The following is a 71763-nucleotide window of genomic DNA, read 5'->3' as shown; positions in this document are numbered from 1 at the left end:
TAAAAAAAGTGGTAAAAGAGTGGTAAAATAGTGGTAAGACTATCATTATTCAAACAAAAATGAGCAGCAAATTATAGATTTTTGCAGCAATTGTTTTGCTGGAAAACGTCTAAAAATTTCGCCAATAAAAATGTTAGCCATGGTTAATCCTCACTGAGAGTAGTTCTTCGGCACTTTTTTATCCCAAAAATATTTATTTGCTGCCCCACTAAGCGCTAGAAATCAGTATGGCAAGTTCTACCCGTGGAAAATTGATAATTGATCGCCGGAAAAAATGCTATATCGCGAAAAAGTATTTAATACAAGAAAGTTTTGGTCGCTGCAAAAGGTCCCCCTTATAGAAAAAAATGCACCAAACATGATACATAAAACTAGGATAGATTCACTAAGAAACCAAAAAAATATGTTTCTTTTTTGACAATTAAACACAATGTTAAATCCTACAATTTAATATATTTTTTTTATAAGTAATCAAGAACTTTATTCTTAAGAAAATGGAAAATGAGCCCAACTGTCTAAGTAAAAATCCTTCACTTTCATATATAAGCATCTCACCTGAATGAATTCAAAAATCAGGTTATGTGTGACGCCCCCAAATTCCATTTGGGATCGGACGGACATTTGAAGTGTCGAGACATGCAACACAAGGTTACCTGCCCCCGTTCATGACATATAAGATGTAATGTTCCTAACATGCATCTAACATTATGCAATATTCGCAGCGGATAATTCTTTTCTTTAACAATACTATGCACCAAATTGAAAATATCTCAAATACTTAAAACATACTTCATACATAAAGACCCATTGAGTAGATCACAACACTAGTCCAAAATGGTTATGATCCAAAAAATACTAAAGATGCAACTCCATTGTACAAGTAGTAATTTACGTTAACTACTATATTAACATTGACATCGCACCATCGTTTAGTCAACTGTGTCTAGTTGATCAGCTCCTGATTCTCCTTCAGGTTCTGTAACAAGATCTACCATTCGGGGGGAATGGTAGTTGGGACTACCAAAGTGAGATTTGATTACAAATCTCAGTAAGTTAACAAAAAACTTCCACACAAGCTAATGATGCATGCATGACAGTAAAAGCATAAATGCATAATCAAATTCATAAGTAATTAAAGCATAACTTGATGTACAACATAGCATAATTGACATAACTTAAATTGAAACATGAACTGAACTTGACTTGACATGAACTTGATCTGAAACTTGACTTAACATGAAAATTACATACTCCACAGTTGTTGTGGCCCCATGTATTCTACGTGTAAATACATACTCTACAGTTGTTGTGGCCCCATGTATTCTACACAAACTTGACTTAACATGAAAAATACATACTCCACAGTTGTTGTGGCCCCATGTATTCTACGTGTAAATACATACTCCACAGTTGTTGTAGTCCCATGTATTCTACACAAACTTGACTTAACATGAAAAATACATACTCCACAGTTGTTGTGGCCCCATGTATTCTACGTGTAAATACATACTCCACAGTTGTTGTAGTCCCATGTATTCTACACAAACTTGACTTAACATGAAAAATACATACTCCACAGTTGTTGTGGCCCCATGTATTCTACACAAACTTGACTTAACATGAAAAATACATACTCCACAGTTGTTGTGACCCCATGTATTCTACGTGTAAATACATACTCCACAGTTGTTGTGGCCCCATGTATTCTACACAAACTTGACTTAACATGAAAAATACATACTCCACAGTTGTTGTGGCCCCATGTATTCTACGTGTAAATACATACTCCACAGTTGTTGTGGCCCCATGTATTCTACACATACTGAATGTACTCAAGATGAAACGTGACTGGAAAATGAAAGGGCTGGAGCCCTGACGTAACATAACGTGATTTGAACATAACTTGAAATACATGACCAACTTGAGATAGAAACATTTCGTAACATGGCATAACATATAATAGACAACATATTTAACATGACATACTTGTAATGTACAGTAATATATGACAGAATATATTATGTAACAGATAAAAATTGATGACAGAATAAATTCTGTATAATAGACAATTACGTGATAACTTGGCATGGCATGACATATATGATAACATACATACATATATTGTAGTTCCTTTACTTAGCACACATACACAGTAGACTGCTAGTAAGTTAAAAGCTAACTTACCTCGATCTCCGCGTTTCTTATAAAACTTCAAGTGCGATTACGAGGAACTGTAATTAGTGATTCTAAAAGTTAGAACTAAATCACTAATAATTTGAAATATGGAAAATACTAACTTAAAGAGTAAAATTTTCATTTTACTCTCTACATGTGGGAAAATGACCGTTTTACCCATAACTTAAAGATTTTGCATACTAACTCCAAAAGTTTCCAAAATTTACATTTCTCATGTAAATTTTATCCTAAACTTAAATATCAATTCAGAAAAATTTAAAACAAAACACAACTATGAAGAACACACTATGGCCGAAACATCCATAGGTCATTTCCCTTGATTTTTGTTGCAATTCCTTCCAATTTCAAAACTCATGCTTAAACCAAAATTTTGCAACAAACATCTTCCAATCCTAAGTTCAAAACCATACTTAAAAAATCCATTTAGAAAAAGCTAATAATTAACACCAAACTGTTTTGTAAAAAGATCCAAGCACTTGAATCACAAGTTTTGACCTTAAATCAAAACATCTCCAAGAATTTCAAAAATCAAATCTTACTTCTAACATATTCATAATATCATCCTAACATCAACCATGCTTTAAATCATCAAACTAAAGTCACCAAAATCACAAAATAACATTTGGAGTTTTTGGTTTTATACTTAGTCCAAAAACAGAAACTTTTTCCTCAACTAGTTTTGATAAATCTCTTGATCTATGACTTATAAATATATGATCTTCAAACCAAACCATTACATGGTTTAAAACGATGTCCTAAAACATATACAAGCTTCTAATTTAAGATCACATGGTTAGAAATTAACCAAAACATAAATTTAGCCAAGAATATCCACACTTTGGCTTATCTGAATATCTCTTTGCATAAAATTTCATATCTTTGAAACTAACATCAAATATCTTCAAAATAATAATATAACATGTATATAAGATGTTTAGGATCCTCCAATAAAATTATCAAAGTCATTAGAATAGGTTTAGACCACCAAAGAATTAAACTTTCTCAAAACAGAAACTGTTTTTCCTCTTCCAGTTTCTAAGTTTCTAAATCTAAGAAAATCTTTCATCAAAACCTTTAATCATGCAAAATCCTCAACCAATAGTCACATATACATGTTAACAATACTCCATAAAAATTTCGGACCAATATCTATCCATTAGCTTGGTCAAAAACTCCAAACTATAACATATTCTCCAATTTATCTCCCAGAATGACCTTTCTATAGTTTACACAATATTTGACTGGCCAAATGATCTTCAAATGGGGCAAATAAGATATCCATGTAAACTAGACTAAAAAAGGAACAACTTATATGAAGGAGACTTTATGATAAAACACTTACAAAAGCTTCGAAATGAGTGTGCAAAAGACCTCCTAAAAGCTATCCGAGAGAGAGTGTTTGATATTCTTTCAATGGAAAGTGTAAATGAAGATAATTTCGTGGGGAGAGGTGGCTGGAAATACTTATGGATGAGATATGGAAGAGATGTGGCTGGAGTTGAGAGTTGAGTGTAGTTTTCTCCTACCCAAAATATTTATAAAAGATTATCTCATAATATTCTATCCAATAGTATCTACAAAAAATCAACTTAAGATATTTTTATCTAATAATATCTATAAAATCAACTCAAAATATTTTTACCCAATAATATTCATGAAAATTACCTCAAGATATTTCTTTTTATCCAATAATATCTACAGTTTTGAACAGACGTTTTGTCCGAAAATATGAAAAAATGTTATTGCACCATAAGACTTTAAATAACCCTCAGAGTCTAATGGCACAAACCATAATACATTTTGACACTTCTAACTATCTCCAATAATAAAAAACACACTTCTGATACCATAGTAAATAATAACACTAACTATGTAGTTAGACAAAAACCTATACGATTAATGGATTCGTGAAAACTTATAGGGTTTTCACGAGGTTCCTAAGTTAATAGAAATTTCACAATTGAATTTCTAGCGGGCTGTTACATTATGTCTGATTTCAAAAATCATGTTACACCTCCTTGGGCATTTTAAGCCACATATAATCAATTACCATACACTAATTGGCTTTAAAATATTCTTGAAAGTTAGCTACCAGGAATAACCCTAAAAGGCTTTAGCAAAGCAATGGAGGAGTGGTGGTTGCACGGTGGAGGAGGAGGGCATCGTCTGTGTTTTTGGTCGTGGCATGGTGTGGTCTGAAGGGTGTTTTCTGAGTTTTGACCACCATTTTATACTACGTAGCTGGGCGTGGTGGAGAACAGAGAGTCTCCGGTGTGGATGGTGTCCGGGTGATTTGCTGCCAGATGTGTTTTGGCTTACTTGCAGGCTTTGTTGTAATCCTGTGGGGTTTAAGGTGCTCTGTTTCATCCATGGGAAACAAAGTGGTTTTTCGGGATTCAGGTTGAGGTGCATGGGTGGATAAGGTGAGCTTCTGGGGTAGAGTCCAAATGTAACCCAGCGTGGAGACTCTCGTGCGTGGCGGCCGGAGCGGGGGAGATGCAGCTTTTTGAGGTTTTTTTCGGTTATGGTTTTGTTTTTGGAAATAAGTCCTGTGCCATGTCTCCGGTTTTGTTTCTGATTCCATTTCATCTAGCCGAAATGGTGTATGGATAGTTTTGGTGGTGAGAAGCCGGTGACGGTGAGGAGCTATTGTGACCTTGGTTCAAAATGATGGGTTGGTGATGGCGACGGGATGCAGAAAGTGGTCTGTTTGGGTTGGTTTGTTGTGAGAAACCCTTGTGCATGAAAGTGTGGTGCAGGCTACCTGTGAGTGGTGCAGGCTACCAGTGAGTGTGGCTGCGAACAGGAACATTTGCAGGCGAGTGAGCGTACGGCGAGAGCATAGTGTCATAAGTTTGTTTTATTGGTCTGTTATGATTGTTTTAGTTAGGTTTTAATAAATAATTTTGAAATAGGCAAGTACCTCTCCTCTTTGAGGAGGAGGGTTGTGAGTCATCTCCTCTTATAGAGGGTGAAGGTTGGGTAGTTTCTCTCCTCTTTTGGAGGGTGAGGATGGTTTGTGTTGTTTTCTCGTAGACGAGTCGAGATGAACACTTCTGTTTTTGATAGAGTCTCGCATCTCAGTATGGCGTCGTCATTGGAGAGCTTAAAAGTTTTAGACACAGTCCGGCGCAATGAAAATTGTGTAAGGGGGAGCGTACAACCGATGGGTAGTTGGCTTGTAATCAGAACTTGTCACCCGTCATTATTGGTCACAGTTATAACTTTCTTCATTCAGTAATGAATTGAAGTCTATTTAAAAAAAAAAAAGAAATAATTTGTTGAGCTTTTATTGATATCTCGAAAAGATGTCTATAATTCAATTTTATTAACAATCATTTCTAGCTAAGAAAAACACCATAAATTGCTATCCATCTACGTACTTATAATTCTTAAGTTGCACCCAAACTAGAATAATAAGATCACATTTTAGGGGTTCATTTGGTTACACAGTTCAGATGAGATAAGATGTTTTATTAATAGTTGAATAAAATATTGTTATAATATAATTTTTTAATATTAATTTTATTTTAAGATTTAGAAAAGTTGAATTATTTATTATATATTATATAAAAATTTGTAAAAATTGTAATAATTATATAATATAAAATAGTTTTAATTTGGATATCCAAACCAGTCCTAACTTTCACAAATTTACAATACCTTCTTAAATAATCCAAACCAATAGTAATCCCATTAGCTTGATAGTTTGTCTAAGAGGGTAATATATTAGAAGGAGAACAATGTTAGATTGAATCTCTTGTAATGAAAAATATAGCTTGTAATGATTAATTCTTTTATTGTTAAGGAAAAGAGGAGTTCTGATTTTCAAAAATAAATAAATGAATGTACAGTAAAAAATTAATGGAAAAAACACACAACAAAAGCCAAAAAAGGAGAAAAAAAAGGCCGAAATAAATAACCTCAAGAAAAAACACCAAAAAAAGCGTCCTAAAAGAGCCACAAAATGCCCGAAAAAATGCAAACTAAAAAACACCCAAAACAAAACGCCAAAAAAGCAAAAAAGAGGAAACAAAACGCCAAAAAAGAAACGGGAAAAAAATGAAACCGCAAAAAAGCCAAAAACAAAAGAGACGGAGAAAACGCCAAAAAACAAAATAGAAATAAAAATCCCAAAAACGAAACGGCAATATCAAACGCCGAAAAAGAAACGGAATGTAACAGCTCCGGCCAGTTTAGAGGAACATCGGGTGTAAGGAAATGACAGCAGAAAATGAAGTGAAAAGGGAACCCTAACTAAGGGAAGCTGACGCCGACAGAGAAGAGAAGAAGAAGTGAAGGGGGTTCGGTGTTAAGTCAGAAGCAAGTACACGGGTGTCTTAGTGAACCGGGTTGTCTAGCACGTGGGCTCAAGCTAGATGGGCTTAAGTCTGGGCGTTGTGGGCTTCCTATGTTACTGCTTTAATTAATTGTTGAGTCTGTGTCAAAGGGCCGTTCGGCCGAGTCTAGCATTTCTTTTGTAGTCCTTATGTAAGGCCCCTGTGGCCCAATATAGAGTCTCTCTTATGTGGGTAACCTGGAAGAAAAAGGATTGAACATTTTTATCAAAAAAACCCTATTTCTTCATCCCTGGCTTCTGGAGGCGCTTTCCCTCGAAGAAAGCTTTGCTATTCCTTTCCTTGTTTCCACGGTTTTACTCATTTTACTCACAGTAGTGTTACAAGTGGTATCCAGAGACACCGATTCTCTATTTCTCAAACAATACACAGAAAAATAAACTATTACAACATGGCTGAAGGCACACGACTAAGTCTATTACAAGAGGGTCTTAATGCTGTACAACAAAAAACTGAAGGGCTGGGAACCGAAGTATCAACCATCAAAAGACAGCTTGAGGCGGTCATTCAGCAGCTAGCAATTATGCATGCTGAAATGCAGCAGCGGCGGAAGGCAGGTGGAGATTCTTCCTCCATGGTGGAGAGTCATGAACTAGTGGACCCACATCGGCCACATGGTGAGGTCCAAGCTCGCACCATTAGACTTGACTTCCCTGTGTTTCATGGAGAGGATCCTGCAAGTTGGATTTACAAGGTGCATCAGTTCTTTTCTTTTCATAATACACAACCACAACACAAACTTAAGCTGGTGTCATTTCACATGGAGGGTACAACCCTCACTTGGTTCCAAGGAATGGAAGAATCTGGTAAGATTCCAGATTGGGAAACATTTACTAAGGCATTACTAGTAAGATTTGGCCCTAGTGTGTATGATGACCCCATGGAGGCCTTGACAAAATTGAGACAAAATGGAACCGTAGAGGACTATCAGGCAAGGTTTGAATCCTTAGCTAACAGACTCAAAGCATTGACAGATCCCGACAAGTTAAGTTGCTTTGTTAGTGGACTAAGTGATGACATCCGTTTAACCGTGAAAATGTTCAACCCCTCCGACTTAACCTCAGCCTACGCCTTAGCCAGAATACAAGAAGAGAAAAACAACCTCACCAAGAAAAACCCAACCAGATTTAACCATAACTACTCCCCAGGCCAAGGCATTCTCAAAACCCCCAACCAACCACCCTTCTCCCACCCAAGAAACCCACCATATGCCAACAAACCCTTTTCAAAACCATCATTTCCCATACAGAAAATCAACCAACAGCAAATGCAAGAGAGAAGAGAGAAAGGCCTATGTTATTACTGTGATTCAAAATGGCAACCGGGGCACAAGTGCGAAAGGCCTAAGCTGTATGTCTTGGAGGAGGTGTTGCTGGAAGTTGATTTAGCGATGGCTGCATGTGAGGAAGGGTCCGGGGAACAGGTCCTAAATGAAGAAACAAACCCAGCCCACGGTGTTGAAGCCCAAACCAGCCCCGAAATCTCACTTCATGCGCTCACCGGGTCCCACGGCCCAAGAACCATGCGTGTGAAAGGAAAAATTGGCAACCAATGGGTTACCATCTTGGTGGACACAGGGTCTACTCACAGTTTTTTGGACCCAGCAGTGATAAGTAAAAATAAATTTTCTCTCGACACCAACGAGAGGGTGAAGGTGAGAGTGGCAAATGGTGAAGTGCTCCCTAGTGAAGGCAAATGCAATGGGGTCAAGGTATTAATCCAAGGAACTATTTTCAAAGTGGATGTTCATGTTCTTGTCCTAGCGGGATGCGACATGGTGTTGGGAATTAATTGGCTGAGAGACTTAGGGTCAATTTTATGGAACTTTGAGAAGTTGGTTATGCAATTTCAGTACCTTGGAAGATCGGTGTTCATCCACGGGTTGGCAGGGGTGAAAATGATAGAGGAAGGAACTCTTAAGAGGCCCGATGGATTGGAAAAGAAAGGCATTATCTTGCAAGTGATGGAAGGAGTGAAAGCCACCAGTTTAGCAACTGTAGAGGAAGTTCCAGCAGTGATTCAACCACTGTTACAACAGTTTGCTGATGTGTTTTCCGAACCTAATGGACTACCTCCATCTAGAACTCATGACCATGCCATCAACTTAAAACCTGGAACCAAACCCATTTCCCTAAGACCATACCATTACCCATACTACCAAAAGGAAGAGATCGAAAAAATAGTGAGGGAACTTCTCTCTACAGGGGTTATACGACCCAGTCAAAGTCCCTACTCATCCCCGGTGTTGCTGGTCCGTAAGGCAGATGGCACATGGAGGCTATGCGTTGACTACCGTGGCCTCAATAAGGCCACCATCAAGGATAAATATCCTATTCCTGTGGTGGAGGAGCTTATGGATGAATTGTATGGAGCAAAAATTTTTTCCAAGCTAGATTTGAGGTCGGGCTATCACCAGATTTTGGTCAAATCAGAAGATATATCCAAGACAGCGTTTAGGACGTATGAGGGCCACTATGAATTCTTGGTGATGCCCTTTGGGCTGACCAACGCACCATCCACTTTCCAAAGCCTCATGAACGAGGTATTTAGGCCCTATTTGAGGAAGTTTATACTTGTTTTTTTTTATGATATTCTTGTGTACAGCAAAACAATGGAGGAACATGTCCAGCACCTCCAAGTGACCTTTGACACTCTACGACAACATAGGCTGTACGCCAAGAGATCCAAATGCCACTTTGGATGCAAGGAAGTGGGCTACTTGGGTCATCTAATCTCAGCAGAAGGAGTTCGAGCAGATCCCGAGAAGCTACTGGCCATGAAGGATTGGCCACTACCTAACTCCCTTAAGGGCTTGAGAGGCTTTTTGGGCCTAACGGGTTACTACCGTCGGTTCATAAAGGGATATGGCTGGATTGCCTCTCCCTTAACCGAAATGACGAGAAAAGATGCCTTCAAGTGGAATGAGGAAGCACGGCTGGCATTTCACAAGCTCAAAGAGGCCGTCACCCAACCACCGATTTTAACACTTTCGGATTTCTCAAAACCGTTCACTATTGAGTGTGACGCATCGGGCAATGCCATTGGGGCTGTGTTAATGCAGCAGGGTAAATCCATAGCTTTTTTCAGTCAAGCATTAAAGGGAAGGGCCCTTATGATGTCTACCTATGAGAAGGAATTATTTGCTCTAGTTTCTTCTGTTCTTAAGTGGCGACACTACCTACTTGGTCAAGCTTTTGTGGTACGTACTGACCAGCAGAGTCTCAAGCACCTTTTGGACCAAAAGGTGGGCACTCCAATGCAACAACGCTGGATTACTAAACTACTAGGGTATGACTTTGTGGTGGAGTACAAAAGAGGGGTGGAGAATAGGGTTGCCGACGCCCTGTCAAGGAAGGAGACGGATGGGACAGCAGAGCTAATGCTCATTTCATTTCCTAATGTGCAATGGCTAGAAGAATTAAAGTCAGCGGGAGAAGGGGATGCCCAAATGCAGAGTCTTGTTAAACTACTCACAGAGGGCAAGCTAGGTCCTAAATACTCCATGAGGGAGGGCCTCCTGCTGTACAAAGGCAGAATGTATGTTCCCAAACACGAAGGGTTCAAGAATAAGCTGCTGGAATTGTTGCATAGCAGCCCCTGGGGAGGGCACTCAGGGTATGACAAAACCATTCACAGAACACGAAGAGATTTCTATTGGGAAGGCCTTAAGAAGGACGTCAAAGCTTTCATTCGGAATTGTGATTTGTGTCAAAGGGTTAAGGTCGACAACACCCTGCCAAGTGGGCTCTTACAGCCCCTACCAGTGCCAACAAAACCATGGGCCCACATAACCATGGATTTCGTGGAAGGGTTACCCAACTCCCAAGGGTTCAACGCCTTGTGGGTAGTGGTTGATAGGCTGACCAAATACAGCCATTTCACCCCTATCAAGCATCCCTATACAGCTAGGGATATTGCTAACCTGTTTTTTACACAAATCTTCAAGCTCCATGGGCTGCCACAGTCCATTATTTCTGACCGTGACAGCACCTTTACAAGCCAATTCTGGCAAGAAATCTTTTCCTTACAAGGGGTTCAACTCTCTATGAGCACGGCATACCACCCACAAACGGACGGTCAGACGGAGGCGGTGAACAAAACCTTGGAGAATTATCTCCGATGTTTCAGTGGTGACAGGCCCAAGGACTGGGCGAAGTGGATTCCCCTGGCTGAGTGGTGGTACAATTCCACTCAGCACTCATCCACACGGATGACCCCCTATGAGGCCCTCTACGGCCAACCACCACCTAGGCTAATGGATTACGTGCCAGGAACTACATCCCATGAAACTGTAGACACTACTCTAAGGACACGGGACCAAATCTCAAAGGTGCTCAAACAGAATCTACTCAGTGCACAAAATCGAATGAAAAAATACTCAGATCTCAGGCGTAAAGAGCAACAATTCAGTGAAGGAGATGAAGTATACCTGCGGCTACAGCCCTATAGACAGAGCACGGTGGAACAACGGCGTAACCTGAAGCTGTCACCCCGTTTCTTCGGTCCGTTTCGTATCACCAAGAAAATCGGGCAGGTGGCTTACAAGCTCAATCTCCCATCAACCTCACGGATTCACTCCACCTTCCACGTTTCCCAACTTAAACGGAAACTGGGATCCAAAGTCACCGCACTGCCCACGCTACCACCCGTAGATGAGGAGGGGCTTATTCGACCAGAGCCCATACAGATCCTAGACCGACGCATGGTAAAGGCTGGGAATCAGGCTCGGGCGGAGCTTCTCGTCCAGTGGCAAGGTCAGGCCGTGGCCGACGCAACGTGGGAAGGCTATCAGAAACTTAAGGAGGACTTCCCTCACCTTGTGGGCAAGGTGTTTTGAACAGGGGGGATGTGTAACAGCTCCGGCCAGTTTAGAGGAACATCGGGTGTAAGGAAATGACAGCAGAAAATGAAGTGAAAAGGGAACCCTAACTAAGGGAAGCTGACGCCGACAGAGAAGAGAAGAAGAAGTGAAGGGGGTTCGGTGTTAAGTCAGAAGCAAGTACACGGGTGTCTTAGTGAACCGGGTTGTCTAGCACGTGGGCTCAAGCTAGATGGGCTTAAGTCTGGGCGTTGTGGGCTTCCTATGTTACTGCTTTAATTAATTGTTGAGTCTGTGTCAAAGGGCCGTTCGGCCGAGTCTAGCATTTCTTTTGTAGTCCTTATGTAAGGCCCCTGTGGCCCAATATAGAGTCTCTCTTATGTGGGTAACCTGGAAGAAAAAGGATTGAACATTTTTATCAAAAAAACCCTATTTCTTCATCCCTGGCTTCTGGAGGCGCTTTCCCTCGAAGAAAGCTTTGCTATTCCTTTCCTTGTTTCCACGGTTTTACTCATTTTACTCACAGTAGTGTTACACGGAAATAAAAAACGCCAAAAAAGAAACGGAAATAAAAAACGTCTAAAAACAAAACGGCAATAAACAGCGCCGAAAAAGAAACGGAAATAAAAACGCCATAATACGAAACGTCAATAAAAACGTCAAAAAAGAAAAGGAAATAAAAACATCAAAAAAGAAATGGAAATAAAAACGTCGAAAAATGAAACGGCAATGAAAACGCAAAAAAACGAAACGGCAATGAAAACGCAAAAAAAGGAAACGGCAATGAAAATGCCCCAAAATGTAACGTTAAAAAACGCCAAAAAACAAAACAGTAAAAAGCCACCAAAAAAGAAACGGCAAAAAAAGGTCCTAAAATAGGAGGAAAAAAAAAGATGCACAAATACTGTGCCATAAAGTTGTATTTTGGATCATATATATTCTATGTATGTCATCTTTGACCCCCATTGTGTCCTGCATGAATGTTTTCACACCCGTCCTAAATTATCAAATTCTCTAATGTGAAATTAGCTTAAGCCATCGATTATTTTCACAACTCTTTTCAATTAATTTAATTTAATTATTATAATTTTTTAAATTTATATTTAAAATAAAATAAATAATTCAATATTTTTAATTTTTAAAATAAAAATAATATGAAAAAAATATATTTTAATAATATTTTATTCAATTTTTAATTTTTATTTCAATTCAACTCAACTTATCTTATCTGCGAATTAAACAAATGAAGCCTTATTTGATGATGATTGGAGAACACAAAAAGGATATGGGAAACTCAACATGGAAAAGCAGTTCATCTAATGATCTGTACCGCAAGCATGGATGATCAACTTTTGAAAAATCTCTTAAATACATTAGAGCATTGTTATTGAATTATACATATGTAAAAGAAATTTTTAATGAATGTAAAATAAATTTAGATATTGACTATTCCATTCACATAAATCTCTATATTGGAATAGTTATTTTTTTTATTATATAATAAAATAATATAAGATGAATTTAATTTTAACTATTTCATTCACATCAAATCTCTAAATTAGATTATTCATTTACTCATTATATAGTAATAAATAATATTAACCTAAAAAAATATTTAATTTGGATATTTTTAATTTATTTAATTTTATCATGAATTTAAAATTTAATCTTTTAATTATTTAATTAATTTAGCTCATGAATTAAAGCTACTGGGTCTGGTGCAAGACGGAATTAAAACTATCAAGATATATTTATGCGAGAAGAGAGAGGAAGAGATACAATTAATTAATAAAATAAGGATTTGATGATTGTACATTTACAACTAAACTTTATTTTTTTTTCTAATTATTGTAGTTAAAAGTTACAAAATTTGTGTTTGCATATCCCGATCAGGCTGTTTTTGATGTCTAATAAGTAAAAAGTGACTTTAATTTTCAATTTACATATTCTGATGAGACTGCCCTTAAACCATCATATAAATAATAAGGAAAAAGCTATAGCAACTGCCATTTGGTCCCGAGGATGGTGTGGCTGTAGCCATTTGGCCTTTTTAATATTAAAAAAATAGATGGAGCCCCGAAGCGTCTCCCTCTCCCAGATTTCTATCACGTTGCCAACATTGACATGCAACCATTAGATATGAAAAATCACACTTCTACAACAATTACAAGAATTGATTACTTTAAAAAAATAAAGCACATCGTCAAGTAAAAATGTGCAAGTAGTAACATCGGAGCTGGAGATTTTGATCCTGTGGTGTTGATTGACGGACCAAGGAGTGAAAGGAGGATATTAGTTTTTGTTTTTGTTTTTGTTTTTTTTTGGGGGGGGGGGGAGTTGGGAGGACAACCACGTGTAGATGCCAGCAATTGTTATTGACATGACAAGAGGTTGACGATAACGGAGATGATGGGAGAGTGGCAAGGGCTAGACAAGAGACGGAGGAAGTGAAAGTAGCAAGAAAGAGAGCACGAGAGAAAATGGTCTTCTTACTTAGAGCATTCACATTGGTTTATGCATATGCATATGCAAAATCACATCTTTTAGAGATCTAATTTACCATACAAGCAAAACTTTCACATTGGCTTATGCAAATTTGAGAACAAAATAATAATAAAATATTATCATTTTATTATTTTTTTTTACATTTTTTTTAATAGGGTTTGATCTTCAAATATGTAAAATATTTGAGTAAAATATTTTTTGGAGAATGAATGAATAAAATATGTAGTAAAATATTTAAAAGTAAAATATGTAGAAAGAGAGTGGGAGGAGAGAAAAAGAATGAATAAAATATGTTTTGGAGAGTGAATAGTTGATCTTTAAACATGTAAATGTACTGTTCATAGTTATGCAAATATTTGAAGATGCATAATTCAATGTAGATGAATTTAAGCTCATATTATGCAAATATGATTTTGCATATGCATATGCATAGACCAATGTGAATGCTCTTAGCTGCGGAGGTCGCTTTGTTTGCCTGAAGCGTCACCACTAAACAGACCTACAACAAGCAATTTTTGAAGAACAAATCCACAAACATCTCCCTCTTCCTCTCCTCCAGCTCCCTCAACAGACCCACAAATTTATTCCCTTATCTGGGTTTTGGGTTAGTGCGTGCGGTATGGTATTTCGGAATTTCAAATCCATTTCTTACCTTCTTTTAACATAAAAACTTGTGGATACAATCACGTCAGTTGGAATCCATCCTCAGGACCGAATGTCGATGGCTATAGAACCACCCAAACAACAAAACAAATGATTACATACAGTTAAAAAAAAAAAAATTGTTTGTTATGTAAATTAAAATTAAGTTGAAATATCGAGCAAAAAAATAATAATATACTAGTAATCTTTTATATAACCATGTTTGGAAGTAAATGCCCAAAATTGTCTTCCGTTCCGAAAAAGCACAAAAAATCAAATTTAGATATCCCATCATGTGTGCATGTATATGATCATGTATCCTTAAAATTACAGTCCTTCCACACAATATGGCACGTTCAAAATTCAAACACGATACCACCCTTCACATTCACCTAGGAACATTGGAATGTTTTGTTGGGAATTTGGACCTCCCAAATTCACCCCCCTAGGATCTACCCCTTGCAGGCATAACAAGGAAAAAATAGAGAAATAATAACAACACAAGATTTTACGTGGAAACTCCAAAACAGGAGAAAAACCACCAGACCCAGAGAAGAAAATTCACTATGTGAAAAATTGTTACAATCACACAATTTTTCTCCTCACCACACCCACAAAGCTACCCCACTAGTAAATCTTTAACTCTACACCTCTTCCCCTTTTACAAAAGGTTAATAGAGGAATTTAACTAAAATCAAAAGTTACTAGATAAGCTTTTAACTGGTGCACTTAACCATGAGGCTAAACCTCATTTTTATAGACTTGAGGATTTGCTCCTCCTTCACTTCCCACCCATGTGGGACTTAAGTTAAAGGAGCAAAATAGTCAACAATCTCCACCTTGCGACTTTGACTGGTCCCACAGCCAAGCTCCACCTCAATGAAGATCTTCATAGCTTCCGCTATCGTGCTTCACCATAAAAGCATACCCACTCAGAATAAACCAATTCCAAGCATTTCACTTCGGCCATGTCGAAAACAACTTTGCTGAAAATTATGGTGTAACTTCCACGTTTGGCTCTCCTGGAAGTTCATCAGCCATCGACATAAATTTCCACCACACACCCTGCATTAATGCCAAACCAATGCCCGTGTGCAAACTTGTGGACCTGCTAATATTAACACATCCTCTATCATGGCAACTTTGGGAATTAGCAACATGCCATAAAGATGTACATGTCTCCTTTTTCATGGAGAGAGACACAACATTAGCATCAATACCAGTATCTCCATTTACTGACTTGGAGCCACTTGCCGAACCAGCTCCTTGTACTAGCCGTTTCACCAGTCGCTAGAATCACTGCTGACTTCAGGGGTTGATCTGCCCTTCCACACCTTGTGTAAACCAATTTCTCCACCTCAAATCTGACAAGATTTAAAACCCTACTTCCTGATATTGCTTTGATGAATTTACTGTAGAAATGAATAGTACCTCACTAAGTCAGTTCCCAGGAAAGATTGGAGGGTCACAATGGACACACTTAAAATTTCCAATCTCCTAGACAGAACCTCCTCAGACTGTACATATCCACACTACCACACCAAAGCTCCACCCCACAAAAAGAACCTAGTGGCTCTGATACCAATTGTTGGGAATTTGGACCTCCCAAATTCACCCCCCTAGGATCTACCCTTTGCAGGCATAACAAGGAAAAAATAGAGAAATAATAACAACACAAGATTTTACGTGGAAACTCCAAAACAGGAGAAAAACCACCAGACCCAGAGAAGAAAATTCACTATGTGAAAAATTGTTACAATCACACAATTTTTCTCCTCACCACACCCACAAAGCTACCCCACTAGTAAATCTTTAACTCTACACCTCTTCCCTTTTTACAAAAGGTTAATAGAGGAATTTAACTAAAATCAAAAGTTACTAGATAAGCTTTTAACTGGTGCACTTAACCATGAGGCTAAACCTCATTTTTATAGACTTGAGGATTTGCTCCTCCTTCACTTCCCACCCATGTGGGACTTAAGTTAAAGGAGCAAAATAGTCAACATGTTTCTTTTTCTTGCATGCTATTTATTCGGCACAAAAAGATGTTAATCGTGGTTAATCGTCGTTTGGAGTATTTTGTTTTTCGAGGCTTTTTTTATCGCCCCGTAAATATTTATTTGCCACGCCACTAAGTGCTATAAGTAAGTACGGTGAGTTCTACCCACGGGAATTACCAATTAAAACAGTTTATTTGCTTTGTCTTTTAGATATATAGATTAATCCATATTATATATATACTCTAATGTTGAACCCTTATTTTTTTCAACTTTGATCAAATCAGTTATTCCATTAATACACTATATATATATTTGTATATATTAACAATCGATATATTGACCAAATGCCAGTTGTACTTCAGCATCAATTAATTAATGGATGCAACATGTCAGTCTATATCAATATAATTGAGAAAGAAGCGCAACTTGGGCGCATGCTCGTAAAACTTGTTCAACCATTGACATCTATATATAATATATAATATATTTGGTCTTTATGTTTCCCTTTTTCTTAATCAAAGATCAAGATTAAATGGTTGTCGAAATCTCTTCAGTCAGACCGGATCAACAAAAAGCAGCACACATTTCTTAATTATAACTTTACGTCGTAATTTAAAAACCGCTTTAAACGACATCCTCTTAGTAGGATTGGGTGGGAGTCAAATTTTTTACTCTGAAAATCGCTTTTTTATTTTATTTGGTGTTGTTTTTGTTTGTTTTGGGATGATTGTTGGAGACTCTCACCCTTCTGAAATCTTGTATCTTGTAACCGCTTAATTTCATATATATAATATCACTTGTTTAGAAAATATATATATATATATATCTAATGGTGTAGGTCGAGTTTATTCATGTTGTCAACCTATGGTTAAAGAATTAATATTACAGTTTTGTTTACTATAAAATCAAATCTTTTAATTAGCTTTTCGTTCAAGAAGAAGAAAGAACATATAATATATATATATATATATATATATTGTAGTACAGGATCGACCCAATTCAACCGCGTTAATTAACTGTACAAGACATAAATCTGAGGATCGACTGGGCATGCATGCATGCATGCATTGCTTTATTAATATTCACAAGGAACATAATTGGGGCATGCGAGGTACTCATTTTCGTAAGTCAACTCACGTGCATGCTTAGTAGTTTTACAATATAATTAAGACAAGAATAATGAGGCCAGCCAGTTGGATTTCATTATAAGATTTGCTTGTGTTTATCTTGTACGACAGTATTAATTAGTGATGGATCATTGCTTGGCAATTGGTCTTCAAATTCCACGCTTTCAAATGGACTTTTGCTTCAAACCAACCTCTTAATTGAACAATTATTATTAGAGTAACGTTACTTACATGCGGCATACCTTTTATATGTATTGACGACACGAAATGATTTAATTATGAAAAAAAATTTAAAATTAAATTCTTTTATCAATCAAATCATATCATAGTATAGAATATGTCATTTTTTTTTTATATTGACTTGCAGATATAACTCATTATTATTATTGGTTCAAGAAATCGTACTTGCAAGTCCTTGCCTTTGGAAATTTGAAACTTTTCTCTGCAAATTTAGCCTAATGCGTGCACATGTCACATTAGAAGCATTTCTATGTTATTGTCATGCAATACAAGAAAAATAGATTTTTATAATTAATTTATTATAATAAAAAGACTATTCACAATCAATTCGTTTTTTTTATAGTGATGATTATAAGGACAAAAATTCTTAATTAGTGACCTTTGCCCAATAGAGAGTGATATGATATTTCATGACAAACGACCGCACCATCATCCCCACAGGTATTAGGAAACTCTAAATTCGTAATTAGTGTTGTGAAAGCAACTATAGACAAAGTAAAAGAAAATAAAAAAATAAACAAACATGACACAAAATTAACCTGGTATAGCAACATGTTTATGTCCATAGAATTGCAGAAGACTTTTATTATATTGAGAAATTACAAAATATATTTTGAGAGGAAATTTCACTATTCATAACACTTGGGTATGATTGGATAGTGAGATGAGAATATTTGATTTTAAATAAAGTTTAAAATATTATTTTTTAATATTATTATTATTTTAGAATTTGTAAAAATTGAATTGAAATTTGAAAAAGTTGAATTGTTTATTATATTTTGTATGTAAATTTGAAAAAATTGTAATGATGAGATAAGCTAAGATGAGAATTTTCTGTCTCATCCTACCTGCTAAACTTGCCAGAATCAACTAAATTGTTCATTAAGTATATATTTATAGTATCATACATAAGAAATAATATTTTCATTTTTATGTGTTATTCAATCAAGCAAAGTGTTGAGCGCGTCAAGCGATGTTGAGCAAACTTTTTACTTAGAGTCTCTTGAGTCAAAACAGTGTCAAAGGTTGTGCTCCGTGGTATTGGTAGCCTCATTGAAATTCTACCCAAACAAACATAACGTATCCTTATTAAGTCGGGTCATCAAATTGGGTCAACACATGAAAAACCAAGTCCCACAAACCCAACCATTACAGGTGAAGATTTATCATCCAATTTAGTTGTTGAATGTGAATTTTGCTGCAGCAATATTTGATTAATTAATTAGCTCATGCTAGCTGTATGTGTGTGTGCAAGAGATTAATTAGCTCATCCTAATTAGTACCCTTTTCCAACAAATCCAAGTCATGTGAGTAGAAATACAAAAGTTTTTGTCACGCTGTCATGCATATATCGTGATAAGCATTAAGTTATAAAAGTACTTCAAAAGCACGAATGATGATGGACGCAGGTACGTATGATATTTAATGTAAGCACTATATGTTTTTATGACGATAAGAAAGGTTTTATAAAATATTTTAGTATGCCAGTGTATTAGCTAAAAATGACCCTACGTGTGAATATATGCGTAAGGAAAAAAGAATTATATAAAAATAATCTTATAAATTAACGTGATTTTATATAATTTGTCATATTTATGTTTCAATAAAAATAATTTTACTCTTTGACGAACCAAATCAATCCATATTAATTTATGCAATTATTTTTATATAATTAATTTTATGTCTAAAGTATATATATATATTGTCAAATTGTTGTAAAATAAGTTTGGACAATTTTTTACTCTCTGTAATGATTGCAACAACACTGTTTACCAAAAAAAAATTATTAGTAATCTATCCGTACAACGCATGGTCGAGAAGCAAGATTGTGAGTTGACTTTGTGAAACGTTGACTATAGTGAATGAGGCGACGCATGGTATATGCCACTTGTATGTTGCAGGCCAGTGGGATCGGGTCACATGCGTCCACTTGTATGTTGCAGGCCAGTTGGAACTGGGTCACATGCGGGCGTTATAAAAACGACCTCTGTTCTCTATCCCCTCCATTGCCAACACAATTAGCAGGAGGTGCCTCAGGCCATCTCTCTCCTTTCTGCTGATCTTCCGCTCTCGGCCTCCAATTCAATTCGAGTATATAGCCAGCCTGCAGGTCAGCACCTAGATCTCCCTTGTAAATGTTATGAATCTTTCCTTCTAGTTGTTGCCTGCTCATTTGAGGTTGATAGCCATTCCCATCCATTCTGCCTCCATATCAGGGCACAGGTACGTACCTTGCATCTAACTTGTTAGGTCAAGAACTTTATTTTCAATATCATTTATTTTTATGACTTGTTCGTATATTGTTAAAAACCATGTTCGAGTTGAACCCAAAAAAAAAAAAAAAAAAAAAAAACATGTTCGAGTCAAAGTCAACCACTTATTGATAAGAGATCATATATCGAGGCACAACGCATGTATGATCATCCCTTATATGGAAGCAGTTTTTATTTGTTGTTTTCAGTGTTATTATATTTAATTGTTTTTCTCTACTTTTTAGAATCGTAAAGTTAGATTTTAAATAGACCAAAATGAATATTAAACGGCAGATTCTCGGAAGGGTGCGTCTGTCAGCCTAGATTATGGCCTAATCCAAGGTTGTCTATTGGGGCATTTTCGCTACTACACAGAATTATTAAGCTTAATTTCTTGTTGAAATTATTGATATCATAATCGTTCCTTACGAATATATATAAATATATATATTTTAAATGCAGGAAACTGTTGGAAGAAGAGTACTGATAATACAGAGAGCAGAAAGATCTAGCCATGGCTGGAAACAAATTGGTAGTGCTCGATGCACTTGATGTGGCCAAGACTCAATGGTATCATTTCACAGCAATTGTTATTGCTGGAATGGGATTTTTTACCGATGCATACGATCTTTTCTGCATCTCGCTCGTAAGCAAGTTACTTGGCCGGATTTACTACACAAAACCAGACTTAGAAAAGCCCGGCACGTTGCCTCCAAACGTAGCTGATGCTGTTAATGGTGTGGCGCTATGTGGCACTTTGGCCGGCCAGCTCTTCTTTGGTTGGCTCGGTGACAAGTTGGGCCGCAAGAAGGTCTATGGCATAACTCTCGTTCTCATGGTGGTCTGCTCCGTCGGCTCCGGGCTCTCCTTTGGACAATCAGCAAATGGTGTCATTACCACACTCTGTTTCTTCCGGTTTTGGCTTGGCTTTGGCATTGGTGGTGACTACCCACTTTCTGCTACGATTATGTCTGAATATGCAAACAAGAAGACTCGCGGAGCGTTTATAGCAGCAGTTTTTGCGATGCAAGGGTTTGGAATTTTGGGTGGTGGGTTTGTCGCTTTAATTGTTTCAAGCGCGTTCAACAACAGATACAACCCTCCCGCATTCCAAGATAATCCAGAGGCCTCGCTTCCATCCCAATCTGACTATGTGTGGCGCATGACGCTTATGTTTGGAGCTCTCCCTGCTCTCCTCACGTACTACTGGCGTATGAAAATGCCCGAGACAGCTCGTTACACTGCCCTGGTCGCAAAGAACGCAAAGCAGGCCGCGGCAGACATGTCTAAGGTGCTTCAAATGGAAATTCAAGCTGAAAAGACAAAAGTAGAGAGGCTTGCTGGGGAGCCATCCAATACCTTTGGCTTATTCACCAAGGAATTCGCAAAACGCCATGGGCTTCACTTGCTTGGAACCACATCTACTTGGTTCTTGTTGGACATCGCATTCTACAGCCAAAATCTGTTCCAAAAGGATATCTTCTCCGCCATTGGGTGGATTCCAAAGGCAGCAACCATGAGTGCACTCGAAGAGGTTTTCAAGATTGCAAGGGCGCAAACACTCATAGCATTGTGCAGCACCGTGCCGGGGTATTGGTTTACGGTCGCCCTGATTGATTACATGGGAAGGTTCGCAATCCAACTGATGGGATTCTTCTTCATGACTGTGTTCATGTTTGCACTTGCCATTCCTTACAATCATTGGACGCACAACCATCTCGAGTTTGTCGTAATGTACTCGCTCACCTTTTTCTTCGCCAACTTTGGACCCAATGCCACAACATTTATTGTGCCAGCTGAAATCTTCCCTGCAAGGCTAAGGTCTACATGTCATGGAATATCAGCCGCTGCCGGGAAGGCAGGAGCTATAGTTGGGGCGTTTGGATTCTTGTATGCTGCGCAAAACCAAGACAGAAATAAAGTCGATGCTGGATACAAGCCTGGAATCGGGGTGAAGAACTCGCTTCTTGTGCTTGGTGGAATTAACTTCTTGGGAATGCTGTTTACCTTGTTGGTGCCAGAGTCCAAGGGAAAATCATTGGAGGAGTTGACGGGAGAGAACGATGAAGGTGAGATTGAGACTACCGAGCAGATTAATGCAGCTGGTGGTAGGACAGTTCAAGTGTGATTATATATGGGGTCTTGTTTAACGAAAGTACCTTCCAATATTTCAAGTTTGTGTGAGATTTTCATTCGTTTGTGGTTTCTCGTGTTTAAATTTAAGTGCAGCACTGCGCGCAGTAATGGTACTGTAGATATTTTGTATTGGTTTGGAACTTTGGATCACTCCGATCATTTAATTAACAACATTATATTGTGTGTTTCCATATATCTTCTCTAGCTAATTGTATGTCCAGGGAAGAAAAAATTATAACAGTTTACTGTTTGTTGAGCATATATATGCAAATGCATGTATCGTGAACAAATGTTGCATTGGATCTTCAACCATCATATGATGATGTACGTGAACAACTGATCGAGTGTAAAGTAATGATCATGATGAGGGCATCACATGCACATCCTCACACATAATGACTCACCAATTGTTACATAATACATCGATCTCCGATTAGGATTCTAGATATATAAGATTACTCGACAGACCGTTTGATGCCGACTTGTTTAAACTCGAGTTTGATTTGATTTGATTATTATTATTATTTTTTGAAATAGATTTCAATTTAATTTATGAATAAATGAAGTTATAACTGTGACCAATAAGTCCGGGTACAAACCTCGATTATAAGCTAACTACTCAACGGTTATAAGCTCCCTTGCACACAACTTTTATTGTGCCAAATACTGTCTAAAAACTTCAAAAACTCTCCAATGAAACAGCTCTTCTGAAATGCGAGACTATGTAAAAAATAGAGATGTCCATTTCGACTTGTCTGTGAGAAAACCAACTCATTTCACCCCCACCCTCCAAAAGAGGAGGGAGATTTTCCACTCTCATCCTCCAAATAGGATAGGGACTCACTATCCTACTCCTCCAAAAGAGGAAAATAAATCACTTATTTCAAATTATTCTCATTAATCTAACAGACATTGCATAACAAATAAAACTCCATTGACATATCCTAACGGAAAAGACAAAAAAAGAAATAAAGTACTGTGCACTCCAATGACTGTCCATGCCGAATGCCCATGTCGTATGCATGTCCTCCATCTGCTCTGGTATGCTGCTGCCCATGCCCACAAATTGCACAGCAAGCTTCTCCCGTTACCTCCCATTACCGAACCATCCCCCTACCACCCAGTCCAAGTATCCAGCCTCGTCGCCTTCAACCTCTCCCATTACCGGTACTCCAATCGGGACAACCACCGTTTTGGATTGGTAGAGACAAAACCTAGAGACGGACAATTCCATATATTCGTATAACAACCATGCACAGAGCCACCGGGAGCTTATTTACAATCATCCATAATCAAAGCAGATCTAACAAAAAGAAACAAATGAAATAAGAAGAAAAAACAACCAAGAAACTCCAACCACCGTCTGACTTTGAGTCGCTTGAACTCCAATCACTATCCATGAGAACATCCACCATGAGCTACGACCGAGATCCACCTCGGAAGACGCTTTATCCCCCCATGCAGCTCGGCATGGATCCCCAAAATAATCATTTGTTTTTCATGGATAAAACAGAATTCCTATATCCCATAGAAGAGCACCCCAACTAGCAAGTTAACTCCATCTCTATGAGTAAAACTCCCTTACCAACTCATGCTGTAAACCCTCAAATCTGTCCCCTCAAAAGACCAAAACCAAACAGTTAGGAACACTTGTCGTTCGAAGCCGAAGTCCTCCACCTCTACCATGGAATGTCTCTCTGCCCAGTTGGGTGATTTGTTAAGGAAGAGGACTTGGAATAACGGCTGGTGATGGCCTTTCAATAGACGTAAACATAGCCAAACAGTTTTTATTATCAAAGGAAAAAAGATTGTGGCTTATAAACAGAAATGAAAAAAATATGAAGGAGGGAGGGAGTCCCCTCTCCCTCCATGGCTTTCCTAAACTTTTCCTAGAGAGAAGGGAGAGTTTCTCTCTCTAGTTTTTTAGAGAATTTTGTTACTTTCATTTGATTTGTTTATTAAATGGCGTGTTTATGAACACAAAATTATAATTTATAATTCAACGATATAACTGATCGTGTAAAGCCCGACTTGATTGGTATAAATTCTTATAAAGTATAAACTCAAATAATATTGTATATGTAATTATTTTTTTATTATAATATTACCTCCATATTATAATCAGAATATTTATAAGATTTAAATAAATTAAAGGAAATCCTATTTTAATATTAAATACGTTACTTGAACCCTTATTTATATATATGTATATATAAATTTTATTAAGATATTAGCATATATAAAATCAAACTATATTTATCAAAATTTGTAGATAAAGTTATAAAATATGATATAAATAATCAGATTTATATAAGTCGTGAATATTTGAAATCTCTCGAATATCAAATGAATTGTTCGTAAACATAAAACCAAACTAGATGCTTGATTTGTATCCGAATAAAAGTTAAACAAACAAGACTTAAATACTAAACTCTTCTCGCTCGAACTGGACTTGTTTATAGTACCCCTATCTTCGACCATATTGACGTCGCGCCACATCCTCAGTGGCTGTAACACTACTCAATATTAAAACAAGATAGCATATATCCAACTAATCATAGTCTAGCAGGAGAGAGACACTGATAATTCAAATTCCAAAAGGTATTTAATTTAGACTTCGTTTGGTTTAACAGAAGTTGTCAATCTATTATATTTTATTTCATCTTATTTTATTTTAATATTTAAATATAAATATTTTTTAATTTTAATATTTTAACTTATTTATCTAATCATTATATTACAATTTTCCTAAATTTTTAAATAAAACATAAAAATTAATTTATTTTTTAAATTCTAAACTAAAAATTAAATTAAAATATAATAATATTTTAACTTTATAATATTTTTATTTAATTATTATTTTCTTATCTTAATTTCATAAAATATTTTAAATTAAATTATCTCATTATTATTTAAAGATTCACAGCTCACCTATATAATTAAACGAAATCTTGTCAGAACCTTATAATCTGATTACAAGGGAGGAGTTGGAAAGCGAGAGGCATGTTTAAGGGCTCCGGCCGTACAAAATGGATTTAATTGAGTGATACCCACATTAATTTGCTTAGGGCACCTGCCACCCGGGGAAGTTATAATTGACTTGGGCTTGACTCGTGACAATTGAAGGCACATGGGCCTAATCCAGCAGCCACATTATAAACAGTATGCAATTTGGATTGCCAAGTGTTTGAGGGCTTCAATAGCACTTTGCAGTAGAACTTCTGGATCGGTGAATCATACACAATGTTGACAAATCTTTGATTTTGTCTATCTAGACGGCAATTTGCCCAACATTTAGGAGCCAAGTATGGTTTCTAAAAATTTTTAAATTATATTTTAATACTTCGTCACGTATGGGTTAGATTCTTTTTAATAAATGAACTTAATAAGTAGTATATTTAATTAAACAGTATCTCAAATGTTGTTTAAAATTAAATTTATAGAAAGTAAATATATTTTTAATTATTGTAACTGATTTTCAACATGGTTGGATAAGAATGTGCGAGACGACCATTGTTGTTTGAGGCTTTGAGCTACACGTTGTTGTTTGAGGCTTTTAAAAAAAGAAAACTCAAGATCATCCACTGCACCAGCTAATCGTTAAAGACAAAGTGTAGCAAGAGAATTTTTAGTTACGTATGTAATATACTAACAAGATAATATTTTACTAACTCTTGTTTTTTCTATTAAGTGTTATGGAATTAAAATAAAAGAAAAATGTGACATATAGTATATTCTTTAAAAAGCGAGGCGCCTGCGGTTGTTAAATACGGAGCCAGGCCCCTCAACTTCCTTCGCTCCACACACAGCTCCTAGTCCTCTGTTTCCTCTCTCTGTCTCTCGCGTTCTGGTGGACAATCTCTTTGGTATTGCTCGACGTACGCCATTTTCTTTCGCGCATTGCATTTAACATGTGTTGTTGTACGTGAAAAAGCAAGGCGCTGGAGGACTCTCAGTACTCTCCTCGCTAGTACAGTAAAGGCAAAAGGTAATTGTTTGCTTAAGGATTTCGAATGAACTTTTCGTTTTCATTTTTTTCTTAGAATGAAATGCAGAAGAATATTGTTATTGGATTTTAGCTCTCCAAACTCGGCTTCTGTACTGGGTTACGGATTGTGCACATTGTAAGTGAGATTCACTCAAAAATATCAGTCCTGAATGTTTCTAGATAAGAGTGTTCCACTTGTGCTTGTTATTTTGATTATGAAGCACTAATCAGACTTCAAGATTTTTCAAGATTTTTTTTTCTCCTGTTCTGCTTCTTTTTAGTTTTTACCGATCCTATAATACCATTACGTCAAGTTTTCTAAAATCCAACTAAAAAGAAAAAGAAGGAAAGTTCCGGAAATCAAGAATTCGTTGAGGTGCCGGAAAATCAAAAGTTTCTATCTTTTTGGATAGAAATCATATAATTTTTCGAGAAAACTGGACGTCTTTTTTTCTTTTTTTCTTTTTTAATTTTTTTTATTATTATTTTTAATTCTTAATCTTGGTTCTTCTTTAATCATTTTCTTTCGAGAGGTTCCGGAATTTTTCTTTCTGTCTCTTATTCTCCTTATTCTCTGTATGGATGGTGAGAAATTTAAGAAAGAAAAAGCTCTCCCTCCCTGACATGTTCATAGCCTCTTTGGTTTCATTTTAGCTGAATATCTGAACTATTTTTAGCAAAGCACAATTATTCTCAGGTCAGGACGCTTTATTAATACTTTCACTTTTCTCTACAAATTTTCATGTAATTTTGCTCACATTGGGATTTTTTTATCGCCTAAATGATTTCTTTGTCTTTGCCAAATTTTTGGGTCTCCTGGTACGAGTTTACCATATGGTATCTGGTTGCAGCTTTTCCTGCTTAGGTAGACCTTCCATTTTCCGTCGCATATGCTTTCCATCCATCCTTTTCTTCCACATCTTTCTGTAGTAGCATAGAATTTGTAGCGTTTATCTTATTTATGCTTTTGTCGACGAATTCTGCTACTAATTAAGAGTGCTATAAATTAAGTAGCTGCACTTTCAGAAGCAATAAGAGAACGGTTTGACCAAAACATGTTTTGAAATGTCTCTGATACCCTTTTTTAATGCCAACAAGACCATTTAAAATACTTATTTAAAAAAAAAAAAAAAGGCAAGAAAAAACTTTACGTTAATCGTCGCGTTCCCTGATTCAGCCACAGACCACAACTAATACATAATATTAGATTGGTAATTGTGGTATCACTTACTTGGGCACTTCCTATGCTCTTTATCTATTTCTTCCCTTTTTTTTATTTTTATTTTTTTAATGTTTCTTTATTTTCACAAATGAGATAAAATAAGTTAAAATAAAAATTGAATAAAATATTGTCAGAATATATTTTTTTAATATAATTTTTATTTTGAGATTTGAAAAAGTTAAATTGTTTATTTTATTTTATGTAAAAATTTTAAAAAATTGTAAAACTTAGATGAAATGAGATAAAATGAGAATGGTTGTGAAAACAAGCAAGCCAAGCTTCCCCGCTTCCAACTTATTTTTGTGGTTCTGGAAGGTGCGTTTGAGAGAAAAACCCTAGAGAGAGAAGCTCCTCCATCTCTCTAGAAACCAGGTAGCGTTTTTCGTACGAGGGAGGTGGGAGCTTAGGCTTCCTCTCCCTCCAACTCTGTTTTCCGTTTATTTTAGTTTTCCTTTTCCGGTTCCTTCTCTCTGTTTTGCTTTTGGTTTTTCCGTTTACAATAAGGCGTTGGTTTGGCGGTGGTATGGTGGTCGAAAGTTCCACCTCCCGGTCAAGGAGCCCGAAGTCATCCTCCAATATAAATCTCGCGGTTGGCGGTGTGATGGTTGCACTGTGGAGGAGGAGAGCTCAACTCCGGTTTTGGCTGTGGAATGGTGTGGTCTGAAGGTCCTTTGAGTTTGACCACCGTATCTAAACTACGTAGCTGGGCTTGGTGGAAAACAGAGGACCTCTGGTGTGGGCGGAGTCCGGACGGTTTGCCGTCAGAAGTGATTGGTTTGCTTGCAGGCTTGGAGGTAATACAGTGGGGTCTAATGTGCTCTATTTTACCATGGAAAACAGAGTTATTTTCGGGATTCATGCTAAGGTGCAAGGGGGGATAAGGAGATCTTCTGGGGTGGAGTTCGAACGCTGCTCACGGTGGAGATTCTCTTGGGTGGAGGCCGGAGAGGGGGTGACGCAGTTATTTGAGGTTTTGTTCGTTTCGGTCATGGTGTTTGTCTCTGAAAATAAGCTCTCAGTGCATTTGGTCTCTAGTTTTGTTTCTGGTTTTCCATCTATTCTAGCCGATGTGGAGAATGGCTTGTTTTGGTTATGGGCTGGCGACGGTGAAGGTGACGGAGACGACTTGTTTTGCCCAAGCACTCTGCGAAGTGGTCACGTTTGTTGGTTGGTTTGCTGTCAAAAGACCATACGTAGAAAGAGAGTGACGGTGTAGTGCATGACGGTAAATTAGTTTGCTGTGCTGCAGGTTACCGTGAAGATTGTGGGGTACTGTCAGAAAATCATGTGTAAAAGTGGTTGGGCAAAAGGCTAGTGGGCATACGGCCTAGAAGAGCATATAGTGTTTTCAGTTTGTGTGTTTTCAGTGGTTTGTTAGGTTTGTTTTTTATATTTTGATAAATTTTTTGAAATAGGCGAGTACCTCTCCTCTTTTGAGGATGAGGGTTGTGAGTCTTCTCCTCTTTTAGAAGGTGAAGGTTGGGTAGTTCCTCTCCTCTCATGGAGGGTAGGGATGTTTTGTGTTTCTCGTAGACAAGCCGAGATGGACACTTCTGTTTAACAGAGTCTCGCTTCTCAGTATGGTGTTGTCATTAGAGAGTTTAGAAGTTTTAGACATTGTCCGGCACAATGAAAGTTATGTGTGGGGGAGCATTCATCCGATGGATAGTTGGCTTGTAAGCGGGGCTTGTTACCTGTTATTATTGGTCACAGCTATAACTTCCTTCATTCTATATTGAATTGAAGTCTATTTCTAAAAAAAAAAAAAAAAAAAAAAAAGCTTCCCCGCTTCCCCATATCAGTATATGCAGCTGTGGAAAATTTTGGCTTCTCCTTTTATGGTCTTCTTAACTAACCCGCTGTTTTCTGTTTGTTTCAACGCCACAGCTCACAAGTCTAATAGTTTCCACTCGAACGAGTCTGACTCACCCCCTGACTTTTCCGGGTTGCATGTTAATTCTTCTGTCATAAATGTGTCACATATTGATATTTTACTTTAATAATCTGTTTCAAATTTCAGGATACTAGAGTTAAGGCACTTTAAGACGGTACAAGAGCTCCTGTGACTGAGAAGGCCTAGTCATGACTAAGGAACTCCAAGTGCTTAAGGCCCTTGATGTTGCCAAAACACAATGGTACCATTTCACAGCAATTGTGATCGCTGGCATGGGCTTTTTCACTGATGCATATGATCTCTTTTGCATCTCTCTGGTGACCAAACTGTTGGGCCGCTTGTACTATTACAAGGCTGGCTCTCCTGATCCTGGCTCTCTGCCTTCAAATGTCTCGGCTGCTGTCAATGGCGTTGCCCTCTGCGGAACCCTTGCAGGGCAACTCTTCTTTGGCTGGCTCGGTGACAAAATGGGCCGCAAAAGTGCATATGGCATGACCCTCATGCTCATGGTCATTTGTTCAATTGCTTGTGGCCTTTCCTTTGGAAACAATCCCAAAGCTGTTATGGCTACACTGTGCTTCTTCAGGTTCTGGCTTGGCTTTGGGATTGGCGGTGACTACCCGCTTTCTGCCACTATCATGTCCGAGTATGCCAACAAGAAGACTCGGGGAGCCTTCATTGCTGCAGTGTTTGCAATGCAAGGTTTTGGAATTCTGGCTGGTGGGATGGTTGCTATTATAGTTTCAGCAGCTTTCAAGGCCAAATACCCTGCCCAGGCTTATAAATTTGATAATATTGGCTCCACTCCTCCAGAAGCTGATTATGTTTGGCGAATAATTGTAATGTTTGGAGCAATCCCAGCTGCACTTACATATTACTGGCGCATGAAGATGCCTGAAACTGCTCGTTACACTGCCTTGGTTGCCAAGAATGCCAAACAGGCAGCTGCAGATATGACCAAAGTTCTGCAGGTTGAATTGGAGACTGAACAGGAGAAAATTGATGACAGAGAACGGGGAAACGATTTTGGTTTGTTCTCTGCGGAGTTTGTTTCCCGACATGGGCTTCATTTGGTAGGAACCACGACTGCTTGGTTCTTGTTAGATATTGCCTTCTACAGCCAGAATTTGTTTCAGAAGGATATTTTCACTGGCATTAATTGGATTCCTAAACCAAAAGAAATGAGTGCCCTTGAGGAAGTTTTCCGAATTGGCCGGGCACAAACTCTTATAGCTCTCTGCAGCACTGTGCCAGGGTATTGGTTTACTGTGGCATTCATTGACAAGATCGGGAGGTTTGCTATTCAATTAATGGGGTTTTTCTTCATGACTGTATTTATGTTTGCCTTGGCCCTTCCTTATCATCACTGGACCTTAGAAGCCAACCGAATTGGTTTCGTTGTAATGTATGCCCTCACGTTTTTCTTTGCAAATTTTGGTCCAAATGCCACAACATTCGTCGTGCCAGCAGAGATTTTCCCAGCAAGGCTAAGGTCAACATGTCACGGTATATCAGCTGCAGCGGGAAAGGCTGGGGCAATAGTTGGGGCATTTGGATTTCAGTATGCAGAAAAGGGTATTGGAGTGAGAAATACACTTATTACGCTTGGTGTAGTCAACTTTCTTGGGATTGTCTTTACTTTCTTGGTGCCTGAATCAAAAGGAAGATCATTGGAAGAAATGTCTGGTGAAGCTGAGGAAGAACATGAAGTTGAGGAAGAAAGTGAAGCCGCTCCAGAAGTCAAGGCAGCAGGCTAGTCATGACCTTAGAACTGTCTAATATGCTCTTTACATATAGCCTAAACATGGAATAAGCTCTTTTTCACGTTGGTTGCTTTTCTACATGTCCTATTTCCCATTTGTGACCTGTCTTCTCTGCAATCAACCATAGTTCATATAATAAAACATCATTTGCTGATTGTTGTGTGAAAGTAAAATAGTAATACCTCGTTGGACTGTGAGTAGTGATTGCTTGAAGTTGGTGTTTCTAAATAGAAATCCCTAGTCCAAAATTTATAAATTCAAATTTCGGAAGATGGAGAAATAGAAAATAACGCTTCATCTTATAATATTAGGTGTAACCTTTAATTCACTATAGATGCCTTAGAAATTCCACTTAAATTGGGCCTTCTTTGAAACAGAGGCTGGTCATGAATTGATTTAGGGAAGAAGTGTTTTGTTTTACATTATTTCTTTTACAGACGTGCAAATTTTGATGACGACTGGGTTTGCCACTCTGTAGGTTCACTTATCGTAGTACCACAATTTAAGAACCGAACTATTTCATGACATTCTAAACGCACAAGTTCACAACCAAACCCTAATTAGTAATTAGGACCTTCAAAAGGTGAATGTTAATGAACAATTAATGATCAGAACCTCTCACACTTTCATTTTCTTTCTCTTTTATTTTTTTGTAGGTAGCAAAAAATCCAAATTTCCGTTTGAGTTTATAAAAACCAAACATAGTAATTACACGAGCATCCCTAAACTTCCATTAATGTAGGTTTCTCGATCAGGGTGCGCATGCATGCTAATGAATGTACGTTCCATTCGGATTCGGAGTCGCTTGATTGCTTAAAGTTAAATTTGAAAGGGACCCATGCAATATTGAAGTGGCAGCTACCACCTCATGTATAGCTGTGATAATATTCTGTCTCTAGTAGTTCCGACTATGCAAAGACAAGTGCATTGAATATATTGATATCAAAGCGATAGCAACCAAAAATAATATCGATACCAATAAACCTATTATAATGTGGGATATGCACGTAGAGTTAAAGGATACATTAATACAGTGGCCTAAGAGGACAGATCCTTCTGGTTATCCAAGGGATCAAAGATGAAACCAATGATGTTAAAAAATAGTAATGAACAAGCTAGGACCTAATAAACATGCATGAGACTTGAGATTTATTTTGTTCTTGCGTGGAAAAATGCATGGGCTTTGTTTATTTGAAGATATGTTGTCTTTTACCTTTTTCATATTAAACTTCAAGTAAAACCATACCTTTTTTTTTTTTAATGTAAGTGCAAAAATATAAAAATAAATTATAGTTTTCCTCACTTAATAGATCGACCACCTTTCCATTTAGCAATTGGGAGTACAAAAAGTGGAAGAGTACTACTGTTGGGTCATTATTATAACATTTATGTATCATGAAATGTAGGTAAAGTGGGGAATGCAATGATCTAGGGGAGATTTGATGTGTAGATGTCCCACGCCATCTCATGCTTGGGACAGGTGGTGGTGTCAACTGGCCTCAAATACTGTCACTGCCAGAGTCAATCACGATTGTGTGCCTAACTTTCTTGCTAGTTATAGATAATACCAAATTATTAGCCCATAGTATGGTATAATAAGCACTAATTTATAACAGGCCTGTTTTGTTAAATTTAAATCATCCTCAAATATCCTAGACTAACGTAAATTAAAGAGACCTGCTACATCCACTGAAGGTGTAGCACGAGGGTGGGTCGCGATAATGTTAAATGTCTTTTTTTATTTTTATATTCTTAAATATTTTATAAAAATCACAACACCATTAAAACCATTTATTTAATCACTACGTACATTAAAATAAATAAAAAGTTTCCTTAGAAATGCTTGGGATCCAAATTGGAGATGCCAAGCATTTCTCCAAATTAAACTCAAGCATGCAGCATAACTATATTGGATATAATAATTGAGTTAAGGAAATGAGGGAAGACCCCACTCGATCGCAAGCTGTCTCCATCAAACTGTCCAGCCAGAGAATATTCTCTCTCTCTCTCTCTCTCTCTCTCTCTCTCTCTCTCTCTCTCTCTCTCTCTCTCTCTCTCTCTCTCTCTCTCGTGCAAGTAGCTCAGAACTCTCTTTCAATCCAGAATGTATCGACAAAGTTAAGGAAGATCATTATATCAATTAGTGACCTTTAAATATATATACATATTTGGTGACAAATGCCAATCAAAGATCAGTTGGCTTCAGAATATATATATGCTTCGATCAGCTTTCAGGCTGTGACGAGTAGCACACTCATCATGTTTAATTTGGGCACGATTCTGGAATAAGTTAATTTATATAATTAATTTAAATCGATGGGAGAAAGACGATCGATGAGGATCCCATCATGTCATGTGGCAGTAGTACTACTTCATGTGTTGGAACAAACTCCAAATCCAAGAGGTACCAAATATATATAATAAATACGTACGTTTGATCTATATATGTTTGTGTTTAATTTTTGTTGAAATCTTCATGTCATTGCATATATAAGATATATATTATGTTCCAATGTCAGCCATTAATTTAGGATGAATGGATTTGGCCACGTCAGTATATAGTTTCGCAGCTTCAGCTAGCTATTCCTTTTATATATACTTGTAATTTAAATTATCTTGTTAATTATTATTGTATTTGCATCAACCCTTTAAAAGTTTAGTATACTTTGATAATAAATAAAGAGTGAATGAGTTTTTAATTCTATCTCTCTGATCTCATTTAGGGACTGATTCTTTCTCCCTTTTTGTTATAATTATTAAAACAATCAATCGATTGCAGATTTTTAAATATTTGATATTCCTTTATTTAAAATAAAATATTTCATCAAGAGTATTTTGATAAAATTAAAAAAAAAAAAAAATCTCAAGGCTAATCGTCAAACAATAACTTAGGAAACTCCGAAACTTTCGTTATAATAAAAACTCAGAGAAAGATATCTGTACGCTTTCCCTTGCAATATTACATGTAAATTACTATGTAAAAGAGAAGAATTAAAAATATTTTACAAAAAGAAATTTATAAATTAACTTTTTATAATAAAATTAATTTTACAATAAACCTCTCTCTTTTCTTAAAGCTAGCATTTTTCATTAAAAAAATATCATATATTTCCTTGATCTTTTCCGTTTACAATGAATCTCTTCTTAATTTTGAACTCCGATCAACCACTCCCTCCTCATGCACTGATTATCCATGGATGTCCTGTACAAACAAATCCAAGCACCTTCATGAATTATTCATACTGATAATGTTGCTTCAAGTTCTTGGAACGAAAACTAAAATCTCAATTTGTTTGGCTGCTAGGAAGAATGTATAGAAGGAATTCTTTCTGTGAAACCAAACATAGCATACAACAAAGAAACAAATGGCACTTACTCAGAACTTGCTCCGCCGATAATCTTCTAGAAACGTCCCTGTAGAGCATCTTTCTGATCAAGTCCTTTGCCGACGGAGACACTGACTGGAAAAACCTAGTCGGAAACCTGAGATTGGCCCTCCGCACGGCATCGAAGATCTCTACTGCGGAGTCACCATAAAACGGAGGGAACCCCGCTAGCATTACGTACAAGACGACGCCGGCGCTCCAGACGTCAACCTTCTCGCAATAATCCGCCCCGGACAAGACCTCGGGGGCTACGTAGTAGGGCGAGCCAACAACCCCGCTCATGAGCTCGTCGTCCTTGAAAGTCTCCGCGGACCCGAAGTCGGCGAGTTTGAGGAGGCCGTTGCATTCGTCGAAAAGGATGTTCTCGGGCTTGATGTCGCGGTGGGCCACGCCAAGGCTGTGACAGTGGGCAATGGCCTGGACGAGCTGGGACATGAGGATGGCAGCCTCGGGCTCGGGAATGACACGGCGGCTGACGATGCGGCTGTAGAGATCTTCGGGGGAGCAGAGATCGAGGACCAGGTGGAGATGGAAGTCGTCCTCGTAGTGGTTGTGGAGGTTGACGACGTGCGGGTGTTGGGAAAGGAGGTGGAGGACCTTGGGCTCGGCGATGAGGGACTGGGCCTCGAGCGAGTCACCGGTGGTGAGCCGCTTGTCGACCGACTTGACGGCGTAGTGGGAACCAGTTTCCAGCAAGATGCAACGGGAAACGACGCCGAACCGTCCCCGGCCGGTCTCCTCGCAAAGCTTGTAGTGACGGTTGAGAGCCTCAGTCATTAGTTTGGAATGGGGGCTGGGTTGTACGTAATTCTATGGAAGTGAGAGAGTAACGTCGTGACTTTGATGGTTGTTTTAAAAGAAAAGATTTCGGAATGTTTTAGGGGGAATATTCGTGGACCTCAATGGTGAATCAAACGGATGATGCGCACGTGGGTAAATACACGGCTGGATATTGCTGAAGTGTTTGAGTTTGAGTAGGAATTCAACGTTGACTCCTTACCGTAAGAGGTTGGGGTTAGGGGGGGATGAGGAGGAGATCAAAGTTAAGGGTTTCATGAAAAGTAAAGAGGAATTTCCAAACCTTTTCCTAGTAACTAACTAATTACCGTGCACCCAACGAACTAACCCTCGTTTAGTCTTACGACTCTCACCAACACGAAAACTGTACTTTCTTAATGATGTTTTAAAAGGGAGTTTATAATTGAATTGTTCTAGCATCATCTATATATTATATATTTATTATAAAAAAATAAAAAAAATATAATAAATTTGGTATAATGCATAAGAATGATAAGTAAAATTATCATAAATAAAGAATAATTACACAATATTAAGATTAGAAGTTAGGTACTCTTTGAAAAATAGTGAGATAAATTATTAAAATAATAATTTTTTTATATAAATTCTGATTTAAAAAAATACGTTGATTTACGTATTATAAAATTATAAATATAATTTCTTTTAAATATAATACAATTATATCTTTTTACGATGTTGGCTATAATAATACGTGATATAAGCTGTAATGTCAAAACGAAAACATGATCGGTCTACAACCTTTTGTTCTGATAAAATTATAAGATTGGAAAACGATAAAGATAATTACAATCTCTGAATTAATAATAATTAACAAATATTAGTCTTTAGTACCTTATACTTTGTCATGTCCAATTACATTTGTTGATCTGAGAAATTTTAAGTAGTTTTATATATTACTCACTCAAAATATGTAAAATAGCAGTGTGACTAGTAATGAAAAAATTTAAGATGACGAAAATCATTTCATGAATGTTTTATGATTTAACCTAATAATTTTACTAAATTTTCTCGAATTTCACTTTAAAATTTGGCTGGATCTCAATTTGAATATGAGGCTCTATTTAGTTACTAAATATATTTTATAGTAGAATAGTGAATTGCATGGGCAAAAGTTCTTTTGAGGTTAAAAGGAAAAAATATAACGGCAAGATGCACATATTCACTGATAAAACCAAAAACAAAAAACAAAAAGAAAATCATTTAAAAAAAAATGGAATTATAGATTTTAGTTGTTTGTGGATCGGATTTGCACTTGTCGAAAATAGAAGTGGAGTCGAAAATCGATATCGAATTCCAACTAAATTGAAATCAAAGTTGGAAAAAGTTGAATTCGACTCCAACTTGGTCAGTAGTACTCAACCCTAACACAAATGAGAGAGAGAGTGGGGGCGGGGATAAGGGCATGCAGACGAATGGTACTTAAGGTGAAACCAAGCTGTAATGAGTCTTGAAAATATGTTGAACAATGTAAAGATTTGATAGTAATAGAGGAAATACTCATAAACTTTCATTCATTGATATTGTTACAGAGGGTATTCAGGGTCCCTCAATCCCCTAGGAAGAACAATACGAACACTTGAAAAGATTTTTCCAGAATAATCCCCCAAAATAACTCCCTTAGGGCCTTAAGTACATATGCTAAAATCCCATAAAAGCCCTAGGCCAACAAACAAAAAGGCCGAATGTCAATTATGGAAAACCCACCAAATTCACTAACAATCCAAGGAATACTTTCCCTGCCCATCTACTAACATAGACTAAATGCTAAAGGACTATATAATAGGTGCCCATCTACTTGGCCCATTATGGAAGTAATTCTCCAGCTCCATTGTTTGACTCAGTTTAGACTCAATTAGTGGGGTTTATGACATTGTCGTCCCCTTCAAGGAACCTTGTCCTCAAGGTTTAGATCAGTGACTATTCTCCTAACTCACCATAGAGCATGAAACAAAAATTGCCCCAACAACAGCCAATGGCCAGAGTAGGATAGCAAGACCACCAAAAAGTGCACATATTGTCTCCGAGAAAGGGCCTTCACAACCAATAAGGTATTGAAACAAGCAGTGCCATTCCTTTAAGAGCATGTAAGGGCCTTTGCAAATAGTAATGAGTGAGATTAAGGACAAATCAATGATGAAACCAAGAACTCCCGCTATAACTGTAGCAGGAAGATAGAGCAATCTAATATCATAATAGTCCACATCTAGAGGCCCTTTTTGTTCTTTTTCCCTGAGAGCAATCCTCATAGATTTGCTTCAAGAATTGTAATTATATTTGTCCAGCAATTGAGAAACGAGAATAATCCCTAGATTGTTGCAATGATGAAGAAAATACAGACTTGAGGAATTGTCTGTGAGGTTGACATTTGCAATAGAAGAACCAGCCATCGAGAATCAAAAAATTTCTTCCGATACCAAGTAGGAAAAGTAATCTAGGATGATCCAATCATCCGAAATGTGCAAGAAGATTCAAGAAAGTCCAACAACACACATGGAGAAGAAACTGAATCTTCTGTATTATCAAAAGTAAAAGAGAAGAGTGCATGTGCAAACACGTGCAATAAACAAAATTTACAACTGAAGTAACTATTTACAAATTGACTACTAACTAACTATTTACATACTTCAATATGAAGGTCATCCATATATGAGAAGAAGGAATGGTAACAAACATCCTCAAAATCTGTGACAGTAGTGAGGCTCCCCCTTCAATAGTTCCCCAAGTACCATTATAAAAATAATGGATAATTTATTAGTCTTTCATTTTGCCACAACATCAAAGGTGGCAAATATTGCTGAAACGAAACCATACGCTGCTCCACCTATGATACTCACAATAATGTCAACCACTGGCCATAAAATCAAGAGTGAAGGTAGAATGCATATGCAAAGAACTAGCTTCAAAACAGTTCTTGATCGTTTAGCTCTCACAATGCAATAATATGTCCAAGCACCATGTGCTAGCCAAAGACCCAAAATAATGGCAGAATTTCCGATTGTCATGATTAGGCACATCAGAGGGCAGAAAATGATACCCATTGTTGTCTGCAGATCAGGATTCTCCATCTTCTACCACTAAACTCCAAGAATTAGAATTCTTATATATGTTCCATATTCAAGGGTGGAGATCGTCTTATGTATCTCCCTCGGATTTGGGCTAGTGTAGAGTGTCAAATTGGCTTGAATACCTCATTGTGAGGATTTCTTATCATTATAAAGGCACCAAAGTGCAAGATACACGGCTAGAATTAAGCCTGGATTACAGTAAATAAAATCTGTCTATGTATGGAAACTAGCCCTCTGTACAGATTCTACGTAAATAAATATATACAAGTGTCTAAAGCTAAATAAGGAAACACAGAGCATATCACGCTAACATCCCCCCTCAAATTGATGCTGGGCGGTCAAGAAGCATCAATTTGCTGACAAGAAACTGATGACGCTGTCATGTCATGGCCTTTGTAAACACATCGGCGATCTAGAGATTAGTAGAGACATGAGGAAGTGTAATTATACGAGAATCCAAGATTTCCCGAATGAAATGACAATCCACCTCAATATGTTTGGTACGTTCATGAAACACAGAATTGGCAGCAATCTGAATGGCACTGGTGTTGTCAGCATGGAGAGGGGTAGGAGAGGACTGAACACAACCAATTTCAGCAAGAAGACCCTGAAGCCAGAGAATCTCAGAACAAGCAGCGGACATTGCACGGTATTCAGACTCAGTAGAGGATTTGGAGACACGATCCTGTTTCTTACTCTTCCAAGAGAGTAAGGAGTCACCAAGAAACATGCACCAACCTGTAACAGATCGGCGCGTATCAGGACAACCTGCCCAATCAGCATCACTGTAAGCCACAAGACGAAGAGGAGTGCCAGTAGGAAAGAACAAGCCACGACTAGGGGAACCTCGAAGATATCGAATAATAGGACGAACAGCAGCCAAGTGGAGATGACATGGAGCCTGCATGAACTGACTCACCTGCTGAACAGCAAAGGAAATATCAGGGCGAGTAATAGTCAAATAATTCAGACTCCCCACTAACTGTCGATATAGGGTGGGGTCAGAGAGTAGATCACCCTCTTCCCGACGATACTTCGTGTTTACTTCCAGAGGAGTATCCACAGAAGAAGTATCTTGAAGACCAGCCAAAGTAATCAGATCCTGAGTGTATTTATGCTAATTCAAAAAAATGCCAGAAGGATCAGTATGGACTTCCAATCCCAAGAAGTAAGTAAGAGGACCAAGATCCTTCATATGAAAGGATGCTTGGAGATGATGCTGCAATCGGGTGATCAAAGCAGAGTCTGTCCCAGTAATAACAATATCATCAACATAAACCAGAAGAAGAACAATGCCAAGAGAGGTCTTGTAGAAAAATAAAGAAGAATCATAGGCACTCTGCTTAAAAGAAAATTGAAGCAAAGTGGAGTGAAATTTATCAAACCACGCTCGGGGAGCTTGTTTCAGCCCATACAACGATCTTTTCAATTTACAGACATCAGAGGAGGAAGAGGAGGACAAACCAGCAGGAAGGGTCATGTAGACTTCTTCTTTGAGATCACCATGAAGAAAAGCATTTTTGACATCCATCTGATGAAGAGGCCAGCCTTGAGAGGCAGCAACCGAGAGAATAGTCCGAACTGTAGTCATCTTGGCAACCGGAGCAAAAGTCTCCTCGTAGTCCACCCCATATTCCTGCCGATTACCAAGTGCAACCAACCGGGCCTTATACCGATCCAGAGTCCCATCAGAACGCAGCTTGATGGAATAAACCCATTTACAACCAATGGCTTTCACCTGAGCAGGACAAAGAACAACATCCCATGTATGATTATCCTGAAGAACCTGGAGTTCCTCGGCCATCGCCGCCTGCCAACAATCATGTTTAGCTGCCTCAGAGTAACCTGACGGGATGAGAATGGAGGACAAAGTAGCATGAAGAGAGGTATGAGAGAAACCATACCGGTCGGGTGGGCGAGATACTCTGGTCGAACGGCGAGGAACTATGGTAGGAGGCAGATCACCCGTAGAGGATGCATGCTGAACAGGCTCAGATGGCGGACCAGGCTCAGGAAGGGGCAAAGGAGGATGTCGTCTTTCATATACAAGTCCAGATTTGAAACGATCAGGAAAAGAAACCGGGTCATCAAAATTAGGCAAAGCATGTATCTCAGGTAAAGACTCAACAGAAGAAGGAAAGAAGGACTGATTCTCAAAGAACACAACATGACGAGAAATACGAAATCTGTTAGAGCATGAATCAAAGCAAACATAGCCTTTGTGAGAAGCACTATAACCCATAAAAGCGCATCGAACAGATTGAGCAAATAACTTATGTCGTTCATGAGAAGGCAAATGAACAAATCAGACACAACCAAAAGTATGCATATCAAGATAGGTAAGATGTCGATGATACAAACGAAAATAAGGACTTTCAAAATTCAAAACACTGGATGGCAATCTATTAATTAAATAAACTGCCGTAGATAAGGCTTCGACCCAGAATTGAGGGGGAACAGAGGATTGGAGTAGTAACGTACGAACAACATCCAACAAATGTCTATTTTTTCGTTCAGCAACACAATTTTGTTGAGGTGTATACAGACAAGAACGTTGAGAAACAATGCCTTTTTTATTAAGAAAATCATGAAACTTACGAGACATGTACTCACTACCTGAATCAGACCGCAAAATTTTAATGCCAGAAGAAAACTGAGTTTCAACATAAGCAGTAAATTGTTGAAAGACAGAGAAGACCTCAGATTTTGAGCGAAGAAAATAAATCCAAGTATACTTCGTATAATCATCAATGAACGTAACAAAGTATTTATAATTTGCATGAGAGATAACAGGATAAATGCCCCACACATCACTATGAATCAAATCAAAACAACGTTCAACAGGAGTACTATGAGAAGGAAAAGCAAGAGACTTACTTTTGCCTAATTTACACGTGGAACAATCAAAAGAGAGAGAAGAAAATTGATCTTTATTGCCCAACAAACCAGAGTTTATGACATGAGATAAAATAACGGAATTAGGATGACCTAACTGTTTGTGCCATACTTCACACTTATTGTTCACAGTGTTACAAGCAAATGAAATGACATTAGGAATGGAAAAATGTAAAGGAAATAAACGTCCAACTTTAGGCCTCCTCGCGAGTATCTTGCCCGACACCTGATCCTGCACAAGACAACCATCACGAGGAAAACGAACATCACAGTTGTTATCAACTAGTTGACCCACTGAAATAAGACTAGTAGAAAGCTGAGGAGAGACAAAAACATCTCTAACAGTGGAATCCATATCCCCAATAGCATGAATAGGTAACTGACTACCGTTAGCAATCTGAATGTGTGTCGATCCAGTATAAGGCCGAATATTGCTAAGTGTATCAGAAGAACTAGTCATGTGATTAGATGCACCCGAATCAACAAGCCATGAGGGAGAAAGGGAACCGTTACCTTGCAGCCCTAAGGCTGAAAAAGCTGAAAGAATCATCTGCTGAACCTTCTCAGTAGTAAGAGTAGATGAGTCATGAACGGGAGTAGCAGAAGCGGAACCCACCGTAGCCTGATAAGCATGAGCCTGGCGATTTTGGGGACGTGTAGGACAATCTTTGATAATATGCCCAGGCTTCTTACAATAGTTGCAAGATTTCCGTGCACAATTATTAGCAATATGTCCGTATTCTTTGCAACTGAAACATTGAACTGTCCGCATGTCTCGTCCCTTGCCTTTTCCATGAGCAGCATAAGTAACAGCAGGGGGTATCATTGTGTCATGCTGATAAGTAGCCTGGGTGGCAAGACGCTGCTCCTCACGAAGTAATTCCCCAAAACAAATATCCAAAGACGGCACAGGAGCACGATTCATCAAATTAGAGCGAGTGACCTCGAATTCAGGACGTAACTTCATTAAAAATTGATCGCGCTTGCTTTGCGCATGAACTTCCTGCACAACAGAGAGAGACTCTTCTGGTACCTTGGCATAAATTATGTCAGTAAATTCTCCCCAAAGATTATTAAATCCAGAAAAATAATCTTGAATGAAGAGATTGCCCTGAGTGTAACTGGCAATTTCATACTCTAACTGAGACCGTCGAGCCGTATGGTCCTGATTATACACCTTTTTCAAATAGTCCCACATAGATTTAGTAGTTTTATAAGGCCTCAAATTAAGAACAATCAGAGGATCAACCGATGCTAAAATCCATGTCATCACCCTAGCATCTTTGATCTGCCACTAAGCTAATTTAGGAAGCTCAGTAGGAGCCGGATTACTCCCATCAATATGATCCCATAACTCCTTTCCCAGAACAAATAAACGGAATTGAAATTCCCATGTAGAATAATTTTTACCCGTAAATTTCACGGTAAAAGACTCGGAAGACATGAGACCCGTAAAAAAATAAGTGCACGCCGAATTAAAAATAGTACCTGACCAACCAAAAAATTGCTGACAATCCAAAAGAAATAAAGGAGCTGCCGAAAGCTGCAGAAATAAGTGCTGCCGAGACCAAAAAAAAAATTCAAGAATCTGCTGTCAACACCAACCCACAAAGCCGAAAATAAAAGAGACTAAAAAAGGCAACAGAAATGCACAGAACAGCAACGAAAAAGGGCACAGAAAGTGCCGACCAGGAGCCTGGAACAAGACCCACACAACAGGAAGCCGAGAGCCACAGAAAAAACACTGAACCCATAACCAGACTGCACCGAAAAAAAAACACCCAGAGAGAACCGAATCACTAGAACAGCAACCAAAGATAGCACAGATGCTGCCGATAGGACCAAATCACCAGAACAGAAGCCAAAGACAACACAGATGCCGCCGATAATGCCAAAAGGAAAAGCCCGAAAGAAAAAAAATGTAAGACTAATAACTTGTTCTTGATACCATGTCAAATTGGCTTGAATACCTCATTGTGAGGATTTCTTATCATTATAAAGGCACCAAAGTGCAAGATACATGGCTAGAATTAAGCCTGGATTACAGTAAATAAAATCTGTCTATGTATGGAAACTAGCCCTCTGTACAGATTCTACGTAAATAAATATATACAAGTGTCTAAAGCTAAATAAGGAAACACAGAGCATATCACGCTAACATAGAGTATCATTAAAAATTTTGATTTGTCATCTAGGGATGAAAATTAAACCCTTCAGCTCGATTTTTGGGTAAAACTGCTGCCAACCAATGAGAGGGAAAACGGTGGAGCAACCAACCATAACCGATCGATGGGAAGGAGAACAACCGGGCATATCGACTCCAACAATTCATGGTCAGTTCTCGGTTCCCTCCTAGACGTGTCGTTCGTCTAAGAGAGTAGACGACATATTATCTAAACGACGCCGTTTGGTTTAATACCAAATGGTGCCATTCTACTTATTTTTTTTTGCACCTTATAGATAAAACGACGCCGTTTGGTTTAATAATAAACGGTGTCATTTAATTTGTGTCTAAAGCATAAATGCAGGAGTGAAACAATGTCATTTCACTTAAACTTAAGTGGAACGTCATCGTTTCATATTGATATAATTTTTAAAAAAATTAGGTATTATTACATCGTCCAGTTTAGTGGTTTGAGTCGGCCTCAAACCACGACCAAACCGACGACAGTCGGTTCTATTAAAACATTGCAGCCCATCGACCGGTTCCTTGGCAGTCTTAGTTAGTTCCAACCTCCAAGGTCGGTTTGAATCGGCCATAGCCGGTTCCACAGTTTCTTGTACACCCCTATTGTCATCCTCAAAGGAATCTTGCAAATGCATGGTCAAATTGCTATCTCTAAATGGCACATGAGAATCACCATTTGGAATGGATTCAACCACTATTTTTAATTCTATGTTTCCTTGGTTGATCTTTGCTATCTGCATTTTTTGCCTCGAATCCCATTAGACCAACTTGGTCAATATTTTTAGATCCCTTTATGTCTACAAGCATCTGATGTCTTCCTACTGTTGGGACATCAAGGATTATCATGCAGTGGCTTTGAGAACTTCTATCATTACAAATAGTACTTCTAACAATCATTTGCTTCTCCAATTTTTGTATCTCTTTCGAAATCTTTCTGACTTCATTCCTTGAAATATATGTTGCATTCCTTGCCTTCTTTATTGCTTTCCGACCATTCTCACAACAACCCATTGTGACCTGGATACGAAGATTCAATCTGTGTATCACCATGACCCCATAATCTTGGCAATTCATTCTCTAAAGTCTCAACAACTCCTTGTACGTACATTAAAACCGTAGCCTTCCAAGTCCCCACATATCTTTTAGGCATTTTCTCAAACAACTCTTTCGCATCAACTAAACAACCAAATAGTCTTTAACACTCAAAATTCATCCATGGGAACCACTGAAAGAGAAGAGAACCATTGCTCGAAACACATACTTCTAACAACGAAAAGCTGAAGGAGAAATAGATGAGTGCAATAGAAGTGCCAAAATGACTCACCTCTTTCACCTGATTTCTTCCATGGCAGCAGAATTGAAAAAAGAGTTATGGTTTAGGCATGAGAGGAGGCTGCTTGAGCCTAGAACAACCTATCGATCCTCCAATGGTTGTCCCTCCCTGGTAAAGGCAAACTCAAGCAACAACTGCAACAATTGAAACCCCTCCTCCGTCGCCTGAACCGTGAGAAGAAATTGGTCGCTAGAAGGAAACCATCGTGTATAACTCCCTTCTATAGAAGAAGAGCTCTACCATATCTGATTATAACATATACTCCATTTTTCTTGTAGGTACTCGAATCCATTGATTTGTACTTATCATGGGATTAACAAGGTACAGGGAGAGAGCGCTTGGGTGGTGGCACTTGGGTTTTCATGGAGACGTGCACGATGGCCAATTGCTATGGGCACCGAAGAGCCATGTCGCCTTTGGTAGGAGGAGGCTTAAGAGGGATACTGATGGCCATGCCTTCTCTTTCTACAGTCACTTTGTAGTTATTATTAGGGTTGACCGACGGAAAATAAAGGAGGAAATACTTTATGAGAGGAAATGAAGGAAGCGAAAATCAGAGAGGAAAATCTAAAAGTTTAGAAATTAATGTTGAATTTGGGTTTTTAAGGACAGATGAAGGAGAGATTTCTTTAGGATAAATGGACACCACCACAATCTCTTCCACCCCCACTTCTACAACCATGTCATGTGACTCCACCAAGGATTTCTCTCCTAGGTTGACAATGACGGAATCTTCTCTTAACTTCATAAAACTACTAAAAACAGAGAGAAAGAGAACATTCTCCCCCTTCAATCGGACATTTGTTGAAACCATAGCTGCTTCCTTCTCTTCTCTTAATTGTTTTGAGCCGAATTCTTCCTTCCTCATAACTAGAAGGAGAAACCCATCTTCCATTATTTTTGTCTCTGTTAACGTAACTTGATCTTCCAAATAAACTTCTCCATACCTTAATTTTTGTTCCTCCAACGGACATATCTTTCTTCCATATGCACATTCAATGTTAAGCTTCACGTAGTAAATGGTGTAGGAGGTTTCCACCACTCTTCAAATTTTTACCCTCTACAAACTTCACTATGAGAACCCTTTTTCCAGACTCTCTAAATGTTTCATTTTAAAGTGCACGATGATAATTCTAAAACAAATTTGTAACTCTGCAGTACTTAGCTCAGCCATGAGAATCGGTGGCTCTAGATACTATGCTAAACAGGGTAAAGATTGGATAGTAATAGAGGAAATACTCATAAACTTTCATTCATTGAGATTGTTATAGAGGATGTTCGATGTCCCTCCATCTTCAAAGAAGAATAATATGGATTGCCTCTTTTGTTTTCACAAATAAGGTGAGATAAGTTGAGGTAAAAGTTAAAAGTTGAATAAAATATTGTTAGAATATATTTTTTTTAATATTATTTTTATTTTGAGATTTGAAAAAGTTGATTTTTTTATTATATTTTATATGAAAATTTGAAAAATTTTTAATGATTAAATGAGGTGAGATGAGAATGGTTGTAAAAATAAATAAGGAAATAAACAAAAAGACCGAATGTCAATTATGGAAAGAGTTTTTCTACGTACAAACAAAATCGCTTATTAATCTGCGTATCAATACTGATTCATTCATATTCAAAATTTAAATTATCATTGTTTTCAATAAAATCTATTTTTTGACCAATTATATTAGATAAGTGTACGTATTAGTGCACAATTATACTTGCAACTAGATTTTTCCTTATAGAAAACCCACTGTACAAAGCAGTAAATATCACTAACGGCCCAAGGAATACTTTTTCGGCCCACCTATTAACATAGACTAAACATCAAAGGACTACATAATAGGGGCCCATCCACTTGGCCCATTACGGTAGTACTTCTCCAGCTCCATTGTTTGACTTAGTTCGGACCCAATTCGCGGGTTTCATTACACAAACCACATTAATCATGTGAGGATAGTTTGAGGCCAATTTGAGCTGATTGCGGGGACGTAATTAAGTGGATAACCTTCTGAATTAGACCATTGAATTATTGAAAAAGAATTTAAAAGAACAAATCCAAAGCACAACGTAGAGTCGGACATAAACATGTGCAAGAGGAAAATTGAAATTATCATAAAAACATATCCATCGATCATTCTACAGCATTCACACCATTATTTTCATTCCTCACTTTCCTGCTCAAGTATTTCTTGAAATCAAATTAGCAACTTGATTTTGGTTAAAGGGCTGCGTCCCTTCTAAACGTCGTGGTGCAAAATATGTTAGTTGCTATCTTTTCTTGAACTCTGTTCCATGTCAATCTGTTCTCGCAACGGCTGCTCCAAGACAGAAGATTCGTGCTCTGGTAAAGACTTGCATTCTGACGAAAAACACAACTGAGGAACACAAAACGAGTCTATGCTTGTGGTCTGCTTCTTAACCGGTGAAGATTCAGCTGTAGAGCATATATCCTCATCTCTTCTTGAGGTCTCAGCTCCATTTTTAAGCTTAAGTAAATTATCTCCTTGTGGCTTTTCCTCTACCATATGCTGTGATCTCTTCCTGTTTAGTGGATGATTCTCGGAATTCTCAATTTTTGGCACCTTCTGGTCGTTGGATGAAACGGTAGCACGTGGAGCATTTGTCTTCAAGGCAGTTGCTGAGATGGCCAAATTTTCAGTACCCTCAGAATTATCAACGACAACTTCATTTGTGCAATTAATGTTGGAGGCCGTAGCAGCTGCTTCTATTTCCCACATCTTGAATATAGCTTCAGTCAAACGTTCTCTAGCTAAATCTAACTCAATTATTGGTTTTGGGTAGTTCAATCCCATCTCGACTCCTGAGGCTTTCAGTACAGGAAAGGGTGCATCCCAAGGATGATGAATCCACTCAGTTGGTATCCGTGCTAGCTCGGGCAGCCACTGTCTCACATATTCACCCTCTGGATCAAATTTTGAGCCTTGAACCTGACTCCAAAAAGTTAGATGGATGGGAAAAAAAAAAAAAAATCACACTTTCGTCCTGGATCAAAGTTTGAGGTGCAAACAGGCAGGCAAGGGAAGTTTAAGAAATTAAAACTCAGAATATAACTCACACAAGACAGCACTCAAATGCAAGAAGACACCATAAATCACACTATGCCACAAAATTACAGGACATGGCCACATGATGGGGTTAAAGAAATGAAATCTTTTGTTTGGTCTTGAAATTCAGTCCAATTGCTTGTTATAAATTCAATTTCAAATGCTCTTGTAATCAAAGGAAGCCCAACATACCTCTGGACTGTCTAGTCGCTTAAGTTCATGGCCATCTGGCAAGCTACCTGAGACATACTGCCAACCAAGGATATCACTTTCTAAGTCTGCATCCAAAAGTGTGTCCCAGAAATACTTCATCCCCCATTTCCATGGAAGAAGTAGAACTTTCACTGCAAAACTTGAAACAATCACTCTTACTCGATTGTGTATCCACCCAGTTGCCCAAAGTTCTCTCATTCCTGCATCAACTAATGGGTAGCCAGTCCTACCCTGTCTCCAAGCCTTAAAATAGGTTTGGTCAGCATGCCAAGGGAAAAATTTTAAGTTGCTCAGTATTGATCTCTCATGAGTGAAGGGAAAGTTAAAACAAAGATAACGGGAGTATTCTCTAAGTCCGATGGCCTTGAGGAAAAGAGCCACACTATCTTCCCCCAAAGAGTTCCCTTCTTTTGTCCACAACACATGTTTCCTCCGCACATATTGGAAAACTTTCCGTACGCTTAGTTCTCCATAATGAAGATATGGAGATAAAAGCGATGTTGAGTTTCCCCCAACCTTTAGCCTATTCTTAGAATAGTCGAGCAGATGAAGCTCAACAAATTCAGTTAGAGCCTTTTCAGCATTACTCCATCCCGGAAACCATACTCTTCCTAGCAAGGCATTGCTAGATTTTTCTGATTCCTCTTCAAGACCCAATTCCCCTATTGAAAATTTTGTAACAGTTCCTGTTGTCGATATAGAAACAGCATTTCTCAGATGATCACTCCCAATGTTTTTTCGTTCTTTCTTTATTCTATACACATTGACACATAAATATTAATAATATGTTGAGAGGTTAGAATCTGAGCTGAAACTCATGACAACTTTTCTGCTAAAGGAAGTTATCAAAACGGCAACAAGACTTCCTTTTTAGCTTTTACATCACTGGAAAATAGTAATATTTTAACCTCTGAAGTTGACAGTTTGTTGCGGAATCACAGAAGTACCTAGCTAAAAGAAGTCATGTTAAAACGTACCTGAAGCTGGTACTAATTTCCATGGAGGAAGAAGTAAAACGGGTTGCATTTGGAAGTGCAAGCACTTGTTCCAGTATGCCTCAAAGGTTGTAAAAGCTTGTCCATTTTCATCGTGCACTTCCCAAGGCTCATACAACAAGTCTCCATTATAGCTTTGCACAGAAATGCCTAGCTCCACCAGTTTTTCTTTGATGTTGTTATCTCGAACAAGTGACACAGGATCTGGGATCGATTAAATAAAAATAGAAAATTACTGCTCTTCAGATGTACAAGAGGGCACTAGAATTTTACAAGTTGTTTCCCTCTCACTCAAAGACTTGTACTTTCTTTCTTTGAACACCATATTCTGGATTGGCGTTGATAATCATGCTAACATCAGCTAACTCAAAAACCAACAGCTATAATCATCTGAAGATCTATACGTGATGCAGTTTGCTATTGAATAAAGCAGCATTCACGTACAATGGATATATTATCAAAGTGTATATCAGTGGAGTCATCTACGTTGAAGAAAGGAAACCAGAACATACCATAAAGATGGCTGAATACTACTTTTGTTGCTCCGACAGCTTCAATGCACTCCAAGAGACTGGCAAGAATACTGTCTGTTTTTATCAGCATAAGCTCCGCCCCAAGGGACTTCAGGGACTGTTTTAAGTGGACTAGAGACTGCTTCAGCCACCACCTTGAAACTCGACCTGGATAAAACTGTCCTTCCTCTTTAGGGCACCATATATAGACAGGAAAAATAGAACCATCCTTGGCAGCTGCAGCCAAGGCAGGATTGTCCTCTATTCTGAGGTCCCTCCTAAACCAAACAACGGTCTTGATGCTACCCCCCATATTAGACGATCGAATACGATTCTCCAGGATAAAGTTCTAAATTTCGAAGGGATCCCAGTATTTTCTCTTCACCTGTACTTCAGCACGAGGAAAACCAACGTTCTTATCGCTCGCGATATTCGCTATGAAACAATTTGACAGTGTTCAGTTTGAAATCAAACCCCACAAAGCAACTCAAAACAAAGACAAGCATTTACAGCAAACTATTGACCGTGAATTTGATACTTTGTTACAAACCTGTTATTGCACCTAGGTCGAGCATCCATGATTGTACTCTTCAACTGGAACTCTCTATTGAAAACGATAGGTTATCCGGGAAGTAAAGAATATAGATCTAAGAGAAACAAGAATATGCATGCCTCAGTAATACATACCAAAGAAAATTATCCACAATTACCAGCTAGAGTGAAAATAGACTGTAAAAAGCTAAAAAGAACTGGCGCGCAGAAGATAATGGATACAAAGGAACGAACTGCAGCCACTTCTATTTTGATCAATAATTTGACGGATACTATATACCCAGTAAACCACCAGTCTAGCAACCAAAAACAACGATAAAATCCCCAAAAGTAGGCGTCAATTGCTTTATGTTTGTTGTATGTATTCACAAACCCTGAACTGTGGCGTTTATGGTGGAACAAGGTGAATCGGAGAAAGGTCTTTTTGTGAGTGTTTCACGGATTTGGTGTGAAATCACGTGGGGCAGAATAAGATTGATAGAGAACGATGGTGCTGTCGTTTGTCCTGTACTCTCGTTGCCTCGTACCTCTGCCAAACACGCCTCCCATATCCCACCGTAGAGAATCCCGAAAGCTGTGCTGTGTGTAGGTACTGTCGGTTTGCTTATGACACACAGCACAGCTTTCGGAAGGGACCAAACAAAAAAACAAAAAAACAAAAAATAAAAGTAGATTCTCAGTTGGTCAAGTTTGTCTTGCTTGACATTAAGGTTTGACCTGAACCCGAAAATGCCCCGACATACATAATGGTTTGAATTGGTACCATGTTTCTGGATGATTTCTGGCAAATGATTTAGACCAGCCAGTTGAAGTTTCTTGTATCTTTCAAATTTATGCTAAATCTCCTTATCGTTTAGAATAATTGAGATCATATCTTCTACACAATCAAGTGAAAGCACCAGTATCATTTAATCGAAACCATCTTTGAATATACTTCTTTGTCTCTTTTTATTTTCTTTTATTTTCTTTTTATTCGTTCTTGAACGGGCATGCACTCACATCTTTTAATTTTCACGCATGGCATTAACCATGAGGAATACCTCAGTTGATCAAATTTTAGGTTTATTTTCTAATGATCACCGATTAGAATTCTCTCAGAACCACCGAAGATTTACTTGATTATTAATTTTAGGACTTCGTATAATTTATTGAGGTGCACATAAACTGATCTGAACACTTATGACTATTAAAATAAATCACGCATGACATCATTGTGAAATGAATTAAGGCAATATAATTTATGAATTGGTCGGATTTGTAAGTGATGTGACAACCACAAATTGAAATTTTGAATTACCAAAACAGATTACTTTAATCAACTTATTCTAACACAAATTTTTAATAAATTTTCATATGTAGTAAACCGTAAATTAAATAAGTATCAATCAGATTGAGTAATGTTAAATATAATTATAGGATATATAATTCTCGTACATTATTTTTTTAAAAAGGTAAATTTAAGTCAATTATTAAAAAATTATTTTTTTTTTGTGTCTTAGATTTATTTATTTATTTCAAATAAATTACTTGAATTTCGAAACTTAAATATCGTAAAACTGCAAATATCGTTTTTCTATATAGTGATATATTTACTATGAGATTCTTATTTATGATAAAGAGAAAAAAAAGATATGATTATGTATCAATACAAATTCTTATATCCCAACCATTGCTTTTATTTTTCAATTTTCATATAAGTTTTAGGGCATAATGCCTTGAGAGCCCTGAAGAAAATTGAACCTCTGAGCTGAACCACAAGGTGTAGAACTTTTAATTTTCAAATTGAGCCCCGTTTAGATCTTGGATTGAACTGATTTTTAAACTAAGTCTAATATCAAAATACAAAACTTTTGTATCATTAAACTTATCTCGACTCAAAATCTCTTTATACGTAGGACTCATAATCTTTTTCAACTCAACATATCTTTACACGCAGGACTCATAATCTTTTTCAACTTCTCATAAATACATCTAAACTTGTTTTAACATCTTAACATATCTAAACTCATTCCATCATCTCAAATCACTAATATTCATAAAGAACTCAATTTATTTTAACTTACATCGACATCAAAACGGGACCTGAATTGTCAATACTTTAACTTGCTTTTAGTAACAATATAATATTAGAAAATAGCTACCCATAAGCCGATTTACCCACCCTACACCTTATGTGGCAAATCAAGTGAACCGATCCTGCCCTTCCCCTTCCTCCTCCTCCTCCCCCTCCCCCTCAGTCCCGCCTAAAGGTAGTGGGAAGTGACGAAGTGTCAGGAGTGACAACTCCACGTAGATTTGGACATTTGAGGACAAAACTTACCACTTTATATTTGGCACGTTTGACTCCTTGCCGTTGACAGAAATCAGAGGTTGCATTGGGAGAGAAGAAAAGTTTGATCTTGGAATCCGCATTGAATTTGAATGCTAGAAGATTGAGTGCATCATCACGTGGAGATCCTTCCAGGTTGAGAGAAGATGGAGACCGAGGATGGGTAAGCCGAAAGGGCCTACTAAAGAAGCATAAAGCTGCAAAGTGACAGCCAAAAAGAAGCGCCTTTCAATACAAACAACAAGAAGATCAATGGACAGGTCTGCCTTCTCTTCCACAGCATTATTAGAGATCAAACGAGGGAATGATTTTTCATTGTGGAAAATAAGAGTAAGAAGCATGAATGAAGGCACCCAAAAGAGTTTTACTATATACAAACACAGTCACGTACTAATCTGTGTACCAATACTGATTCATTTATACTTAAAATTTAAATTAATATTATTTTTAAGAAAATTTACTTTTTAACCAATCACATCATATTGGTGCATAGATTAGTGAACAGATTAGTATACAATTATACTTGCAACTATATTTTTTCCACCCAAAACTAGCATTTCGGCAAATAAAAAAAATCAAAAGAAAAGAAAAAAAAAGGCCACATCACGTGTGGGCCCTAGGATAGTGAAAAGTAACTGATATGGAACAAAACTCAAAATATTATAGATATGAGTAAATATTAGATGATTAGAAGTAAAAATAAAGATCGTTCTAAAAATAAATACAGATGTAATAAAAATTTAATCGAGTTTGAAAATTGTAAAATAAAATATCCTAAGAATTATAAAACCCAATCCTGAAGCCTAACCTAATTCACAAGCCATCTAGGATTAAACTCACAAGACGCACGATATGCCCCATAACCCTAAACATGGATCCATGTCACACCTCAGATGATTCCACTATGTGGTCCAACTCATTTTACTTGAAAAGCCTATTACTAAAAAGCATATAGAAAATCTACACAACGTGTGGCCATCAAAAAGGTCCACCAAGATTGAAGTTCCTCTCAAAATGCGTATGGAAGCTAGACATCATGGCACCATTTCATATAAGCTCCATTCTACTTTAGACATATAGTTTAGGTGCCTGATTTCCCATCTCCATACACAAACTCAGTTGAATGAACAAACAGAAGAACCCGTAATGCAAATTATGCCAACTAGTTGAGAGGATCTGTATTGAGCAAAAACCTCAAAGCAAAATTTCTAGGCAGTACACCGGTTTATTTCGAGACAAAACATCAGTATCATATACACGATGACCAGAATTTGCCAATAACAATGTTATAAGAAAACCCAAGATTGGAACTACAGATCCCCTGCGATAAAATCCTAAAAAGTTGGGGCCAAGTAGTCTGTGCAGGAAACCATAATTTGCCATGAAACAATTAAATGAACTCAAGAGTGGACCACTGATACAATATCCATATTAGTAGAATCGCAGTCAAATTATCAGTACACATAACATACCCATTTTCACCTGGGAAGCATCATGGGAATAAGGAAGCCCAAATTCCCCTGTATCGGGTTCATAGCCACGAGCCCCCAACCAGCCTTCTCAGGTGGCCGTTATTTAATAGTTAAGCTATATGTATTTTGTGTGCAACTAAGCATGAAATTGCATTTAATTCGGTCACCAAAGAAAACCCCCAGATGTTCTCTGATAACAAAACCCTTTGAAACGAGTGCTCAGTTTGCACGGTCTTTGAGGACTTCAAGATCCATTTCAGTTGGGTCAGTTGCCTGAATCTCATAATGGATGCCCTCCAGCCCCCTTCTGAACCTGTCCTTTGATGTTGCATAGAGCATCTTAGCACGGATTCTAGATACAGCAGGAGACCTAGATTATTGAAAACAAAAATGTTAACACCACAGATTTATTAAAAACAATTAAATTAAATTCAAACACACAGAACTACAGCTAAATACATTCCCCAGTTTTTAGATCCTTTCACAAGGAAATGAAAGTCAGAAGCTGAAAATTATCCAAACATTGAAATCTATACTGAAATGCATTACCACAGCCACATAAATGAATTTAGAACAAATAAGAACTTCAAAAATTCACAAAATGGCCCTCGCCAAGATCTATCTCCTGCATCACTCCATGGAGACCCATGCCAACTCTGAAAAATGATCAAACATGAATTTTAACCATATACTAAAACTCAGTGGGCTAGGTTTCCCAAAGGAAGGGGACAATTATCCTCAAGACCACCAATCGATTCAAATATTACTTTAACCATATATATATATATATATATATTTATATTTCTTTAACCAAATTATTACAAGCACCAAACACAATAAATCCTCTACTAATGAAAGCATCCTCTCCAAATGCTCACACCATAGCACTTACTATAGAGAGATCTCAATGCCATCCAATTCATTAGCACTCTGTCTACAAACGTGGAACACCAATAATGATATTCTCCAAAATCCCAACAGACAAAGGGCATATCCTCGTGGTAAGGTCCATTAAGTTTACACATTTAACCCTAACTCCTTGCCGAGAGCCTGTGCACCCCCGGGATTAGTCAAGATGCTGTTTTTGGACACCCGGTGCCAATAAAAAAAAGACACATTTTTTGTGTAATAGTGCATAGGAGCATCTAGCGATAAGAAAAAGGTCTATGGGGGCCACAAACCTGTATTATGAAGCTATTCTCCATACAGACGAACATTGGCAACCACAAAATGAAAAGTTTATAAAGTCAGGAGAAACCATAATGACAGAGGAATCAAGGATATGATGACGGGAAGCCAAGTACTATAACGACAATGATAAACAACATGTTCCCAGGAAAACAAAGTCGAGATATTTACTTGTGTTCAGAGTAATAATCAGAAAATATGCAAGAAAAGATCAACCTAACAGATCATTTAAGCCCATCCACATAACACGCTGAGGGAAGAACACAAGGTGGTAATGTATGGCTGGCTCCTTCTCAATGTACACATCTAATTCTCATTCAATCAGAAAAATATAAACTCAACTAATGAATTTAGACTGCAAGTACGGCACTATAGGCTTTGCTGATTAAACAAATCCATGACAGTATCAGTAAGTAGGACTGGTGTGAACACAATAATAGCCTGAATTTGAAATAAGAGGACCTAAGGCACATTTGATGAGTGCAATTGCACAATAAGAGGACCTAAAATGATAGAGAGTTAAGCATTTGCAAACTAGACCAACCATGCAATAAAAAATATCTTGCTCTTCTGGCAGTTCTCAGAAGTCACAAAGTCATAGTCATAAACTGCATATCGGCAATCATTCTCTGGCAAAGAAGCAGTGAAGTCATCGTAGCTTTCAGCTGGGCCTCCAGTTTTTTCAACCACAACCTCTTTTTTCTTCTCATCAATCTTGAAAATTACATAGCGGTGCACCTTCTTCCTCTGCAGTTCAAGGTACGTGGTCATGCTTTGCTCAGCAACACCCATGCCAGAGGAAGCATTTGTCTGAAAATGAAATTCGTAAGTTAAAGCACTTGGTCATCAGCTATATTGCAAATGAAGCTAATTATTTGTGATGCCAATAATAGTATAACTCTAACAATATTTTTTTTGATATCCGTGTGTGTCTGGGCTAGCTTGAGAGCACCTCGACTAATCCCACGGGGCCCTGAAGTTAATGGCTAGGTAAACCTCTAGTGACCCTGAGGGGACTCAAACTGATGGCCATTGGGGAGCAACAACTCTAACAATATACCAAAGAGACTTCCATATCATTTGCGACTTTTGTAGGTTTCTGTTGGTGGGGCTAGGTTTACTCCTGCCTCTGCCTCTACCCCCCCCCCCCCCCCCCCCCCCTCTTCTAAAAAAAAAAAGAAAAAAAGAAAAACCTAAAAACTTTTGGGTTTGTCCCATGGTGAAGGGGGCACACGAGTATTCCCCCTTTTTTTTTTCAATTTGCTTTCTTTCTTGTTTTCTCTGTTCCACGACATGGCCTAAAGTTATGGCTGCTCCCAACAACAAGACGTTCATGAAGCACGATTTCTAATGCATTCAATCAATGCTTCAAGCTTTTCCCAGGTCATGCAATTCCTTACAACATGAGGGCACAGACGTTTCTTAAGAGCTAACACTACAACCGATCATAACTATGGAATTAAATTCGTAAATTAAATTAGTAATTCCAGTGCAGTGGATTTCAATTTTGTAAAGACTTGGGGCTAGTTTGGTTATACAAAATCAAACATCTCTCCTATAATCATTATAACTTTTTCAAAATTCTACACAAAATATAATAAAAAATTCAATATTTTTAAATTTTAAAATAAAAATAATATTATAATAATAATTTATTCAACTTTCAACCAAACGTCCACGGTTTTTTCCCTAACAAAAGTAGAAAAAAAAATACCTCATTGAAACACATATCTCCTCCCCCATTTGCATGCAACTAAACACAGGATAACTACTGGCATTCAAATCAAATCTAACAACCTTTCAAGGAATCAGAAAGTCTGACTCAGTAGAAAAACTGAACTTTAAAGAAAGTTACTCCGAAGTACAATAGAATAAGATCTATCTCGGATTTACATGCACGCAACTCATAATAATAATTCTTAAAAATAAAGCACTGAAACATTAGATTTAAAGGAAACGATTGCAAAAATAAAACGAAGCGAAACGACCAAAGAAAACGAAATGAAAACCTGTAGTGAAAGCTTAAGCTTACCCCCCTCCCCCGGTAAGACATGGCCGACTTGGTCGCAGACTCGCAATGAGAGAGAGAGAGAGAGAGAGAGAGAGAGAGAGAGAGAGAGAGAGAGAGAGACTGACACAGAGAATGTGGAGAGAGAGAGAGAGGACAAAGAAACTGTAAGGAGAGGAAAGAAGGATAAAAAGCAGCCACCGAAGAAATTCAAAGAAAAAAAGAATGATTATCGTGAAGAAAATATTCTCTCCCTCTGGTTTGAGAGAGAGATTCGTGTTTTGACGGAAAAGAAAAGAAAAAGAAAAGAGCCGCGTCAGTGTACTCTGTTCCTGAAAAGGACCGCCATTATCCGGTGGAAGGGAGGGCAGCTAAGGCTAGCGTCACGATCAGCTGTTAGACTTCCTGGTGACAGACGAGTACTTCAGCGTGGATCTGGACGGTTGGGCTGACATGTCTCAGTGCGATTTTCTCGGGAGATGGTATTCGGATCTGACGGTGTTGGAATATATAACAGAACTATGTGTGTGCTTGGATTCTTTTTTTTTTTTTTTTTTTTAATTATTATTTATATTTCTTGCGTCAACTTAGGATCAAATCACTAGGCACTTTTCAAGGGTGAGTGGACCTTTCCAGCTCAATTTAAATAGAAGTGATGAAGGCATGGAGTAGAAACAAGAAAACAAACAAACAAAAATAATAATAGAAGGTAGTAGGTATTATAAAACTATAAAAGGAGAGAAAAAGATATAGTTCAGAAAAGTTATGAAACTTATGAATTTTTTAAAGAATTCAACGATATATATAGGCATATAAAGGGAACTATGCTAGCTTACTATGTTGCACTATGCTAGTACTATGCACTATGCATATGTCGGCCAATTCATTATGTTAGTACTATGCACTATGCATATGTCGGCCAACTCATTATGTTAGTACTATGCTAGCACTATGCACTATGCATATATCGACCAACTCACTATGCTAGTACTATGCTAGCACTATGTACTATGTATTTGACGGCTAGCTCAAGGTGGTCATATAATTTATTTTACAATAATGTTATTTTACAACATTTCCCCTTTGGATGACCACATATAATGAATATGCCTCGTTAAAACCTTGCCAAGGAAAAACCCTGTGGGAAAAAAATCAATGGCGAAGGAAAAAGAGTACAATATTCATGTGTAACGTAAAATACTTTAAGATTGCCTCATTAAAACCTTGCAAAGGAAAACCCAGTGGGATAAAACCTTAGCGAATGAAAAAGAGTACAATCAGTATAAGTCTTCAAGACATTACTCTCCCTGAAAAGTGCATGATAAAAGGTCTTCAAGTCTCCGCATTCCAATGTTCTGCACAATCTTCTTAAATGTTGCAGTTGGTAATGCTTTTGTGAATAAATCTACCAGATTATCACTTGATCGTATCTGCTTGATTTTAATTTCACCTTTCTCTTGAAATTCATGAGTATAAAAGAATTTAGGTGAAATATATTTAGTTCTATCACCTTTGATATATTCTCCTCTAATTTGAGTAATACAAGCAGCATTATCTTTGTATAAAGTTGTTGGACTATCATTAATCACTGGAAGGCCACACTTTTCTTGAATATGTTGGATCATTGATCTTAGCCAAATACATTCTCGACTTGCTTCATGAATTGCGATGATCTCTGAGTGATTTGAAGAGGTAGCAGATAGTGTTTGTTTGACAGATCTCCATGATATGGCAGAATTTCTATAAGTAAATACATATCCAGTTTGAGATCTACCTCTATGTGGATCTGAAAGATAACCTGCATCTGCATATCCAACTAATTGTGGACTTGAACTATGTTGATAAAATAATCCCATATCAACCGTACCTCAAAGGTATCGAAGGATATGTTTAATGCCATTCCAATGTCTTCGAGTTGGTGCAGAACTATATCTTGCAAGTAAATTAACTGAAAATGTAATATCAGGCCGAGTGCAATTTGCAAGATACATCAGGGCTTCAATTGCACTGAGATAAGGTATTTCAGAACCAAGAATTTCTTCATTGTCGTCACAAGGACGAAATGGATCCTTCTGCATATCAAGTGATCGAACAACCATTTGAGTACTCAGGGGATGACCTTTGTCCATGTAAAAGTGTTTCAAGACTTTCTCTATATAATTTGACTGATGAATGAGAATTCCATTTGACAAATGCTCGAGCTGCAGGCCGAGACAAAATTTCGTTTTGCCAAGATCCTTCATTTCAAATTTATTCTTTAAATATGTAGCGGTTCTTCTGATCTCTTCAGGAGTTCCAACAAGATTTAAATCATCAACATAAACCGCAATAATAACAAATTCGGAGTCTGATTTCTTAATAAAAACACATGGGTATATTGGATTATTCTCAAATCCTTCTTTCAATAGATATTCGCTAAGGCGTTTATACCACATGCGTCTGGATTGCTTTAACCCATATAAAGATCTTTGAAACTTAATAGAATACATACTTCTGGATGTACTCAGATTAGAAGCTTCAGGCATTTTATATCCTTTAGGGATTTTCATATATATGTCATGATCTAATGATCCATATAAATATGCAGTGACCACATCCATCAATTGCATATTCAATCTTTTTATAACTGCCAAACTGATCAAATATATGAATGTGATTGCATCCATAACAGGAGAGTATGTTTCCTCATAATCAATCCCCGGTTTCTACAGGAAACCTTGTGCAACAAGTCATGCTTTATATCGCACAATTTCATTTCTTTCATTACGCTTACGTATAAATACTTATTTATATCCAACAGGCATTACACCCTTTGGTGTTTGTATAATTGGTCCAAAGACCTCTCGCTTTGCTAGCGAGTTTAATTCAGCTTCAATAACTGATTTCCATTTTGGCCAGTCATCTCTACGTCGACATTCTTCGACAGTTCTTGGCTCAATTTCTTCATTACTACTGGTAATATCAAGAGCCATTTTATATGAAAATATGTTGTCGACAACAGTTTTATTTCTATTCAAAATTTCTCCTATACTCATAAAATGTATCGAGATCTCGTTATTTTCAGGTACCTGTCCCTCTTCAAGGGAAGACATTTCATGAAATACCTCTTCAGGAGGTTCTTTCTCAAGAAATTTACTCTCTTCAGGAGCATCAATTACTCTTATGGCCTGTGTTGGTATGGACTCTTCAGGAGTACCAAATTCATTTTGTATTTTCCTCTTCCGAGGAATTTTGTCCTTAGCACCAATAGGCCGTCCACGCTTCAGGCGTATCTTAGATTCGCCTATTGCTATTTTGGCACCTTGTCCTTCAGGGACTGCAATCCTTGCTGGAACATTAACAGCAGGAATATATGATTTTACCACACCTTTAGTGTCAGTAAATACATCCGGTAATTGGTTTGCAACACTTTGCAAATGAATAATCTTTTGAACCTCTAGATTACATTCTTTTGTACGAGGATCAAATTGGGAAAGAGCTTTATTTTTCCAAGTAATTTCTTGTCGTGTTTCAGGCACCGACTTCTTATTACCCAATGTTGGAAAAATGGATTCGTCAAAATGACAATCCTCAAAACGTGCCTTAAACATATCCCCTGTAAGAGGCTCAAGGTATCTGATAATAGATGGAGAATCAAACCCAACATATATACCAAGTCTACGTTGAGGGCTCATCTTTGTATGTTGTGGAGGTGCAATTGAAACATATACAGTACATCCAAAAATACGAAGATGAGAAATATTTGGTTGCTAACCAAATGCAAGCTGTAATGGTGAATATTTGTGATATGCTGATGGTCTAACTCGAATTAATGATGCTGCATGAATTATAGCATGTCCCCAAGCAGAAATAGGAAGATTTGATTTCATGAGTAAAGGTCTAGCGATTAGCTGAAGCCTTTTAATCAATGATTCAGCTAAACCATTTTGAGTGTGTGTGTGGGCAACTGGATGTTCAACATCTATTCCTATTGACATGCAATAATTATCAAAAGCTTGAGATGTAAATTCTTCTGCATTATCCAATCGAATAGTTTTAATTGGATAGTCAGGGAATTATGCTCGTAGCTTAATTATTTGTGCAAGAAGTTTGGCAAATGCAGCATTTCTAGTGGAAAGTAGACAAACATATGACCATCGACTTGATGCATCAATTAAAACCATAAAATATCTGAACGGTCCACTTGATGGTTGAATAGGCCCACATATATCTCTATGAATCCTTTGTAAAAAAGATGGAGATTCAAAAACAACCTTTGAGAAAGATGGTTTGATAATCAATTTACCTTGAGAACATGCAGAGCATGGATATTCATTGGGTAAGATAATCTTCTGATTCTTTAGGGGATGCCCATACGAATTATCAATTATTCGTCTCATCATTATTGATCCCGGATGTCCAAGGCGATCATGCCAAGTCATAAATATTTTGGGATCAATGCACTTTTGGTGCATTACAACATGTGATTCAATTGTTCTCATTTCTGTATAATATAATCCAGATGAGAGGGCAGACAGTTTTTCTAATACGAGCTTCTGGCTCGAAATTATTTTAGTAATAAGAAGATGCTCTTTCTTGTTTTCGTTAATGGTTTCGATATGACAACCATTACGACGTATATATTTAAAACTCAATAAATTTCTTCTGGATTGTCAAGAAAATAGAGCATCATCAATACAAAATTTGGTGCCATTAGGCAACACAATATAAACTCTTCCGGAGCCTTCAATTAGATTTGATGAACTGGAAATGGTATGAACATAGGCTTTACTCAATGTTAGATTTTGAAAATATTTTTTATCCTTAAGAATTGTGTGAGTTGTAGCACTGTCAGCCAGACATACATCTTTATTATTCATCTCGGAGATAGAAATTTCATCAATAAGACTCATGATTCTACAAAATATATAAAACTTTCATTACTACAAAACATTAAAGAATAAAAATATTTTACAATAATATGAAGGACATACATTAATTAAAAAAGAACACTTCCATGATTAACTCTACCACTAGAATCTTCAAAGAAATCAGAAACATCAAGGCTTGTAATATCTTCTCCATCTATAGAATCTAAAGCATATGATGGTTCAGCAAAATTTGTTTCAAATTTTTTTGTTTTTTCTTTTATAGAAGATTGGTATAAGTCAACTAAGTGTTTAGCTATACGACAGGTACGAGACCAATGTCCAGTCATACCACATCTATGGCATTCATCTTCATATTTCTTTACAAATTTATTTTGAGGACCTTTGCCCTTCTCTGAGTTGAACCACTTCTGGTGGTACGGTGTATATCTATTATTTTCCCTTTTAGTGTGGTCACTTCTAGGACCTCCACTTCTATAGTTTTTCTTACCACGTCCACGCCTCTTTTTTCTTTGAAAAGATGCACCATTCGTTTCTGGGAATGATGTAAATCTAGTACCATTCACTTCAGGGAATGATATAGAACCAGTAGGACGTGACTGGTGATTTCTTAATAAAAGCTCATTATTTTGCTCAGCTAATAGAAGATAAAATATAAGTTCAGAATATTTCTTGAACTTTCGCTCTCGATACTGCTGCTGCAGGAGCACATTCGAGGCATGAAAAGTAGTATATGTCTTCTCTAACAAGTCATCATCAGTGACTTTTTCACCACATAATTTCAATAGCGAGCTAATTTTAAAGAGTGCAGAGTTATACTCACTAACATTCTTGAAGTCTTGCAACCTCAGGTGCATCCAATCATGACGAGCTTTTGGGAGGATTACAGTTTTCTGGTGTTCATATCCCTCCCTTAAATCATTCCACAAAATAAGTGGATCTTTCATCGTTAGATACTCAGTTTTTAATTCTTCATGAAGATGGTGCCGAAGGAAAATCATTGCCTTATCACGGTCCTGCAAGGACCCTTGATTTCTTTCTTTAATTGTATCTCCCAGGTTCATTGCATCCAGATGGATCTCAGCATCAAGGATCCAAGATAAATAATTTTTCCCAGAAATATCAAGAGCAACGAATTTCAATTTTGTAAGATTTGACATTTTCTACATATATAAATCAGGAATATAAGTATGTTTAATATTTCATATTCATTTTGAAAACTACAAAAATATATTGAAAGACTTACTTGAAGTAGAGGACTACTAGCTTCAAAATCGTCAGAACTTTCGTACTGATAATGTATTATAAAACTATCGAAAGGAGAGAGAGAGAGATAGAGTTTAGAGAAGTTATGAAACTTATGAATTTCTTAAGGAATTCAACGATATATATAGGCGTATAAAGGGAACTATGTTAGCTTACTATGCTGCACTATGCTAGTACTATGCACTATGTATATGTCGGCCAACTCACTATGTTAGTACTATGCTAGTACTATACACTATGCATTTGACGGCTAGCTCAAAGTGGTCATACAATTTATTTTACAATAATATTATTTTACAACAGTAGGTGTTTAAAGCAGGAATGTTTACGTAGCAAAGGAGGTGCCCATAGGGGTTATGAAGTGGCTTAACATCCCACTTTATGAGCTTTGATTAAAGGCCAGTCGTGGATTAGAGTAGAGGGGCTCCCTCTAGAGTGCACCCGATGTATGATTTGTCTCTCGAAGTAAACGCTTATGTTATGCACTTTGATTTGGTTTTTCTAACTGTTTCAAATTTTCAATGCATAATGTAAAATAATATTTTAGCCTTTAGGGAAAACCAAAGAAGGAAAGAGCAGAATGAAGAGATGGAAAGAGAATCAATCAGGCCATCAAAGTGAACAAGATTTTGATGATTGAAGATCATCACCTTTGGGTTCTTGAGTGTTCATATTGGATTATCTAAATACAAATTCATAATTTACATAATATCACGTGATTTTACATTTAACTATTTCACTTCAAATATTTTGTCACATTGAATTATTTATTTATTAATTAAAATAATAATAAAATATCAAATATATGGAAGGGAGAGAGTGTTTGCAGAAGAAAGAAATAATATCGAGAAAGAGTCGAAGAAAGAAATAATTTTTTAATATTTTGATTGAACTACAATAAATATTAAATATAACTACAAGAGTTAATTTACTGTAGCTGAAAATCATCTTGGTTTACAATTGGATAATCTAATATAAGTCATTTTAATCTTCTATTAACTAAATTATCCATATTATTTATATTTACATAATCCATTAACAATGCTTAAGTTTCTCTAATTCATATGGGCAAAAAGAAGTTGGGATTCTTAATTTTTTCAAGGATCATTCATAACTTCAAATAGACAGTGGGCTCAAGGTCTCGGGCCATGAAAAAGGAACACAGATTCGATCCCACCTTGAATGTTTTGTTGGATCATCAATATCAAGCTTAGAACGGGCCTTCACCCTGGGCTTAACTAATGTTAATTGGGATCAAATACTTCATCGACCGATCCTGTCACCCAACATTTATAGTTTCTTTTGTCCATTCTTTTTACTATCTTTGTAAGGTGGGAAAAAATATAGATTATATATATGAAAGATGACATATAGATGTAAGGAATGGACTAATTCTGCTGCTGACATGGGAGATCCTTAATTTATTTTGATCATTCCTATTAATACCTGGTCTTTCATCCCACTTTTGAATATTCCAATGTTACCTTCAACCAATGGACGTGCTGCAGTCCAAAAAGGAACCCCAGCGTACGCACGTACGGTTGGATATATGTGTGTGGTTGTCTGCAAATTGCCAATATATATATAGAAAGATGAATTTATATTAATAATTTATATATATGTTTCGATGCAAATTAAGTGTTTTTCCGCTGACAACATCAACCAATCCATTTATAAGTGTTTTGGATGGCTTGTGGAATCGTTCAACATTTACCCATTTGAAGAGGTCTGCATCATGTACGTCATCTGTGGGTCTGCACCTCCACTCGATTCACTTACACAGCCCTCTCAACACTCTTGACTCTTGATCAGTTCATTATTTTGTACAAAATATTGGATCCCTTAAAATGACCTTGGCACCCCTCATCGGTAGGTATACATCTCTTTCTCTCTGGTGGTGCAAGAGATCGGGTGTGTTTGGAAAAGGGAAGGGGGAGGAGAACTCAAGTGCGGAAGGGAAAAAATGAAAAACAGAAAAAATGAAAAAAGAAAATTAATAATTTGTGATAATGTGTCACTATGCCGCATCATATTGTTGAACCGTTTTAGTTATAAGTTGGGATTTAAAAGAAAGAAAAATATAATTGTAAGTACAACTACGTATTAATATGTGTAATAATATAATATGATTGGTTAAAAAGTAGATTTTATTAAAAATAATATAATTAATTTAAATTTTAAATATAAAAGAATTAGTATTAGTATGTAAACTAGTACGCGATTTTACTTCTACACAACAAAACTCTTTTAAAAAAAATATAAAATGTGTTAATCCAAATTTTGCCGTTATATACCACCAATATCGAAAGTACTTACCAAGATTTTTATTTTAACTGTTTACAGCTAGCATGAGAAGGACCCTCAAATATAATTTTAAACATATTAATGTGTCATGCATCAATAAATGAATATGATTTTCTTACATGATCAACGTTACCAACCCAATAGTTGTTGCCTAAATATGTACGATATTTTATAAATATATGTTGAAAGTGAAACTTTGTTCTAACAAAATATCAACTGTTTAATTATTTAACATTAATATTTTGTATATATATATTTAAAGAATTTTAAAGCTAGAATAGGTTATAGAATTGATTAAAAATTCTAAAAACAATGCTCACCTTTGATGCAAGCTAAGAAGATGCTTGAATAGGATGTGCCTCGGACAAGTTGTCCCTAAGAATTAAACACCTATAATTAATGTGTGTATATATATATATATATAGCTAGCTAGCTGTACGATTTTTTTTAACGTTTCCTTCCAAAAGAAAATTGTACTTGCCTTCTTAATTAAAAGGATAATTTATTATTATCTTGAGGCATACAGCATACCTTAATAAAAAAAAATTATATCATGAATGATATATTTTATTATTTTTAATTACACTTAATTAATGATGTAGTATGTATATACATTTTAAATGATTTATGTGCAAATCACTTAATAGCAATGACTTAGGGGCAGATTTAGAAGACACATTTCAACTCAAAATTCTTGTCTCAACTTAAAATTTTTATTTTATTATTACAATTTTTTTAAATTTTCACACAAAATATAATAAACAATTTAATTTTTTTCAAATTCTAATACAACTTTAATTTTTAAATTCCAAAACAATAATAATACTAAAAAATAATATTTTAAACTGCTAGCTCATGAACTCAAAATTTTCATCTTATTTATCAAATCCGCTCTTAAACTATTCCACGTAAAACAAATGATGAGTAGTTAATAACCTATCGATTATTGAATTCACATTCTTATAAGAAAGTTAAATATGATTTGCATGGGTTTGTGGTAATGCAATATGTCTCCCTTTCATTTTCACTCTGATCTCGTCTACTTCCTTATCTTTCTCCATCGTAATTAATATATAAATGCATGATCATGTGCCCTGTGGCATTATTTAATTAATTAGATCGACTAACGACTTGGTAATCAACTTCAGTCTAATGTTCGGACCTAATTAAAATATATATATATATTTATAGTAGTACGTAGTAGTACTGGATCTCTTTGTTATATATTCATGTGTTGCTTGGACAAGAAGAAATTGCTTAACACGTAGAAATAAAATATGATGTAAACAAATAACGCAAAAAGAAGAGCCGTAAAGGAAGAGGCATATATATATATATATGATGACTAATATATATATATATATATATATATATAAAGCATACAACTATACAGTAGCTAGGTAGCTGTGACCGAAGGCATTAATATAATCAATTTGAATAAGTGGGAGCAATCGATGATTACCAGCTAGCTAGATTACTGAGAATAAACAGTCAAACTTTACTTGTCAACAGTCAAAATGAGACCCTAGTTTATTATACCTCTTATATATCCTGCAATTCTTCGATCCACATATAGCTCATATATAATTCACATTTTTATCAATTTCATAACCAGAAAAAGAATTTCTCAATAATCAGCTTATATATGAGTGTTGCTTTCCATTTGATATATAGATGGCCGGATCATATATATTACTCTCTCTTCTTGGTAAAAATTTAAGTTATAAAAATAGGTAAATTTAAATATTTATATTTTATTTTAATACTCATCTTCATGTATTATGGCTGGCCAGATCACTACCTCTCAATAAGTGTGCTAATGTGCAGAGTATTTATAAATTAAATGAAATAGAGTACCATAGAATAAGAATTAAAATTTAGAATCTTTATTTTGATAATATATGAAATCACTACTTGTTTAAGAACTTAAACAGATAAAAATATATATAAATAGATTTAATTATTTATATTTTATTTTAATATAAATACAAGTAAATTCAATTAATCTTGAACTTTTGACTAATCCAATCGTATGTGGATGTGTCAAATTAGCTAGTGTAGCAGATTATAGATCGAGACATTCATCCAATTATGGGAAAGGGAAAAGGTATCTTGCATGTCATGTAGTAGTCTCTGAAGTTATCTATGGCGCCGTCTTTGACTTGCAGGCTGTATATGCACCACGAATTCCAGTACATCAAGCCGAAGGATTCGTACACATGTGTCTTTTTAATTAGTTTTAATTTGCTCTTTAAAAAATATCAAATTTTGACGGATGCTCTTAAAACAACGTGCGTGCATGCAGAATGTATATATTTTCACAAATGCACTAACAACAAGCGTATACGCAGCAGAAATTTGAATTTACGATTATAGAAGACTAACACATGTTGATGATTTGATAGCTAGTAGCCTACAAAATTGATTCTGACCATTATGTGGTACAAAATACGTATTTCCAATGAGTTATTCTTTTCCTGATCTCCACCACACAATTGCTGACATATATCTTCAGTTTTTATCTTTTTATTTATTTTTTCTTAATAGTTGTGTAGTGTAATGCTGTTGAATATAATTTTTCATTCTCAATTCTTAACTAAGCACTTATAATTCTACTAAGAGAAATATTTGGTCTACACAAAATCTTATACGATAAAATGTATATATTGACGTAATTTAATATGATTTATAATTTTTTTATTATAAAATAGATATAACGTATTATATTAAACACGTCAACATGCAAATTATCGATCTTGTATAAAATTCGGATATAGACCTAACATTTCTCTTTAGTTAACTAGTCATTTGCTATAATAATTGACCATTTGACCAAATGGTTAGCGCACAAGCATCCATTCATGAGAATCAATAATTTCTCTTTACTTTTGTTTCTCCTTCGTTGGGATAACTATTACAATATTTATTTGTTTCTCCTTCGTTGTAATTGATTCATGGGATCTTGTTTTGCATGCATAATGCGCATTGCACACGTACATTTCTCAATGAAAATCCTAGCTTATGCTTAACTTGATTTCTTTTTTTCTTGTTAAGTTTTGTACGACAATGTCAATGGCCGGGGCTCTCAAAATTTGAAAAGATATAAAAATTGGTTGGGTTAAGCTTCTCAGGCCGGGAAATTAAGGAAAAGAAAGAAATATACAAATCTCACACATGAATTGTCATCTACTAATAAAAAAACATTATTTTGAATTCAAACCTCATGCTATATAAATTATATTAGAGAAATGATATTTACTGTTATAGTTGTGCAAGCAGCGTGCAGTCGCTTTGAAAAAAATAAATTAATATGAGATCTATATAAAAAAATTAATTTTTTAATCGTAGACCCTACTCTTTTTTAAAACGATTAAGTAACGTTTATAATTCTACGACTGTAAATAATATTATTTATTATATTATTTTGATTTTTGATAAGCAATATATATATATTAAATTCACACCTCATGCAATCATATTATAATATGTATTTGTGTGCTGACTTTAAACCTGACTCATCAGCGTCAGCAAGCTTGATCCCGTCCTATTATTTTCCACGACCGACTGTTTCCATGATCGATGCGTTCAATAAATTCAAAATATTATATTTATGACTTTTACGAGTTCAGACCCAATTAAATATCTGGTCATCGATCTTATGATGACTTCTGAGGCAGTTGACGGATGGCCGAGCCTGCCCTCATAGACCGCACTTCTTTTTTCTTTTTTCTTTGACCACACTTGCTTCGATTGTGTCCTTTTGTGCCTTTTTCCACCGTATTCTGAAAAAAAATGATTTAACGTTAATATTTTAATCACATGTCTACTGTATCAATAAAGTGTTGTTTAATTTTATAAAAAATGGACTCGATTAATATTTAACGACACAATTATTTGCTCACAAATACACAATTAATGAGTTATGAGGCAAAAATGACGCCAACGACATGATAAAGTCAACATTCAATAATCAAATTTATCAATAGTTATTTTATTTTTAAACTCGTGTGTACGTCAGCCCACCATCCATATTATTTTAAATTTTTAATGATAAAATTTAATTTATAAAATTTAAATTTTAAAATAAATTATGCCATACAAATATTTTATTATTTGATATGTTATACCAATATTTCATTTACCACATGCATTTGGGTCGAACTCAAGTTAAGATGTAAAAACAGTACAACTCTGATACAAGCCGGACTTGATCATGATACAAATTATTTATATTTATTTACAAAAATTTCTAACACACGGTAGATCCTGGCCGACACAAATTCAGGTAATTTATTACTCAAGTGGTTTGTAAGGGGAAGGTTCAAGTAATTCATCAAGCATTCAACGTGTTCTTCTATTGTTTCTTTTTACTTTTAGTTAATTAATAAAAAAAAACAGTCAAATTCATCGGCTGGTGAGTACGGTCCTGCATACACCTATGACCTACTAATTCGAGTTGGCAACCAAAGGGCATTAACATAATATTATTAATATTAAATTTAAACTGATAAGTCCACAATATTTGACCATCAGCTCGCATGACGACGTACGACGTTAATGCTGCGTAGAAAAGAGTTTCGCAAAAGTTAATTAATTAGGAATGAATGTACGTGGGCTCTCTCTCTCTCTCTCTCTCTCTCTCTCTCTGCGCTCAGAAATTGGCACGTGTTAATTTGATTGTTCCGACTAAGTCAAATTAAGGCATTAATTCTAAAAAAATATATAAATATATATTCTATTTATTATTCTCCTACACCACCTATCATTTTTTTTAATTTTATTCTTCTTTTACTAATTAAATTATTTTACTTATCATCTATATGGTACACATTTAATAAAAAATAAAAAAATATTATATATAATGTGTAGAATAATAAATAGCAAAATTTGTCCTTCTAAATAGAGTTTCTGATGCAAGTCTCTTGTAATTTATTTGAAGGAAATTGAGACAAAAGTAACCCCATGAATAATGGTAGATTTGTCAGTGCTGTATAATTATTTTAAAAAATAATAAAATTTATTATTAAAATATTGTATAATTATTTTGAAAAATAATAAAATTTATTATAAAAAATTATTATTATTATTTTTATGTGAATCTTGTATTTACTCATTTTTTAAAAAAATATTACACAACAGTTTTTATATTAACAAATATTTAAGGACTGATCAATATATATATATATATATATATGTATTTCTTTTACAAGAGATCTTCAAGTTAGAACAGGTTGATGTCGGCAGTTTATTGTATGGATTAGTTAATTTCTTAGAATATATGGTAATTTTTGCAGGGTTTTGATTTCAAGATTTATGTAACCTTCAAAATTCCTTTCTCATTTGTAAAATATTTATAAAATGTGTTCTTCTATTATAAGTCAGGAAGGTTATCAATAAAATTGAGGTTTCGCCCGTTGTATTAAAAAAATTTAAATTCCTCTTTAAGCATCTGATTAATACCATTGACATTAATAAATGAGAACCTCCGTAGTAGTCCTACCCAAGTTACTCTTAATAATCTCCTAACACATCAAGATCCTTTGAATCAATTTACAATACCTTGATTTCTCACTAAAAGAACCAATAATTAAATCTCTGCTTCCTATGTATTAAAAAAAACAATAACCTTCTGACATATTAATAAATTGTTTGTGACGAACTATATATGTTTAAGGGTGGCAACAAACCAGTCCAAAGGTCGCCAATCACACATGATTGGCCAGATTGAGTGGCTGGCCGCTACCCCGGGATGGCAAGCACACTCCTCTTGGGTACGTACGTAGTTGGACTAGCCCTTGGGTGGATGCACAATATTATTCTCTAGATTTTTTTAAAAAAAAAATTCTATGTATTAATCTAATCAAATGGTTCAATGATATTGCAAAGGTCTAAAGGTTGAATTTTTTGAACTTATTGTATATGACTTATAGTGCATGCGCAACCAAGTTAATAAGAATTCTAGTGAATCATGATGTGAGCGTTTTGTGGCCTAATAGATGATGTACGTCATTTCTTTCTTAGGTTTACTCACACTAAGTAACTTTGAAAAGTGGATCAAGTACATATATACTATACTACAAGAAAAATCGCTTTTTGTATTATTTATATTTGTCGCAAAAACTATAAAAATTGTCGCAGTAAGATTTTAGCGTCACTTGAAAATCGACAA

At 36.5% G+C, this 71763-nt stretch overlaps 6 protein-coding genes across 16 annotated transcripts; 2 read left to right on the top strand and 4 right to left on the bottom strand.

Moving 5' to 3' along the window:
- The first annotated feature begins 19852 nt into the window (after window positions 1-19852).
- On the top strand, window positions 19853-22468 carry LOC122300690 (probable inorganic phosphate transporter 1-3). Of its 2 annotated transcripts, none has more exons than XM_043111517.1 (2): window positions 19853-19997; window positions 20602-22468. In XM_043111517.1, the coding sequence occupies exon 2, from the start codon at window positions 20654-20656 to the stop codon at window positions 22265-22267; it is 1614 nt and encodes a 537-aa protein (XP_042967451.1). In that variant the 5' UTR covers window positions 19853-19997; window positions 20602-20653; the 3' UTR covers window positions 22268-22468. The 2 variants fall into 2 exon arrangements, with proteins under 2 accessions (XP_042967451.1, XP_042967450.1); XM_043111516.1 differs by having other exon boundaries at window positions 19881-20110.
- Window positions 22469-26059: 3591 nt separating this feature from the next.
- On the top strand, window positions 26060-31315 carry LOC122300689 (low affinity inorganic phosphate transporter 1-like). The gene is made up of 2 exons (XM_043111514.1): window positions 26060-26263; window positions 29506-31315. Exon 2 carries the CDS (start codon window positions 29568-29570, stop codon window positions 31134-31136), a length of 1569 nt encoding a protein of 522 aa, XP_042967448.1. The 5' UTR covers window positions 26060-26263; window positions 29506-29567; the 3' UTR covers window positions 31137-31315.
- A 2892-nt stretch (window positions 31316-34207) lies between these two features.
- Window positions 34208-35336, bottom strand: LOC122300688 (phosphoenolpyruvate carboxylase kinase 1-like). The gene is made up of 2 exons (XM_043111513.1): window positions 34519-35336; window positions 34208-34344 (listed from the first exon to the last, which is right to left on the bottom strand). Exons 1-2 carry the CDS (start codon window positions 35303-35305, stop codon window positions 34319-34321), a joined length of 813 nt encoding a protein of 270 aa, XP_042967447.1. The 5' UTR covers window positions 35306-35336; the 3' UTR covers window positions 34208-34318.
- A 5988-nt stretch (window positions 35337-41324) lies between these two features.
- On the bottom strand, window positions 41325-42871 carry LOC122300686. Of its 2 annotated transcripts, none has more exons than XM_043111511.1 (2): window positions 41821-42871; window positions 41325-41539 (listed from the first exon to the last, which is right to left on the bottom strand). In XM_043111511.1, exons 1-2 carry the CDS (start codon window positions 42575-42577, stop codon window positions 41502-41504), a joined length of 795 nt encoding a protein of 264 aa, XP_042967445.1. In that variant the 5' UTR covers window positions 42578-42871; the 3' UTR covers window positions 41325-41501. The 2 variants fall into 2 exon arrangements, with proteins under 2 accessions (XP_042967445.1, XP_042967446.1); XM_043111512.1 differs by lacking the exon at window positions 41325-41539 and adding an exon at window positions 41593-41781 and having other exon boundaries at window positions 41924-42871.
- A 4039-nt stretch (window positions 42872-46910) lies between these two features.
- Window positions 46911-50799, bottom strand: LOC122300685 (cryptochrome-1-like). 8 transcript variants are annotated; one of them, XM_043111504.1, is made up of 6 exons: window positions 50295-50799; window positions 50158-50211; window positions 49608-50042; window positions 49078-49299; window positions 48080-48786; window positions 46911-47770 (listed from the first exon to the last, which is right to left on the bottom strand). In XM_043111504.1, exons 3-6 carry the CDS (start codon window positions 49918-49920, stop codon window positions 47084-47086), a joined length of 1929 nt encoding a protein of 642 aa, XP_042967438.1. In that variant the 5' UTR covers window positions 49921-50042; window positions 50158-50211; window positions 50295-50799; the 3' UTR covers window positions 46911-47083. The 8 variants fall into 8 exon arrangements, with proteins under 8 accessions (XP_042967438.1, XP_042967440.1, XP_042967439.1 ...); XM_043111506.1 differs by having other exon boundaries at window positions 49608-49992; XM_043111505.1 differs by having other exon boundaries at window positions 50318-50799.
- A 3064-nt stretch (window positions 50800-53863) lies between these two features.
- On the bottom strand, window positions 53864-57461 carry LOC122300684 (actin-depolymerizing factor-like). 2 transcript variants are annotated; one of them, XM_043111500.1, is made up of 3 exons: window positions 57158-57461; window positions 55693-55958; window positions 53864-54330 (listed from the first exon to the last, which is right to left on the bottom strand). In XM_043111500.1, the coding sequence occupies exons 2-3, from the start codon at window positions 55938-55940 to the stop codon at window positions 54180-54182; spliced, it is 399 nt and encodes a 132-aa protein (XP_042967434.1). In that variant the 5' UTR covers window positions 55941-55958; window positions 57158-57461; the 3' UTR covers window positions 53864-54179. The 2 variants fall into 2 exon arrangements, with proteins under 2 accessions (XP_042967434.1, XP_042967433.1); XM_043111499.1 differs by having other exon boundaries at window positions 57181-57460.
- Window positions 57462-71763: the final 14302 nt, after the last annotated feature.

This window comes from Carya illinoinensis, chromosome 2 (genome assembly GCF_018687715.1).
Source record: "Carya illinoinensis cultivar Pawnee chromosome 2, C.illinoinensisPawnee_v1, whole genome shotgun sequence".
In the NCBI taxonomy this organism is placed as follows: Eukaryota; Viridiplantae; Streptophyta; class Magnoliopsida; order Fagales; family Juglandaceae; genus Carya; species Carya illinoinensis.
Note: the sequence above shows the minus strand (reverse complement) of the source record. Positions and strands in the feature narration are given on the sequence as shown.

What these genes read in the sequence shown, in the direction of transcription:
- LOC122300690 (XM_043111517.1), top strand. Translation starts at nt 20,654, where the DNA reads ATGGCTGGAAACAAATTGGTAGTGCTCGATGCACTTGATGTGGCCAAG.
- LOC122300689 (XM_043111514.1), top strand. Translation starts at nt 29,568, where the DNA reads ATGACTAAGGAACTCCAAGTGCTTAAGGCCCTTGATGTTGCCAAAACA.
- LOC122300688 (XM_043111513.1), bottom strand. Translation starts at nt 35,305, where the DNA reads ATGACTGAGGCTCTCAACCGTCACTACAAGCTTTGCGAGGAGACCGGC. An exon ending in ATCGGCGGAGCAAGTTCTGA is followed by an intron (nt 34,345 to 34,518) that starts GTAAGTGCCATT and finishes TTGTTTGTACAG; the next exon opens with GACATCCATGGATAATCAGT.
- LOC122300686 (XM_043111511.1), bottom strand. Translation starts at nt 42,577, where the DNA reads ATGACATGGATTTTAGCATCGGTTGATCCTCTGATTGTTCTTAATTTG. An exon ending in TTCAGCCTTAGGGCTGCAAG is followed by an intron (nt 41,540 to 41,820) that starts GTAACGGTTCCC and finishes TGTCTTGTGCAG; the next exon opens with GATCAGGTGTCGGGCAAGAT.
- LOC122300685 (XM_043111504.1), bottom strand. Translation starts at nt 49,920, where the DNA reads ATGGGGGGTAGCATCAAGACCGTTGTTTGGTTTAGGAGGGACCTCAGA. An exon ending in GAAATTAGTACCAGCTTCAG is followed by an intron (nt 48,787 to 49,077) that starts GTACGTTTTAAC and finishes TATCGACAACAG; the next exon opens with GAACTGTTACAAAATTTTCA. An exon ending in AGCGACTAGACAGTCCAGAG is followed by an intron (nt 47,771 to 48,079) that starts GTATGTTGGGCT and finishes TTTTGGAGTCAG; the next exon opens with GTTCAAGGCTCAAAATTTGA.
- LOC122300684 (XM_043111499.1), bottom strand. Translation starts at nt 57,201, where the DNA reads ATGTCTTACCGGGGGAGGGGG. An exon ending in TGTCTTACCGGGGGAGGGGG is followed by an intron (nt 55,959 to 57,180) that starts GTAAGCTTAAGC and finishes TTTCATTTTCAG; the next exon opens with ACAAATGCTTCCTCTGGCAT. An exon ending in AAGATATTTTTTATTGCATG is followed by an intron (nt 54,331 to 55,692) that starts GTTGGTCTAGTT and finishes TCAATAATCTAG; the next exon opens with GTCTCCTGCTGTATCTAGAA.